The 72089-nt window shown below is 39.3% G+C and overlaps 2 protein-coding genes across 5 annotated transcripts; one reads left to right on the top strand and one right to left on the bottom strand.

Annotated features, from left to right (window-relative positions):
• Positions 1-3941: 3941 nt before the first annotated feature.
• Positions 3942-4949, top strand: GPR119 (G protein-coupled receptor 119). Its single transcript, XM_004475930.1, has one exon. It carries the CDS (start codon positions 3942-3944, stop codon positions 4947-4949), a length of 1008 nt encoding a protein of 335 aa, XP_004475987.1.
• Positions 4950-18082: 13133 nt separating this feature from the next.
• SLC25A14 (solute carrier family 25 member 14) lies at positions 18083-43921 on the bottom strand. Of its 4 annotated transcripts, none has more exons than XM_058290977.1 (11): positions 43853-43921; positions 43476-43721; positions 39664-39757; positions 37564-37711; positions 35161-35255; positions 33772-33857; positions 26242-26337; positions 23399-23523; positions 22487-22622; positions 19435-19515; positions 18083-18519 (listed from the first exon to the last, which is right to left on the bottom strand). In XM_058290977.1, exons 2-11 carry the CDS (start codon positions 43548-43550, stop codon positions 18478-18480), a joined length of 978 nt encoding a protein of 325 aa, XP_058146960.1. In that variant the 5' UTR covers positions 43551-43721; positions 43853-43921; the 3' UTR covers positions 18083-18477. The 4 variants fall into 4 exon arrangements, with proteins under 4 accessions (XP_058146960.1, XP_058146962.1, XP_004475985.1 ...); XM_058290979.1 differs by having other exon boundaries at positions 43485-43721; XM_004475928.4 differs by lacking the exon at positions 43476-43721 and having other exon boundaries at positions 43853-43908.
• Positions 43922-72089: the final 28168 nt, after the last annotated feature.

Here is a 72089-nt window from a genome sequence, read left to right as displayed (position 1 = left end):
GAGAAACTATTGGGGGATGGATGGGAAGAGACCTGGCAGCAGAGAGTACTGATGTGGGAGGCAGAATCATGGCCAGCACCCCAAAGATGTCCACGTCCTAATCCCTGGAACCTGTGGATATATTACCTTATATGGCAAAAGAGAATTTGCCAATGTGATCAAGTTAAGGATCATAAAATGGGAAGATTATCCTGGATTATTGTCAGGGCAGGCAGAATGCAATCACAAGAGTCCTGATAAAAGGAATGCAAGAGGATCAGAGGAAGAGATGTGATAATGGAAGCAAAGGTCCCAGCCATACAACCAGGTGCCAATGAATGCAGGTAGCATTTAGAAACTGGAAAAGGAACGGAATGGATTTTCCCCTAAGGCCTCCAGAAGAAATACAACTCTGCTGACACTTTGATTTTAGCCCCATAAGACCCACTTTGGACTTCTGATCTCCAAAACGTCAAGATAGTGAACTTATGTTGTTTTAAGCCACTTAATTTGTGGTAATTCATTATAACAGCCATCAAAAACTAATACAATCAGGCATCCAAGAATGGGGGAGAAAAAAACCATAGCTTTCATGTACCTCATGTGCATACAGTTCACCTAGGGAACTTGTGAAAATACAGACTCCGATTCAGTAGGTCTGAGGCAGGGCCTGGGATTCTGCATTTTTCACAAGCACCCAGGTCATGTCAATTCTGCTGACCTGATACACACTTTGATTAACAAGAGACAAGAAGACACTCAGTAATAATATTCGTACAATCTACGAAGACTTTTCACATCCATCGTAAATTTCATTGTCCCCACAATCCTGTAATGTATGTATTATTGTCCCCAATTTACACATGGGGCAACCAATGCTAAGTCAGAGAGGTGAAGTCATTTGCCCAACAAAAGTCAGAGAGATGGGGATACAGGAGGCTGGAACCCAGATGTTCTGACTCCAGATCCTGCAGTTTTGCCAGTGGAGGATGGTTCTCAACCTTGGCTGCATGTTAGACTCACCTGGGGAGCTTTTAAAACCTCAGCTGCATAGGCTACATCCCAAGCTAAAGACATCAGAATCTCCTGGGGCGAGACCCAAGCATTAATACTTTTTACGGCTACTCAGGTGATTCCAGCATACAGCTAAGAGTAAACACAGCAAAGAGTGCACTACACTATGTTGGAAAAGTTTTGATAATGGATGATGATGATGGTAGCATAACACTGTGAATGTAATTAACATTATTGAATTATGTATCTGAATTGGCTAAAAGGGAAAGTTTTAGGTTGTATATATGATATTAAAATAAAAATTAAGAAAAAGAACCATTGCACTATTGCACTAGTCAACAATTCCACTCATTCCCAAAAGAATTGAATACAGGGACCCAAACAGATACTTGTATGCCAGTGTTCATAGTGGTATTATTCACAATTGCCAAAAGATACAAACAACCCAAGTGTCCATCAACAGATGAATGGATAAACAAAATGTGGCATAAACATGCAATGGAATAATATTCAATTCAGCCATAAGGAGAAATGAAATTCCGATACATGCTATAATACGAATGAACCTTGAAAACAGTATGCTGATTGAAATAATCCAGACTCGAAAGGACAAATATGATTCCATTCATATGAAATACCTAGATTAAGCAAATTCATAGAGACAGAAAGTAGATTAGAAGTTACCAGGGGATGGGGAAGATGGGTATAGAGTTTCTGCTTAGGGTGATGAAAAAGTTTTGGTAATGGATGGTGGTGATGGTAGCACAACATTGGGTTTTGTTTGTTTGTTTGTTTGTTTTTTAAAGATTTATTGTATTTATTTCTCTCCCCTCCCCCCCCACAGTTGTCTGTTCTCTGTGTCCATTTGTTGCATGTTCTTTTTGTCCACTTTCTGCTGTTGTCAGCAGCATGGGAATCTGTGTCTCTTTTTGTTGCGTCATCTTGCTGTGTCAGCTCTCCATGTGTGCAGCGCCATTCCTGGACAGGCTGCACTTTCTTTCACGCTGGGCGGCTCTCCTTATGGGGCGCACTCCTTGTGCATGGGGCTCCCCTACGCAGGGGGCACCCCTGTGTGGCACGGCACTCCTTGTGCGCATCAGCACGGCGCGTGGACCAGCTCCACACATGTCAAGGAGGCCCGGGGTTTGAACCGCAGACCTCCCATGTGGTAGACGGATGCCCTATCCACTGGGCCAAGTCCGCTTCCCCCCGGTTTTGTTTGTTTTTTTGTTTGTTTGTTTGTTTTGAGGAGGTACCAGGACCTCGTATGTGGGAAGCAGGCGCTCAACCTCTGAGCTATACACGCTCCCCTTGTTGTGTTTTTGAGTGTAGCACAACATTGTAAACGAAATTAATGCCACTGAACTGTACACTTAAAATGGTTAAAATTTTGTTATTTTATATGGCAAATTTTATGTTAAGGTATTTTACCACAGTAAAATTATTTTTAAAACCATTGCACTAGAGCAGTGATTTTCAAAGTAGGATCCCCAAACCAGCAGCATCAGCATCACCTGAAAACTTGACAGAAATGCAGATTATCAGGTCTGCCCCAGACCTACGGAATTCAAAACTCTGGGAGTGGGGCCCAGCAAACTCTAGGTTAGCAGGCCGTCCAGTTCATTCTGATGCACTCTTAACATTTGAGTAGGGGTTTGAAAAGGGTCAGCCTGACTCCAAGCAATACTAGAAGCTGGACTGGGGAAACGAGCACACTTTAGGTCCAGGTATAAAATTAGACCAGGTACTAAGCAACTGGAATCAGCCTCCTAATGGGTGCACCAAAGAGCAAGACCTGTTCTCAGGCTGGCGACCAGAATAACAATCCCCTACGACACAGCCTTTCTGATCATTTGTGGAAAGAGACATCCGCCCAAGGCACTCTCCGACTGTCAAAACATCCTGGAATATATTTGCCACGAACTCTGCACCTTGCTCTCCACTCCCTCACTTAAAACACTAACCTTTCCCATTTGTGCTCTCACCTGAACTAAGTAAATAAGCTTCTAGCCGCTCTTCTCTCCACCCTTCTCTTCTTGGTATCCAAGATGAGAGCAGCAGGCGAAAGGTTAGTTCTAATGTTCCTGAGCAAATGGATATACAACCTAAAATAGGACTAATCACAGCCACCCTCCCAGAGTCATGTCAGCTGCCTCAGCAACACCACCACCCTTTGGCCTAACCCCCACAATCCTACCCCTGGAAAATTCCACAGTCAAACATCAGAGCAGACACTTCCCAGAATACAGACCATCTCCTCTTCTCCTCCTCCCCCAGACACACCTGGGAGCTACAGGATCAAGAAAGACGAGCCTGGCAGCCTCTAGTCCCTGAACAAAGATGTGGTGGGACATGGGGCAGAAAAAGTTCTCAGTGAGTATACCCTACAGACAGTAGCTTTAGTCAGGGGAATGGGCTTTATTCACCATAGAATGACAGCAGAAAGGAAAAGCTGTGAACATTATTTGAGAGAATTAGAATTTGAGGTCATACCAAGCTTTAGAGGAAGAAAAAGTGTGATTAGAATCAGTTATACCTTGCACCAGACAGGAGACCTCATGAAAGTCCCCGTGCCTCCAAACCAAGTTCCTGAAGCATCAATGAAGGAAGAGAGTGCGGCGAGACTGTGCACGAGGTACTTGGGGGTTGTCTAGTAACTTGGTTGTTGGAGTGGGAGGGACTAGCTTAGGGCCCAGGGGGAGGTCTATCCTAGGATTGCTGCCTTCAGAGAGCTGGCAAGGCAGGAAGGCTAAGGACGCAAGAAGGGACTGCATGATCCATAAAGACCAGGAAGATCCCAGAGATGGCAAGCTCCCAGCCTGGACTGCCAGCACTGGTCAGAACTGAGTTGGACTTCTGAACCCACAGCTCCTTCTCCTCTGGCACATGAGAATTTGAGCTGGAGAAGCAGCATGCTCTTGTAGGCCAACGACCTGCCACTTCAAGATATGGAGTCATCATTCTCATTTGGAGTGATCCTTGCTGTCCTGGCCTCCCTCATCATTGCCGCTAATGCACTCATGGCTGTGGCTGTGCTGTTGTCAATCAACAAAAATGATGGGGTCGGTCTCTGTTTCACGTTGAATCTAGCTGTGGCTGACACCTTGATTGGTGTGGCCATCTCTGGCCTAGTCACAGACCAGCTCTCCAGCCCAGCTCGGCCCACCCAGAAGACCCTGTGCAGTCTTCGGATGGCATTTATCACTTCCTCCTCAGCTGCCTCGGTCCTCACAGTCATGCTGATCGCCTTTGACAGGTACCTTGCCATCAAGCAGCCCCTCCGCTACTTCCAGATCATGAGTGGGCTTGTGGCTGGGGCCTGCATTGCCGGACTGTGGCTGATGTCTTACCTAATTGGCTTCCTCCCACTTGGAGTCCCCATATTCCAGCAAAGCACCTACCAGGGGCCCTGCAGGTTCTTCGCTGTGGTCCACCCTCGCTTCATACTGACTGTGTCCTGTGTTGGCTTCTTCCCAGCCTTGCTCGTCTTTGTGTTCTTCTACTGTGACATGCTCAAGATTGCCTCCTTGCACAGCCAGCAGATCCGAAAGAGAGAGCACATGGGAGCTGCAGCTAGAGCTTACAGGCCACCACGGACACCCAGTGACTTCAAGGCTGTCAGCATTGTGGCTATTCTCATTGGGAGCTTCACTCTGTCCTGGTCCCCCTTCCTTATCACCGGCATTGTGCAGGTGGCCTGCCATGAGTGCCACCTCTACCTAGTGCTGGAACGGTACCTGTGGCTGCTTGGTGTGGGCAACTCCCTGCTCAATCCACTCATCTATGCCTATTGGCAGAAGGAGGTTCGGCAGCAGCTCTACCAGATGGCCCTGGGAGTGAAGAAGGGGCTCGCCTCATTCCTTCTCCTTCTCTCTGCCAGGGATGGTGGCCCAGAGCAGCCAAGGGAAACTTCCTGCCACATCATCACCATCTCCCACTCACAGCTCGAAGGCTAAGACGGTAAGGGCAGAGACATTTCTAAGGGCCTTCCCCCTCCCCTTTCTGGGCCCCAATTAGATTAGAAGGAGCTAGGGAAGAGAGAGAGCATTAGCCTCAGGAAATTGACCTCACCCCCAGGCTGAGACGTAACTGAGGTAGGGTCTTTCTTCTGTAATCACTTCTCCCATTTGCAAACCTCTATTCCTTCTTGTCCTTTTGAAATGGGCCTGCTTCTCCCGTATAGATCTACTTACTTACAGCCAGAAATGTACTACTGAAAAGATACTTATATATAAAATTCTAAGTTTGACGACTGGAAGGCAGTACTGTGGAACAGAAATAGAATGTAAACCGCATATAATTTCAAATGTTCTAGTAACCACGTTTAAAAAAAAGGTAGTTTAAAAAATGGATCAAATTAATTTTGATGCTTTATTTAACCCTGTATATCCCAAATAGCATTTCAACATGTAATATTTTAAAATTACATACTTTTTTCATACTAAGTCTTTGAAATCCAGTGTGTTTTATCCTTACAGATCATCTTACTTGAGACCAGCCACATTTAAAATGCTTGATAGCCCCATGTAGCTAGTGGCTACCATACTGGACAGTGCAGCACTAGAGAAATTAATTTCTGCTCTCTTGTTTGCTTCCCCTCCCCCCACTGTTTGCTATGTCCATTTGCTGTGTGATCTTCTGTGCCTGCTTCTTTTTGTCTTTTCTTCTTGTTTTCTCCTCTAGGCTTCACCAGGATTAGATCCTGGGGACCTCCAATGTGGGAAAGCCTGTCACTTGTGCCACCTCAGTTCTTGGTTTCTGTTGCATCTCGCCTTGGCTCTCCTGTGTTTCTCTTTTCTTGCAACATCATCTTGCTGCATTACTCGCCCGGTGGGCCTGGCACGACTTCAACAGGAGGCCCTGGGGATCGAACCTGGGTCCTCTCATGTGGTAGATGGAAACCCAACCACTTGAGCCACATCTGCTTCCCTCTGCTCTTTTTAATTAACTATAGTGATTGCTCTGGTAAAGTAAAGAATTCCTGTACCTCCTGCCCCCATCATTTATCTGTGGTGTAAATCAGGAACTTTATACATACAGTGAGTTTGCAAAAAACATAGGAACCTGAATTAGATTTCAAAGCCTGTCTTTGCCTATATCTCATGATGTTCAAAACAGTGTTTCTTTGCAATTATTTCTTCTTTCACTCCTCTCAATCAACCACTGTCTGAACTCTGTGGTGTCCCTTCCCAAGTTGGCCTAATAGGTCCCCTGTAGCCCCTTGCTGATAACAATGATGAACCACAAATCCTGAGACAATGTGTGGAAAGGAAGAGTAGAAAAGAGTAGGTACCAATGCAGGTGCTGCTATGCTCTCCACACTAGGCCCTCTTTGCTCTTCAGAGCTAGACAGTCTTCCATTTACTCCCAAATTTTCATTTTCCTAAAAAACACACTGTCCCACAAGGGGGTGTCATTAGAATGGCACAGGAACCAGCAGAGGACCAAGTGCCTCATCCTACTTTCTGTGAAATAAAAAAAAACCAAAACGATTATGTTGGCAGCTGAGAATTATGCTCAGGCTCCCTTTAGGCAACCCTGGCAGAAGGCACTCAAGAACAGAATGGGGAGGAAACCCAGAAACCATGCTCTGTCTTCCTGAGTGTCCCTGGAACCCTTTCCCCAATTCCCTGGTCTCCACAGCAGATTGCGAAAGAGTTCGGCTCTCAAGGGCCTAAAATGGATTCTCTCCCTAGAAAGCTGTTAAATTGACAACAAAAGAAGGCAAGAAGAAACAGAAATAGTATGGATTGATTGTCTGGAATTTTTTGCCAAAACCACCTTGGTAAGGGAAAGCTGAGCTAAGAGATGTGAACAGGAATATGATGACTGACTTCAAGGAAAGTCAGGTTTCTTCTACAAACCCTGGGGTTTTAGGGTTCCTGTGACAGGCCAAGAAAAAGCAGAACATAGGGTTAATCCCTCCAGATCTCTAAAGTGATGGCCTGAGGACACTAACTCCAAGAAGCCCTTGAAATTTCTCATCCAACTCTCAAACTCTCCTCAGCAGCCATCTTCCCCTCCAAAGGATGTCATCACACCATGATATTTTGCACTTGAGTTTTCGTAATTCCCCTTTTGTCTCAGATTAACCCCCAGATTTCTTTCATCAGTGACTTAGATGGTAATGATCATCCCTTTTAATTTCTTGAAAATTCCCTTCTCCCTATCCTTTACCCTCTCCCTCCTGCTTCAGATGGCCTGTTTCTCGCTGATCTATTCTAATACACATCAACCCTCCTTTGGTAGATCTTTTTGCAGCTGCTCTGCTTACCGCTCCGGTCCAGATAAGGAACGTGCTTGCCTTCACAACAGTATGCTTTCTTCCTACACTGAAGGACTTTTTGGGTTTCAAGTGGATAATGGAACCCAATATGGCTTGAAGTGCTGAGCATCCAGCAAATAACAGTTATACCAAGAATATGGAACACCTTTGGCTTGGGTTTGAATTACTGGGAATTAGGTTAAATTCAAACAGTAACTAGGTATCTGGACAGAATTGAAAGCAGGCTCATACCAATGCCTTCCTTATTGGTGGTTCAAAAGTGGTTTAATTTCCTGGCCTTGCCGCAAAGGACTGATCCTGTCAAGGTAACATAAGTGGGATGAAAATCACTTATGTTACAGGAGAAAGGCAGGAGCTGAGGGGAAGGTAGGTGATCAGTGTATTAGATGCAGTCTGCCTAACAAACCCTGCTATCCCTGGGTGTCAGTAGTATGTGTAGTGATGCAAGCTCCTTCAGATAAGTGAATGCACTGGAAGGGAAACATTTCACTTTCATTCACACATTCACTGTTGTCTCCTGATGGACTTGTGAAGAAGCAAGATTCTATTCAGCAATTTGATCAAAATATCTAAAAGATAGTAAGACTTGTAGGATAGAATGTAGGTCAAGCATTCTCATTCATATAGTTTCCATGAAAAGCTTATAGTGAAACTTATAAAAATTGTGACATGATTAGGCTCAATGTCAATTCCTTGGGTAGCTAAAGCTATGTATATTATGCCTCCATTTCAGAGGACTAAATAATATAAGAACACACAGCCCTCTGTACAGGGATATTTTGAGTCATTTCACAAATGTCACAGTCAGATTGTCCTGACCTACCAACACTCTCCTGCTTGTCCACATGAGGAATAAGCCACATCTCTGAGAGCAAGGCAGCCAAAGTTAGTCTCAGAATATCTTCATTCTAAATGGGGAGGTGTTAGCAGATTCCAATGGAAACTAAACTCATGACTTTGATTTCATTCTCATCATGCTCAGTCACTGGCCAAACTGAACAGAGACCTGGGTGAAAAGAACAGGCACAAGACATATTTTGTGGAGCAGATGTAGCTCAAGTGATTGAGTGCCTGCTTCCCAAGTACAAGGTCCCGGGTTTGATCCCCAGTACCTCCTAAAAGCAAAACAAACAAACAAAAATAAGGATACTTATAGAACAAGAGGAAATATGGTATCAATAGCAGGGCAACAAGAGCAGCCAGGGACCCAGGGCTAGGCTGTAACTCCTTGGCTACCATCAGTCACTCAGTTATTTATAACACCCCCACACACACTCACACAGACACATACACATTACCTTCCTTGCCTTCCTTCAAACTGGCTGACTGGTCTGGAATCTTCTTCTTTTAACTAATAAGTCTCCATTTCTTATATCTGCAGTCCTCTAAACTCAATGGTGGTGACTACAAGCATCAACTATCATTCATCTATCACTTCACCCACCCACCCACAAACATTTATTGAGAGCTAGGTGCTAAAACTGTCCCAAGTTTTGCTGGGATTTTGTTTAGAGATATAAAAATATGCATGTGTGCTGTTTATTACTCTTTTCTGATTATAAAAGTAATTTTTGTTCATTGTGGAATTTTTGGAAAATATGGGAAAAAATCATAATGGTACCCATCATAGTACCATCCAGAGGTGACCACTTTTATTCTCCTTTATTTTTTTCATTTAGCATTGCATTGTACACATTTTCTCAGGTCTTTTATCTTCTTCAAAAACATGACTTGTAATTGTTGCATGTGTTTTCAACATGAGTTTATAAAATTTTAACCGTTTTCCTATGGTTGTGCTTTTGGATCATTTCCAATTTTTCACTGTTACACCAACACTATAAACATCCCTCTGTATAAATCTTTGACCCATCTCTGTTGAATTCCTTAGGATAAATTCTCCAAAGCAGTATTACTAGGTCAAAGAGTATTAACATATATAAGAATTTTGATTCATCGTTTTTTGCCTGCATGTCTTGAGGTGTAATGTTTCCCTAGGGTATCTGCTAAGAGCAACTATAAGTGAGTCATAAATGAACAGACCACACTTATATAAATATCTTAAAGAAATAAAAGTGCTGCCACAGTGCATATGCATGGCTTCCTAAAAGCATCAACCATACTGACGGCGTTAACTGGTGGATTTTTGTGTTTTTTTCACAGATGAACTCTAGCCATTGCAACATTGAAAAATCTGAACAAATGGGACACAGCAGTTTAAGAATACTCCTCATTGAGCAATTCCATCATCAGTTCAGCACAGCGATACCCAGACAAGGATTGCAGAGTGTTTTTACCCTTAAAATCTGCTGAAGTAGTTGTTTTGTGCAATACCATAAAATGCTAAGTAGGCATGATAAGATAAAAACATTTTCACATGGAGATAGGAGGCAAGCCTTGTGGGAAGGGAAAGAGGGGCTCCACCTAATGGATCTACTCTGGCTGGGTTACTACCCAGCCATATGTTCACTGGATTTACAAGCTGTTGGGACCATAATCAGTCACTGGGCTCAAAGAGGCCTCTCATGAGGAGTCCTGGAAACGAACAACGCAGCTGCCAAGGGTCTCAGAATCTGTTTTAATAGACAAAGCAGTTCCTGTTTCTTTCCATATCCCTTCTACTCAATGGGGCAGGCAGGATTCATCTGCTCCAGAGCAATGGAGACACTAAAATCGTGCAGGGCTGAGAGCCTGAGCATGTCTCCCTGTCTAACTGTTAAGATTTTTTCTTACGTGGTGTGTATGTGTTGCCCAACAATCCCACAACTCAATCATATTTCCTGTTTACTATAATAAATCCCGATCTGTTCCAATTTTGTCTCAATTGTATTGACATTAAAGGTACTAAAAAGCTGATAAACATGATGAGATAACAGTCACAGGTCCAGTAAAATACTATGCTATCTTATAAACTGTTCAATGTGTTTTTACCACCTGTAGTATTTGGTTGCAGATTTGTCCATTGAGCTATTCATTAAATAGGAAAGCACTTCCTAGAGAAAAGGAAATTGGTGTCATGTCATCTCAGAGGTGGTTAAAAAAAAGTGTAAAAACTAAACCATGAAATTAGAGCTGAGTGCCTATGAGGTTATTCAAATGTGAAAAACAGACTCATAATCCAAACATTTCTTATCCAAAACTCCAACAATCCCTTTAAGATCACCAGATCCCATAGTAATTTTATACAATTAATATGTTCAATTGTTTTTCTTATTTACTAAATAAATAGGGGAGACAAGGATGCCTGAATAGTGTTTACAGTAGGTAAGGCACAGCCAAAAATACAACTGAATTCTGGTGCTGAAACACTGAATATAAGAAACATCCTTTACAGAGAAACCTAAAGGATTATGATGAATGTGGCCACTCTAAGAAGACATTTGTAAAAAAAAACTTTAAGCAATTTTATTATTTTAACTTACATGCAATATCCTGACTGTGGCTAGGCTAACAACAATACTATCCCTTAAGTGATATGCGTTAGAGAATAGAAAGAATTATTTCCATCAGTTTCATACTAGCTTAATTATCCCTCCTATAAATTTGTTTACAAATATAACAAAATACTTCTTTGCATTGGAGGAGAGGGGGTGAAAAGGAGTCACCACAAGTCTAGCTCCATGTCCAAACTATTACAATTTCAAATTAAGTGGCACCTGTGCCAATATTTCATGTTATTAAATAAATGGCATAATGTACAATGGAAATAAGTTCAAGTTGTTCTGGTGTGCCATTTTCTGGAGCAAAACTGTCTTTCTGAACCCTGCTGTGCCCCATCTTGTCAGCTATGCTCATTTAGACCAGAGGAAGAAGGGGTGGAGGGGTGAGGAACAGGTCATGGTGAAGAAAGACAAAGGGAAGGAGGGAAGCAGGGAAGCAGTAGAAAGTGGAGATAAAATGATAGATTCGTAGTCGCAATTCTCCAGGAAAATAATCTAAATCCAGCATTAAGGTAAGTGTCAGAGTGACCAACCACAAAAACTATTGACCTTCCTTCTCCCAGAGTGCTATAGATAGGGGAATTAATGAAATCAATATTCTTTACTACTCCCCTGCCATAAACTTTAAGTGAGGCTGGGTCAGACTAAGTCAGTAGACCTCTGGTGTGGCGATCATAAGCATGGGCTCATGAGTCAGACTACCTGGGTGAGAATCCTGATTCTGCCACTCTCTAGTGGCAAAGAACTTCGCCTCTCTGGGCCTCAGTTTCCCAGGAGAAAACTCACAGGATGTTTGTAAGGATGCTAAACAGAACTTTATAAATATAACACACTCAGAATAGTATCTGGCACATGATAAAAGCCATGTGAGTGTTAGCTATTATTATCTGAGATGTCACCATCCTCTGGCCTACAGATTTTTTTTTTGAGGTACCAGAGTTGGGGATTGAACCCGGAACCTCATATGTGGGAAGGTAGTGCTCAACCACTGAACCGCATCAGCTCCCCTAAGTTGGATTTTTTCATTCGTTTGCTTTTTGGGTTTTTTGTTTGTTGGTTTGTTTTTAGGAGGCACTGGGAACTGAACCCAAGACCTCTCAAGTAGGAAGGAGACACTCAACCACTAAGCCACATCAGATCCCCTGAGTTGGATTTTTTCATTTGTTTGCTTTTTGGTTTGTTTGCTTGTTTGTTTTTAGAAGGCAATGGGAACTGAATGCAGGACCTCCCATGTGGGAAGCAGGTGCTCAACCACTTGAGCCACATCCACTCCCAGGCCTACAGATTTTTTAAAAAGATTTATTTATTTATTTATTTCTCTCCCCTTCCCCCCCCCACCCCGGTTGTCTCTTTTCTTTGTCTATTTGCTGCGTCTTGTCAGCTTCTGTTGTTGTCAGCGGCACAGAAATCTGTGTTTCTTTTTGTTGCGTCATCTTGTTGTGTCACTTCTCCATGTGGGTGGCACCATTCCTGGGCAGGCTGCACTTTCTTTGGTGCTGGGTGGCTCTCGTTACGGGGGGCACTCCTTAAGCGTGGGGCTCCCCTACGCGGGGGACACCCCTGCGTGGCACGGCACTCCTTGCGCTCATCAGCACTACGCATGGGCCAGCTCCACATGGGTCAGGGAGGCCCGAGGTTTGAACTGCGGACCTCCCATGTGGTAGATGGACGCCCTAAACACTGGGCCAAGGCCGCCACCAGGCCTACAGATTTTGATCATCTTTACAGCCCTTCAAACCTGGAACAATACTCCAAGTATCTCCTGATCAGAAATGTCAGTTGTTTCAGTCAGGAAGCTGGTAACATGATGGATTTGCTCATTCCAAAGGAAAATATCCAAATGATCACCCAGAATTAATACAAACCTGTTTATTTTTTGTTACCAAGCAGCTTCACTGAAATCCCTCACTGGCCATCCTAATGTAGCAGCTTAATCAAGCCAAACCACATGCTGGGCTTTTTTTTTTTAACAGTTTTTTGAGATAATTTACATACCATACAGTTCACCTGTTTAAAGCATACAATTAATGTTTTTTAGTATATTTACAAAGTTTTGTAACCACCACCATAATCTAATTTTCATCATCCCAGAAAAAAAATTTGTACCCATAAGCAATCCCCTTCCCATCATCCCCCAAACCCTAAGTTACCATTAATCTTCTTTCTGTCTGTATTTCATATAAATGGAATCATATAATATGTGGCTGTCTGGCTTTGTTGAATTAGCATGTTTTCAAGGGTCATCCATGCTGTAGCAGCAATCAATACTTCATTCCCTTTTTTATGGACAAATAATATTTCATTGTATGGCTATATAACATTTTGTTTACCCATTCATCAGGTGATGGATAGTTGGGTTGTTTCCACCTTTTGCCTAATATAAATAATGCTGCTATCATGTGCAAGATTTTGTGTGGGCATGTTTTCAATTCTCTTGGGGATAAACTTACACGTGGAACCACTGGACCATATAGCAGCTTTATGTCTAACTTCGTGGGGGACGCCCAGTGTGTTTTCCACAATGGCCGCACCATTTCACATTCCAACCAGCAATATTTAAGCATTACAAGTTCTCCATGCCAACATTTGTTGTCTTTTTAATATGCTGGGCTTTTTTGACTGGGAAAAAGTTTATCTTCCAAATCAGTTGTACCTGATCATCTTTGTGTTACCTTTCATTCTGAGTAGTTGTTTTTTTTTTAATTAACAGACCTATTTTTGAGAACAGTTTCAGGTTTATAGATTAATTGATCAGATAGTTCAGGAAGTCTTTTTTTTTTTTTTTGGCAAATAAGAACTCAACCAAGGTCCTTAGTCCCTTTAAATATTGTTTCCTTGTGCTCACTGATTCTGAACAATGTCTTCCCGATGCACCTTCAAAATACACTGGTGGATCTATTTCATATAAAACTAAAAGTTATTTTTCAATGAAAAACTACGAGTCAAACACACAATGGGCAGCTTGTTATTTAAGGGAACTCTTATGGTGATTATTTTTGTGAAGTGCTTAATTCTTTAGACGTGTGAAATAATCCCCTTCAAATAGTGTATGGTAAGGGGTAGAACCTTATTTACTGCCTGAGGCACCCTTGCTGTGACTTATTTCACTAGAGAAATGGGTTAACCCTTACTGCTCAGTCAATCAAAATACTCTATTCACCTCATTATTTACTTGAGGTGATCCTGTATTAACTCATGACCAGGGACAGGATACTATACCAAAAACAAAAACAGCAGAAGTTAACTTCTTTAATTTGGTCAATTGTCCCATGACAATAGCTACTACGAAGGCAACAGTCCTAAAAGCTTAGGTAATTTGGCTAAACATTTCATCAGCTCCAAATTTTATATTGAAAATAAATAATTGTCTCTTCCTGATCCCTTTACTCTTTTTTCCATCACCAAAGCATATTAGTCTTTTCTGGACAACTTCGGGCTGGGCATTTAGCCATTGCCAATGTCCTCTGCTGCGGCTCCCCTAAATGGCTTTGTATGTTGGGGTGTCCCAGGCTCAGTTCCTAGACATCTTCTCTTCTATTTACCCTCAATTCCTTGGTGCTTTCATTCAATATCATGGCTTTAAGTACATTGATGGCTTCCAAATGTACATTCCCCAGCCTGTACCACTTCCTGAACTCTGTATTTCTATGTCCCACTGCCTAATCCAAATTGCTATTAGAGTCTAACAGGGGAAAGCAGATGTGGCTCAGGTGACTGGGCTCCCACCTACCACATGGGAGGTCGCTAGTCAGATTGTGGTGCCTCCTAAAGACGACAGCAAGCTGGTGCAACAGGCAGGCATGGCAAGCTGACACAACAAGAGACACAAGAAGAAAGAAATGTAATAAGAGATACAACAAAGCAGGGAGCAATTAGGCCCCTCCCTCCCATATCAGAGGTCCCAGCTTCGGCTTCCAGGGCCTCCTAAAGAAACAAGGAAGACAAACAGACACAGCAAGCAGAAAACAAGGGGGTAGGAAGAAATAAATAAAATAAATCTTCTTTAAAAATAGTCTAACAGGCACTTCAAACTTAACATGTACAAATCTCCTGATTTCCTTCCCAAACCTGCTCCTCCCCCAGTCTTCCCCATCTCTATGACAATACCACCCTACCAGTGGTTTAGGCTAAAACCCTTGAAGTAATCCTTAATTCTGTTCTCTCACATACAACCCACATCCTATGTCCCAACAAGTCATATTTGCTTGTCTTCAAAATAAATTTCAACCACTTCTCACAACCTCCATGCTCATCAAAGCCACTGGCACTTCTCCCCTGAATCATCACATTAGACTCCAGGCACACTCCCACCTCAGTGCCTTTGCACTTGCTTTAAGAATGCAACCCTGCCCTGATATTCCACACACCCCTTCACTTTTTTTTTCTATAAAGTATCGCCATTTAATATACTATATTGACCTACTAGTCTTTTTAGTATGTCTCCTTGTAGAACATAAGCTCCATGAGGACAGGATATTTGTCTGTTTTGTTCATGACTGTATTCTCAGTACCTGTATAAGTACTTAACAAATATTTTTGGATGAATAATCAGTCTAAAAGACAAGGTGTATCTCTCCACCTCTATTTTCCCTTAATAACCTATTTTTTAATCTCTCATCTCATCATTTATCCAGTAATTCAAAGTTTAATTCCATTCCACTTAAATCCCATAGTATGTACTGAACCATTGCTATATTTTTGGCATTTTAGCAAACCCTTGGGATATAGATCAATTCATTTATTCATTTAACAAATATTTTCTGGGTGCATATAATCATGCTCAGCACTGAGAACACAATCGTGAACAAAAGTGACATACTCCCTATTCTTATGGAGTTTACAGACTGGTGGAAATGTACATAGAAACCAAATAGTCACACAAATAGAATATGTAGTTATAAACTGGGATATATGTGTAAGAAATTATAATGAGGCATGTTATTTAGATGGAGAAAAGGGAATCAACAAAAAATCTCTCTGAAAGAAAAACATTTAAGCTGAGGTGAATGAGAGCGAATTTCCAATATATATAAACCTTTCAAGAAACTATCTTCCAGCCTGTGCTGTTATAATAAAATGGCTTTCCTTTTGCTCATCTATTTGGGGATGAGTAGGGTTTCTGATTGGTGGAAATACTTTAGACTGACAAAGGTACAAAGGGGCTGTGGGGGTAGGAGAAAGAACACTGGACAGGGAAGAAATATGATTATGTGCTAGTCCCAAATCTGCCATAAGCTGGCAATGTGACTTTGGACAAATTTTCTTAGTTCTTTTGGACTCCACTTTGTCTACCCGTAACATAAGGGGAGTAAATCTCAGTGGGCCTTAACCTATTAGGGTCGCTCCCTTCCAGCCTGATATATTATCCCGTTTTAACACTTCACCTGCCTGCCTCCTCCAGGACAAAATGCAAACTTTTTCTTAAGGCAGACAGGTACCTTCATAATTTGACCCTTCCAGCCACTCTTTCCTTATTTTCTTTCATTCTAGCCCATCCTGTCTTACCAGTGCTTCTTAAAGTGTGGTTCTAAAGACCACCTGAATTGGATGCTTGTGGTAAAAGCAAATGCCTTTGCTCCAAATAGGGTCAGAATCTCAGGGGATAGGTTCCAAGAATCTACATTTTCACAAAATCCTCAAGTGATTGTGACTCACTTGGTGTTTGAAAATCACAGCCCTACATTTCAGCCAGCCTGAATTTACCGCACTCTCTGACCATGTCTTGCCTTCTTATACCTCTAAGCCTTTGCACATTTAGTACACTGGCCTGGAATGTCCTTCCCTGTCTTATCCACCTGGTAACTTCTACTCTTTCTTTGACTCAGCTCAAATGTCACCTATGCTATGAAACCTTTCCCAAATCCTTTAGGTAACTGGCTTCCCCCTCCTCTGGGCTTGTACAGCACTTTGTTCATCTCTCATGCAGTACTTGGTGTATACCATAGTTATTTATTTACTTATCTGTTTCCCCCACTATAAGGTAAGCATGAAAATAGAGTATATGTCTTACTCATTTTTATAATTCCCAGCACCTAGGACATAATAGACATACAATAAATATTTATTGAATGAATGAATGAATAAAGATGAAAAACCAAACTATTCATTCCACAAATACTTGAGTACCTAATATGTACCAGGGATTGCTCTAATACAAAAAAGTAGCTAGAACTTTTTGGCTGGAAGACATTTAGGACCCTGGCATGAGGTTCTATTTTAAGCTTCTTTTAACATTTTATTTGCAGAAATTTATAAATGAGTCACTTGCCTGTTTATTCACACTTAGGAAAGAGCCAAATGCCTGATGTTTAGAAGTAAATGGCATTATGACAATGAATGGCAACAGTAAAGCACAAAAACGCACACTTTAAGAGTCTAGGTATGGGGAAGCAGACTTGGTCCAATGGATAGGGTGTCTGCCTACCACATGGGAGGTCAGCGGTTCAAACCCCGGGCCTCCTTGACCCGTGTGGAGCTGGCCCATGCACAGTGCTGATGTGCGCAAGGAGTGCCCTGCCACACAGGGGTGTCCCCATGCAGGGGAGCCCCACACGCAAGGAGCACGCCCCGTAAGGAAAGCCGCCCAGCGCGAAAGAAAGTGTAGCCTGCCCAAGAATGGCACCGCCCACACAGAGAGCTGACACAAGATGAAGCAACAAAAGGAAACACAGATTCCGGGTGCCACTGATAAGGATGGGAGCGGTCACAGAAGAACACACAGCAAATGGACACAGAGAGCAGACAACTGGGGGGTGAGGGGAGAGAAATAAATAAAAAAATAAATCTTTAAAAAAAAGTCTAGATAGGAAGCCGCTAACTTTGCATTGTGCCTTTTTTTCAATATCATAGCCACCTGCTCTTTTTTTTTAGATTTATTTTTTATTTATTTCTCTCCTCTGCCCCCCCCCCACAATTGTCTGTTCTCTGTGTCCATTTGCTGTGTGTTATTCTGTGACAGTTTACATCCTTATCAGTGGCACCGGGAATCTGTGTTTCTTTTTTTGCGTCATCTTTGTTGTGTCAGCTCTCTGTGTGTGTGGCACCATTCTTGGGCAGGCTGCACTTTCTTTCACGCTGAGTGGCTCTCCTTACGGGGCACACTCCTTGCGCCTGGGGCTCCCCTACATGGGGGACACCCCTGTGTGGCAGGGCACTCCTTGCACGCATCAGCACTGCGCATGGGCCAGCTCCACACGGGTCAAGGAGGCCCAGGGTTTGAACCACAGACCTCCCATGTGGTAGGCGGATGCCCTATCCATTGGGCCAAGTCCACTTCCCCATAGCCACCTGCTCTTTATCACGTTCTGGAGAATGTAACTTAAAGAGCTGGCAAAGGAGCAAAGAGTAAATGAAGACAAAGCCAAAGTGATTCTTCCAATAAATATTTAATGAGAACCGAGGTCTGTAACATACATAGCTGTAACTGCCCTGGCCATGCCTTCGGTTCTAGCCCAAGTCTGGGGCTAACCAATTATATTTAACCACATTTGGAAAGAAGGCCATTCTGAAAATCATTCATCAGTATCCATCTTCACAGAAGATACCAATCTGGGGCCAGAGTCTCAATGTTAACACTTCCTTTCAGGGAAAAGTTAACATGGTAACACAAACATTTTTGAACCATCCTATTGTTCTTGGAGGACCACTGGTTCAGCAAACACTCAAAACTTTGTCAAAATACATTAGAACACAGAGAAAGAAAGAAAAGAGAAGAGTAGAGTAGAAAGGTTGGCAGGGCTGGGCTCACATTTAACACAGTCCTTAGATTTGAAGCCTCTTGAGCTGCTCATATGTAATAAAAAACTGAGGAGAAAGTCATGGAAGATCACCAGATTGATACCAAAGTCCAAACCCAGTTCTAAAATTATACATGGCATTCTCTTAAATTAGGGTACTTAGTCTGTGCTATCCTAAGGTGCTCTTGTTTAAAAGTCTTTTTTTAAAACATTATCTGTCAAATCATTCCTGCATTGAATACCCCTCATGGCCCATTTTGATGGTTGGCATTTACCAATGTAAACAGATTAAAACTGTAAATACTTAAGAGTCTTCGGGGGCAAACAGGACACACGTATATAGAGATATCCAAGAACATCAACAACAGGTAATATGGTATTAAAGCAACTTCAAAGACTCTTTCAGATTATAGACTATACAAGGGCAAGGAATGCACATTTCATGAATGTTCAACCCTGCAATGCTCACACCACCATATGCAATACCCTATGCAATGGTGTGCATTCAGGAGGTGCTGAACACAGCTAAAGGGAGAGTCTCCAACAAGTTAAAAGCCCCATCTCTCCTCTGGATTCCTTTGACTTCTAATGCTTCCTGTTATTATTTCCCAGCTTTTACGGTCCTATAGTTAGAGGTAGGAAAGAAGGACAACCTCAGCATGGACTCTCCTGAAGGGCATATCCCATCATGCCTTCCAAACACTTCATAGCGCCTTCCAGATTGCTGTGTTTGTTGTTTTGCTCTGATTTAAAGAAGAAAAAAAGGAAAGTGTGGCAGATCTTTTCTACTCCCTTTAGTTTATATTAGCCTCCAACTGAAAACTGTTTCTCTACTTAACTTTCATCCTCCATGGTCACCATTAGGACACTGAGTTTCTCACTTGCCTGAAAGTCTCAAAAATCAAATTTTCCTTTCCATGGCCTAGAATCACCTGGGAGCTTAAAGCATTTACTTTATCATTTCCATATTCTAAAAGGATACAATGATGTTCCAGGGTCCAAGTCGAAGCCAGTTGGGCCAAAATCCTTTATAGAGTGCAAAGAAGCCCTCGTGATTCCACATCTGGGGAAAAGATATTAAAGAAAAACATAGTGAGTTCTACTTTCTCTTTAAATCTGTCACTTTTATTGTAGTGACATTACATCATCTTCCACCACCACCCTTCAACCTACCACCATCACTCCTACCCCTACCTCAGCAATTTGATGGCTCCATAAATGGTCTTTTTCCCAAAGACATACATTCTGAACTCGTATGTAGTCTAAATCCATCCACCCATTCATTCCACAAATTTTTACTGTGTACCTGTCATACACAAGGCATTTTTCTTGATGCCAGGGATGTGATCACAAATAAGGTGTCTATGGTACCCAACTTCTAAGATCATCCCTGATGATCCTTACATCCAGTTATTCATTCCCTTGGGCAGCCCTCCCACAATTTATCAGAAACAGCCTGTGTGGCCAACAGAATATGGCACGAGTAAATGCATATCATCTCCAATGCTAGGTTATAAAATACACTTTACACATATATGCTTCTGCCTTGTTCTCTCTTGTATCACCTGCTCTGGAAGAAGCCAGTTGCCATGGCACGAGGAGAGGCCCCTGTGCTAAGGAACATGACGCTAGCTTCATGGGACCCATAGTTTTGTGAGGCAGACAGACATTAAAAGCAATTACAATCAAATGGAATAAATGCAAATAAAATATAGTGCATCCATATAATGGAATACTATTTGGCAATAAAAAGGAATGAGGTACTGATACATGTTACCACATGAATGAAACTTTAAAACATGGGGCTGAGTCAAATTAGCCAGTCACAAAAGGCCACGTTTTGAATGATCCATTTATATGAAATGTCCAGAACAGGCAAACCTATAGCAATGGAAAATAGACTAGTGGTTGTCTAGGGCTGGGGGATGGTTATGGGGAGTCACTGTTACTGGGTACGGGTTTCTTTCTGTGTGTGATAAAAATGTTCTAAACTTAATGGTGATAGTTGCACAGCTCTATGAATATACTACGACAATTGAGATGTATACTTTAAATGAGTAAATTTTATGATACGTGAATTATTCCTCAAAAAAGATGTTTTGAAAAATGTAGCAAATGCTATAAAAGAAAACTATACATACATAACCTAGTATTTGGTCAGGGAAAGTCTTTGTGAAAAAAATAATACTCAATCTGAGATCTGAAGAATAAGTAAGAGCTAGCTAGCTAAGTAAAAGGTGCACTGGGGGCAGTGAGGGAATAAGGGTGGCAGAAATAAAATTGTAGAACCAAATAGGGCTCAAACCATATAAAGTCTTGGGGCAATGAGAAGCAGTAAAGGGTTTTAAGATATGGGTGAAAAGATGAGATTTATACTTGTTCTTCTCTATGTCAGAGATGAATGCATGATCCCCATTCACTAAAGTGTTTTGGGACTCAAAGATGAAATGCAAAATAAAAAAGATGCTATTAATATTATATATAATGACAATATAAGACAAACTAATTTTAAAGAACACTACAAGTAACTGAATGAGTGAGTAAATCAGTGCTGCAGAAATACCTCTTATTTAATGTGATAAGGACAAGCAGCTGGTTTATATTAAAAAATTTCATCAAAGAAGAGAAAATAAATGACACATATATATCTTAAATAGTTTAGTTTAACTTCAAACATCTGAGTGTACATTACTTTGAAAAATCATTTGATAAAAAGCTAAAGACTTCTTGGTAAATCAGTCTGCTGATTGAATTTCAGGTTATTTTTCCTGCATAAACCACATACCTACATGTATCCTCTATAATTTCTAGTTTATTTTAAAGAGGAGAGAGAATTTAGACACTTGAAAAATATTTCAAGTACAGAATGTTTTCAGACATTTACTTTTCCCCAGTCTTTTACAGTTGTCTCATTCGTGCCCAATTTCAAAACATTTTTCAGCAACTCACCTTTACCATGTCTTTACAGAGTAATCTTCTGGAAATATTTTTAGAATCTTGGGCATATCACATATCTCTAAGCCTTTTTCTCTTTGAAACATCCATGGTCAATTTAGTGTTCACAGAAACAAATCTTTCAACAGCTCCTCACCAATTAAAAAAATCTAAGCATCTCAACATAGCATATAATACCCTTTATAACCTAACTAACCCTTAGCTACCAACATGAGGAAGGCACCATAATGTAGAGGTTAACGTTGGTTTGAATATAGACAGTCTGAATTTAAATCCCAGTTCTGAAACTTACCAGGGTAGGTTACTTATTTTCTCAGTGCTTCGGTATCCACCATTTAGGGAAATGGTGAGGATTAAATGTACTAATACTATGTCTCATTAAGACAGTACTTGACACACAATAAAGTACTCACTAATGTAAGATGTGATTATTCAAAATGCAACTATCTACAGAAGCCTATCCCACACTCCAAAATTGGGCTAAAATTTGCACATATAGCACCCTGAGTTTACCATTTACCAAGTTGTACTAATCATCTCTTTATATACCTACAGTATGCTATAATTTGTCTATACCTACTAGATTGGTTCCCGGCATATAATAAATGGTTGTTAAACTACACTGGGTACAGCAGAGAAACTATATGGAGATATCATATTTTAGTCCCAAATTTGTTTATACAGCAATAATATCAGTGACTACATAATACATTGATGACATTCAGATTCCTACAATCACATAGCAGAAACTTTCAAAGCCGAAGTGTGAACAAAAGCACAACCTTGAGCTGAAAACAAATATCAGGCTTTCTGCTGCAGGGTCTCTGTTTGTCTGAAGTGGGAAAATGTAGAAGTATCCTACATTCTAAAACATTCAAATTGAAATAATAATATTAAACACACTGTGCATCAATAGTTTGCCAAGGAGACAACTTTTCTGCCTGAGACTGACAATGAAAGGCTACTAATGATTCTTCCAGTCATCAGAATGGCATGTAGCAACTAAGAATAAGATGTGAAAGAAGGTCTGGGATGTCAAAGAAAACTAAAAATCCAACACAAGTCCACAGTGTACATACCTTTAAAATACCATCCAAAGTGCCCTTATAGAGGTCCACATGTCCCACGATTGCCCTCTGGTTCATCATACGAGTTCGCACCACATCAACTGGATTCGAGGCCAAAGCCCCAGCCAAGCCACATGTAAAACTGGAACTAAAGATGGAAATTTAGGTGGGTTTTCTCCACTTCCACCCCCTGCCCACTTAAAGAGAAATTAGACCAAACATAAATGCATAGTAACTCAGACCCATGAGGTAAAACTTGGTACTTGCTCTTTCATTACAATAAAAAATGAAAGGAAGGCTTTTCTAATGAGACCACCATTCAAAAGTTGTCCCTTCACTTTTCAATTTGAAACTCAGACAGACATTTTTTAAAAGGACATTCTTTATAAGCATAACAAGATCCCTAAGCAGAAAGTGTCATACATCATCTATTAGTTACATATGTTTCTCAAACCACAGCATTCTATGCCAAATGCATGTGTGTAGCAAACTACTATAAAGGTTGCAAAGATGAAGAAAATGTAGGATATTAGCAATACAGTCTTCAGCCAAATATTGTACTTTAGTCTCACAGGCCCTATAAAATTTCACATTTTTTTCTGATTTCCTTTGAGAAAAATTTACTTTCTGATCCAAAATTAGGCCAAGGAAAAGAAGAGAGGTGCTTATTAGATATAAAGACTGTATTATGTCTAGTAGGCTGCTGTAGTAGACATTGCCCCCAAGTACCTAAGTGCCCATACCATCTGGGAACTCTGTGAAATGCACATTTATCAGAAGACATGAAGTTCTGGTAATGGGAGAAACAAGAGTATTTAGGCCATACATTTCCAGGTATGACTCTCACATGAGGACTTTAGAGAAAGAGGCTTTCTGTGCTCAATATGCTGGAAATGTAGAATGGGTACCACCTAGCATACTTACATAAAGTGGGTTAAAATTGTGTCTCCCATCATCCCTGACAATATTAAGTGCTTTTTGGTAATATCATAGACTGGCAATTCTACTCCTACAACAATGGCAGCACGCTGAGCAGTTGGAACCACACCCTACAAAACACAAGTGACATTAGACACCAATGAAATACACAGGTACTGACATAATCTGAAAGCAAAAAAAACATAGGTTAGGAGTTGAAAAGTGCCAGGAAAATCCAAGACTGAAGTACAGAGTTCACACTTTCAAATCAACTGCTAATACTAGAACACTTATAAATTTCCAATTAACTTATGATACTAAAAATAAAATCATGGATATGACACTCAACACACAAGTGACAAAAGGAAAAAATCGATAAATTGCATATCATCAAAATTTAAAACTTTTGTGCTTCTAAAGATACAATCAAGAAAGTGGGGAAGCAGACTTGGCCCAATGGATAGGGCGTCCACCTAACACATGGGAGGTCCCCGGTTCAAACCCCGGGCCTCCTTGACCCGTGTGGAGCTGGCCCATGCGCAGTACTGATGCACGCACGGAATGCCCTGCCATGCAGGGGTGTCCCCCGCATAGGGAAGCCCCATGCACAAGGAGTGCGCCCCGTAAGGAGAGCCACCCAGCAAAAAAGAAAGTGCAGCCTGCCCAAGAATGGCACTGCACACATGGAGAGCTGACACAACAAGACGCAACCAAAAGAAACACAGATTCCCGGTGCCACTGGTAAGGATGGAAGTGGTCACAGAAGAACATACAGCGAATGGACACAGAGAGCTGACAAAGGGGGGGGGCGGGGCAGGAGAAGGGGGGAGAAATAAATAAAAAATAAATCTTTAAAAAAAAAAGAAAGAAAGTGAAGACAACTCATGGAATAAGAGAAAAGATTTTCAAATCATAAATCTTATTATGGGCCAGTATCCAGAATACATAACGAAATTCTTACAAGAATCAAAAGACAACCCAATTTTAAAATGGGCAAAAAGCCTACGTGGTGAGCCAGTGCCCATGCAGTGAGCCAATGCCCGCATGGCAAACCGAGTGCCCTCGCAGCAAGCTGAGTGACCGCGCGGTGAGCCAGTGCCTGCACAAGTGAATCACACAGCAAGATGATGACGCAACAAAAGAGAGACAAAGAGGAGAGTCAAGGTGAAGTGCAGCAGCGACCAGGAACTGAGGTGGTGCTATTGACAGGGAGCCTCTCTCTGCATCAGAGTTCCCCAGGATCAAATCCTGGTGAATCCTAGGAGAAAGACGAGAAGAGAAGACAAAAAAGAAAAAGAGAAAGAGATACAGAAGATTACGCTGCAAATGGACACAGACAGCAAAAACAACAGGGTGGGGGAGGGGGAGGGAAAGGAAGAAAATGGGCAAAAAGTTAAATAGACATTTCACCAAAGCAAATATACAAATGGTCAAAGAGTACATGAAAATATGCTCAACATCATTAGCCATCAGGGAGATGCAAATCAAAACCACATAAAGATACCACTTCACACCCACTAGAATGGCTATAATCCAAAAAAATAATAATAGTAAGTGCTGGCAAGGATATGAGGAAACTGGAACCCTCACACATTGCTGGTGGGAAAACAATCTGGCAGTTCCTCAAATGGTCACACACAAAGTTACTGTATGGCTCAGAAGTTCCACTCCTCAATATATACCCAAGAGTAGTGAAAACATATATCCAAACAACTTGTACATATCCTTAGCAGCATTATTTAATAGCACAATATTCCAATTACAGCTCTCATTACAACACAGGGTTGTTAGACCATTAAAAGTCATGTTTTTGAGGAATATTAATGAAGTAAGAAAAGTTATGATATAATGTTGAATAAGGCAAGATATAAAACTACATATAATGTTATTCTAACTTTAGGGGGAAAGGTACATTATATACATACAAACACACACACATATATACTCACACATGAGCAATCTTTTTTTAAATTAGAGGGAAATACATCAAAATATGTTTCTTCATCTGAGGTTAAGATAAAAGATAAGTTAATTTTCCTTTTTATACCTTTCTGTATTTTTCAAAAATGTTTCGTAATAAATATTTTCTTTTTATAATTATGTTTAAATGTTATTTGAAATTGAAAGTAAAATACCATGGGGACAATTCAATCATCTCCAAATTCCCAAACTCAATTTTTGAAAAAGAAGAAATATAGAAAAGCTTTCTTCTTTATTTAAATGTCCAGTATTAAAGGATTTCTCATTCCATGCTCTCTAAAAATCTCCTAGTAGTCTTACTTAATATTATACTGAATTGATTAAAACAGGATAAAAAGTTTAGGAACAGTGACAATAAAAAAGAAAAGTAGATAGAATACTGGAAAATAATATGACAAAATGAATACGGTGATTATCTCTAGGGAGTGGAATGACTGGATTTTTAAATTTTTACTTTTCTGTATTTTCTTAATATTTTATAGTGCACCTTTTATGAGGGGGAAAGTTATTTCAGATAACTTCTGAACATAAACACGCAAGACTATGATAGTAACACATTGCTGTGCTAGTACAAAATTGGCAAAAATATCTATAGAAGAAGTAAATACACTAAGAATCTGAAAAAAAACAAAATGAGTATCTTGAATAATTTAATAATTTCTCCCACACATACAACTTCTAAACCTTAGCAGAAATAAAGACCAATGATAAGTTCTGGTCCTTTCATAGGTGATATCTTCAAAATAAGCTTCTTAGCTTATTTTTTGGTTTACCCAAGAATCTTAAACAGTATAAGATGAGAGTTCAAAATTTTATGGCTTTATTATAAAAAGTACTGTTTGTAAATTCTAGAAACTGAGAGCACTCACTCTCCACAGGCCTCTGGTGCCTTCTTGTTGGTATATATCGATGAAGCTGCCAATCATGCTCCCTTGGAACAAGCTTCCTTGAGCCTGCATTCGAATCTAAAATAAGAAAAGGTGAATATTTTGTTTTGACAGAGAGGACCAAAATGAGATGTTTCACACATTTAATGTTAAGAAAATAGTATTTCGGAATTATCAGAAAAATTGGAGAGCTATTATGAAGAAATAAATGAGGTAAACTGTATATATATAGAATGCAATTTGTGTCAAAATGTGTTTTATAAAGATGATTTTCATCAGTCTCACATGCCTTTCCTCACACTAAACCCATAATTTCTGGACTTGGAAGAAAATTGGGAGAAAAAGAAGAACAAGTCCTCAGTAGGGATAGAATATAATTCACTTTAAATATTATTAGTTTAGTGAAAAGCTACAAACAACCTAAATGTTCAAAAACAACAACAAAGAATTGGTTACATAAATTAAGATAGTCACCTAATAGAATATTATGCAGCCATTAGAATTCTGTTGTAGAATAAAATTTGCTGATATTGAAAAATGTTAAAAATTAACTGCTAAATAGAAAAGACAGGTTGCAAAGCAGTATGTAATTTTTATTAAAAACAGGTAAACCTAAAAATATCCATATTCACAACAGAGAGACTAGAAGAATATATACACACAAATGTTGATAGTGGTTTATGCCTGAGTGGTGAGACTACAAATGAGTAGCTTCCCTTTTTTGTGTTTTCTTTCTGCCTTCCATTTTCATCTGCATTGTATATATATTGCTTATGTAATTATAAAAAAGGGTTAAAAATATAATTTTATGCATATAAGACCTTAACTTGAGTTTTATTTGTAGAAAGTATATTCCATGAAGCAGCCTTTGAGATATACACAAAGGGACATATAGCATTAAATAATCATGTGAAAGATTTGATACAATTTCACACTGGCTTTGCACATAGAGAATCATAGCCATCAGTTACTAAATACTAGTATCCAAAATATAGCTCTAATTCCATGAATCACAATTCCATCATTATGAAGGACATATAACAGCAGCATGATTTCATGCAGAAAGTCAACTTCTACTACTAAGAGATTTGAAATAAAAACCTAAGCCCAATTAGGTTGGGATACAAACTATCACAAAGACAAACCCAAACTGCAGATACCCTCTGGTAAGTAAGTAAAAGACTTCCTTAGGGAGATGATTCCTGAGCATGGCGGGACTAGGGTGAGGCAAGTGAAGCACTCCCCTCTGGTACAAAATGTAAGTGTATATCAAAAAACTCAGTAATCAAGGCAAACAATATTTTAATATAATATTAATGCCCCCCAAACCATGATGAACCAAACATTAAAATTTTTACTTTTAACTAAAGACAGGATTCAACAGGGCTGGGATGAAACGGAGGCAAGTGAGGTGAGTCATGCAAAATTTTGATGTTTGGTTCATCATGAAGTTTTATGCATTAATTTTGGTTTTTCAAAATACTGCATTAAAATATTCTTTACTGAGGTGTTGTTTTCTTTTGGTGCCCCTTTACATTTTGCACCTGAGGTCACCCTAGCCCTGACCCTCTTCCTGAGCATAGTCTTTTTTTTTTGGTCATTTTTTTAATTCATTTTTTAAAAATATTACATTCAAAAAATATGAGGTCCCCATTCACCCCCACCGCCCCCACCCCACCACTCCCCCCACAGCAACACTCTCCCCTATCATCATGACACATCCATTGCATTTGGTGAGTACATCTCTATGCATTGCTGCACCTCATGGTCAATGGTCCACATCATAGCCCATACTCTCCCACGTTCCATCCAGTGGGCCATGGGAGGATCTACAATGTCCGGTAATTGTCCCTGCAGCACCACCCAGGATAGTCTTGAAGGATGAATTCACCAGTTAAAGGGGAAGAGGCAATGCAGGCAGGGAGAGAGCTACATGCACAAAGGCAAAGAAGCAACAAATAATAGGTCAGATATGGATTTAGATAGATCACTCTGGCTTCAGACTGGAGATGGTTTGAGGGAATTCACACTAGAGTTAAGAGAACAGTCAGTAGGCTGCTGAGATGAGGAGGACCTGAGAGAGAAATTGCGGCAAAGGGGTAGATTTGAGAAATACTTAGTAAAATCCGCAGCGCTTGGTTCATGATCCAATACTTGAAGGCAGAAGTTTGTTGAAGGAGAACCAAGATAAGGATGAATCAATAATCAAGGATGATCTAGGTTTCTAGCATGGATGACTGGGTATATCTGGTTGAAGATATAGATACTACATGGGTGGGTGCAGCACATTACTAGTTGTCCCCCCCCCCCCCAAATCTATTCTCCCCATCTTCAATAATAGTAATAGAGTTTTAGCCGGGCACATGGCCCCCCAGTTAGAGACTACATTTCTCAGTCTTCCTTGTAGCTAGGTTTAGCACATGGAACTAAGTCCTTGCCAATGGAATGTGAGCAGAAATAATGGTTGAAATTTCCATCTTCTGCTTAAAAGAAAATTGGCAGTATTTCAGAATAACCAAATAGAACTACTTAATGAAAAGACATTCTTCCTTGCAGAAGAATTCTAACTAAGAAACATGAAAGGAATGACAGAATTAGAAAATCACCATTTGAAACCTGAAATGGAGTAACTGATTCAGGTAATAGTCACTAGTTGATGGAACCATCAGATGAAGAGCTGATAGGGAACTTTACAAAGGAGAAATCAGACTGTCATACCTGAACCCACCGATCAATCTAACATCCCTAAAATTGGGACATCCAAACATCATATGCTTCCTTATATGATTCAGTCAGACCTTCACAGATAAATGCCATTTAGAATTATAGAGTTTAGAGAAACAAGTTAAATGGCCCCTCAAGGAAGCAAACAGAAAATCCAGACCTTGGGAACTCTATAGGACAGCTGATCTAGCTTTTTCAACACGTTAAAGACACAAAGAAAAAATAAGGGGTGTGTATAGAGGGAAGGGGTGTTCTAAAGTAAAAGGGACTTAAGAAACATAACTACCCAATGTAATGTGTGAACTCTGTTTGGGTCCCGAGTCACACAAGCCAACCGTAAAATATATGTAACAGTCTGGAAATTGGAACATAGCTTGGGTATCAGATGCTACCAAGGAATTACTGTTAATATTGTTAGGTGTGACAATAATATTATGGTTATGTAAGAAAATATTCTTTTTGAGATGTATATCAAAGTATGTGGGGTAAAATGACAATGTCTGGGTTGTGCATTAAAAATAATGAAAAAAGGAGAGAAAGGAATAACGAAGAAGCAGGTGTAGTAAAATTTTAACTGTTGAATCTAGGTGATGCATAAAAAGTTGTTTCTTGTATTATACTATTCTCCATTTTTAAGTATGAAATTTTGAGTTTTTTATTGAAAATATACTTAAAGAGTTTAAAAAGGAAATTACTTTTCCTCGACTCTCTGTTTCATGGGCTGGAGTGCCGGTGTGATGGTGACCCAACTTCAACCATACAGATTAAAACAGTAACACAGGACAGAGGTCGAAAACCTTTTCTGTAAAGGGCCAGATAGTAAATACTTCAGGCTTTGTGGGCCTCATGGCCTCTGTTGCAACTACTCAGTTCTGCCACTGAAACAAATGGACATGGCTGTATTCCAATAAAATTTCACTTAGAAAAATAGGCAGTGGGCCACATTTGGCCCACAGGTAGGAATTTTCCAACCTTTGCCCTAGGAGATGGCAGAGCAAAAAAATGGAAGGAATGTGGGTCTTGGAGGACCACCCACCAGCATAAACTGTTCTCCTCCAGACCATTACATAAGTGAGAAAAAAGCTCATAACTATTTGAGATCTTAGGTTTTTTAGTTTCTTTGTCATAGCAGCTTAGGCTATACCCTAACTGATACCATGAGAGCCAAAGTCTTGAGAATGAAAAAAGTCAACAAGGGCAAGATTGTAGAGAAGAAAAGAGAGAAAGACAAATCTTGGGTGGAAGGAGAGAAGTATTTAAGGTATAAGCAATTTTTTAAAAATCCTACAAATGAAACCAAGTGTAAAAAGTAGAAGAATCTAAGTATTGTGATATAGAAACCAAAGAAGAGCTTCCAGTAGGTGAAATTAGTTAAGGTTTTATAAGGTGAGAACTAAAGTGTCCACCAGATTGGATAATTGTTGCTGACACTGAAGAGAGAATGGAGAATGGAAGATCTTTTGCAAAATCTGGATAAGAAAAGAAGAAAAAGATAGGGTGATGTTTTAAGGAAGTCAGAAGTTCAAGGGAAGGCATTTTAAGACAGAGAGACTTGAACATATTTACAGTGTGAGGGGAGGTGAACAGCAGAAAGAAGTTAAAAGTATGGGAGAAAGAAGATAAATGAGTGAGAAAAGCCCCTAATTGAAACATAAGTAAATGACTCAAAGTAAAGCCACGGCAATACCATTACTAGGTATATACCCAGAAGAACTGAGAGCAGAGACATGAACAGACATCTGCATACCAATATTCATAGCAGCATTATTCACAACTGCCAAAAGTTAGAAACAACCTAGGTATCCATCAACTGAGGAACGGATAAACAAATTGTGTCATATACACAGGACGGAATATTATACAGCTGAAAGAAGAAAAGTCATGAAGCATATGACAACACAGATGACCCTGGAGGACATTATGTTGAGTGAAATAAGACAGACACCAAAGGACAAATACTATATGACTGCGTTATTATGAACTAAACATATTGTGTAAACTCATGGAGTTAATTAGAATGTACGTCACCAGAAAACAGAAGGAGGGTAGAGAACGGAAAGCTGAGGGTTGATCCGTGCAGAATTGGTAAAAAGGTTGTTTGTAAATCTTTGGAAATGAAAAGAAATGGTGAAAGCATTTCATGGTGTTTGTAACTAGCAGTACTATTGTATGGTTATGACAGTGGTTAAAAGGGAAAGTCTAAGGTCATGCATATTACTAAAAGGAAAGACAAAAACTGTAACAGGACTCTGTAAGATAGTAAAACTTCACGTAAAACACAAATATGGATGATATTGCATATATAAGACTGTTTTTACAAAATATAAATACAAATATACTAGAGGGAAGGAAAAAGAATAGCAAGTATGTACAGCAGGGGAAGCATAGAGAGATTGAGAGGTGACGAGTTTTGTTTATTATTATTACAATTGGAATAATGAAAATACTCTAAGAATGAGTGAAGTGATGAATGTACAACTACATGATTACACCTAATACCACTGACTATACACTTCAGATTTATTTATTTTTTATTAATATGTATCAATAAAATTGATTTGTTAAAAAAATGTTTTAAGTAAAGCCATGGTTCTTAAACCTCATTGTGCTTCAGAATCCCCTGGAAAGCATGTTAAAACACAGTCTACTGGACCCCACCCAATGGTTTTTGATTCAGTAGGTATAAGGTGGGGTCCAAGAATTTTCATTTCTACAAGTTCCTAGGTGGTGCTGATGCTGCTGGTTTGAGGAGCCTCTCTTTGAGAAGAGTAGAGACAAAATAGGGATTGGTATAGATGTATATAAGTTTATAGGTAAGGGGTGAAAAGGACAAGAAGTTGAGAGGTAGAAGATGAGGCCACAGGAGGTGGGTTGTCTGCTGAAAGAGGGAAGAAAAGACCTAAAAAGAAGGTTTGAAGGTTTAAACTGTTACTGAGGATAGAAGAAGCCATCCAAAGATCAGTGAAAAGTCTGAAAAGTCCAGCTGATTTTAAAAATCATTTATATGTACTGTTACAGTCTAAGATTGTGGCCTGTCCCTTTCCCCTCCCCCCAACTACCACTCAGGCCTACGTAGGTATAAGAAAGGAAAAGGTAAATGGGTAGCTTTGATCAATGGTTGCAATTTTGTGAGACATGTTAGAGGGACAGGAAGTTGAAGTGAATGGTGAAAAGGGTACTTTAGGTGACTAAGTCTAGAATCCAGATGAACAAGAAGGGAAGTTTTGGGGAGTTAATTATTATTCTTGAAAAGAATACAGTAACAAGTGTAATTATACTCCAAATATTCTAGAGTTTTAGGATACAGTCAATTCTGTTCATAAATACTTGTTCTGTAAATCCAAAGTGATACAGAATTCTGTCACCAAAATATTATCACTTTACTCCAGAAAGATCATTTTATATATTTTCTCCATTAACTACCACTGGTTTCTTCCATATGTTCTGTTTTTCAAGTCAGTCAGTTCTCAAAACTCACTGAATTGAAACAGATCTCTCCTTCACTAACCTAGCCACCTGTGGTTTCTACAATGCTCTAGTAAACAGAACATTTGTTCTCTAACTTCTTTCTCACATTCACTCAAATAATTTTTTTTTGAGGTACTGGGTCAGGATTGTACCTGGGACCTTGTATGTGGAAAGCCAGTGCTCAACCACTGAGCCACATCAGCTCCCCTGAGTTGGTTTGTTCGTTTGTTTGCTTGTTTGTTTTTTTGTCTTTAGGAGGCATGAGGAACCGAACCCAGGAACTCCCATGTGGGAAGCAGGGCTTCAACTGCTTGAGGCACATCCACTCAAGTAATTTTTTAAAACCTGGTATCTTTTCACACACTTTTATTACATATTTCATGCTTTTAATTAATCATAAGTTTAAATAAAGTAATAAGGAGAAAATATTTGTTATGAAAGAAAATAAGATGAAAAGTGATCCTATTAAAATAAATGTTTAATTACATGAGTTGATAGAAATCTGAAAGAAATCATGTAATTTTTTCCATGAGTGTTTATTCATGATAACTTGAAACATCCAGTAGCCACAGAAAACATTTCAGTTAAATATTTTTAAAAATCAGCACCACTAACCTATATTGTTCTGGCTATTCTGAATTTAGAACATCCCAACACAGGCCAAAATAAACTCTTTCTAAAGCCAAATCTTAACCTGAATAGAAATATTGATAAGACAGGGAAAGATAGAAGCACTATAGATTTAAGGCACTTCAATTAAGTATTAAAGGTAGCTTTCCCAAAAATACATTTTGATTTATCCTTTATTTGGTATCCTAGGTTTTTATACCAAGAATAACATACCATCGTAAGATTTGGAATGGGTGGAAGAGATGTCTTTCTTTTGTAAAGTGAGAAAAGTGTTATAAAGGTTATTGTAAGCACAGATTCATTCTCAAATTAGTCTCAGGGAAATAAGAGATCTGGAAATTGATTCCCTTAAGACTACATGCCCCTTGGAAAGTCTTTAAGAGCCTCCAGGTCTTTGTTTACCACTGGATTAATACATAGCATAATAAATTGACTACTATTTATTAAGATTACCAAGTACAATGATAGGCAGTTTAAACTATTATCTCTAATCCTTAAGAACACCACACCATAAATACTGCATTAACTTCACTTTATAAATGAGAAACTGAGGCTTAAAGGGGATGAGTGATTTGCCTAAGGCTCTATGGCTGGCAAGTGACAGAGTGGGGATATGAACCCAAGTCTGACTCAAAGTTTATGCTGTTTTCACATCACAGTGTACACCCAATGCCACCAGATCTCTCTTACCTTTAGTACATCAGTGGGATTAGCTATAGCAGAAGATATCACTCCTGACACAACCCCACAGATCATATTAATTAGAAGAGTCTCATCTGTCAAAAGGGGGGAAGAAAAGAAAAGTCTGTTTGTGTTAGGCACCAGTTTCTGAGAAAAGAGTATTGAGCTATCAGAGGAAGAGAACTCTGGCTAGAGAGCTGACTCCAGAAATGAACTACAAAACTTGTGAAAATGAAGACACTCAAGTATTTCTAGATCTCAAATCAGTACTGAAACATATAAAAATTATAAACTAGAAATCATTATTTTTAAAATTATACCATTATTTCTAAATAACACTGGAACATGTCCTATTCTTCTACTTAACTGCCAATATCCCCCAAATCGAGGTTTTGATATTTTCCCTTTAACCATTTCAAAGATCTAAAGAAAAACATGTTTTTGTCTTTTTCTGGGGAATCATCAACTCTGAAGACTTAGTAACTGAATAGCAAAGATGAAGTCTTATGTCTAACAGAAAAATATTTACCTAAATACTCATTTTGACTGGCCTTAGATCTCTTCTAGCCTCTATTTATTTACAAAAGGTTTCTGTAGTAACATGTGCAAAAACAGTCATTTGGAACTGAACCCCCTCGGCCAGATAAAAGAACAAAGAAACTGCAGAGCATATTGTTTCAAAATGAAAATCCAATCTTCCCCACTCTTCCCTACCATAAAGAGCCTATAAATAGAAACCCAAGTGAAGAATCTGTAAAAGTAAATTGTTTTAGAGAGAGGTAGAGTGGAACTTTTCAGGCTCCCCAGAGAAAAGGCTCCAGAAAAAAAAACTGATTTAGGACAAGAAAGTAATGCAAAGGACATTACTAACCGAAAGACTGTCCAGCTGTCCCCAAACATCGAACAGCCCCAGGCCTGTGGTAAAATAATCATTTAATACAGTATCAGGCTAGAAATGCTGCAGGTAGCAAATAGAGATATGTGATAATGCTGAATGTGGGTTAGGTGGCCATAAGTACATTAGAATCTAGACTAAAATAGTCTAAAATGATTCTACTCTAGAAAAGTTTATCAAAATTGGCAGCTAGAGAAATTCCTATAGTTGAAGCCCCCTTGTTGATGAGAACAGCATTAATTTTTTGGACAATTAATTAATTGTCCAATAAAGGCCTGAAGAATTTTTTTTAATGATAGGAAAAAGGACAAACTTGAACAATTTGTTCTAACCCATACATCACCTCTGCAAGGATTCCTCCCAAGTCAGTATAAGCTCACTTTGTCCTAGCAATGACTGTCAGCCATTCTCAGATATCCCGTAATGAAACATTTTTCACTAGGCATGATTTCAATAATCCTTTTGAGTATCATCTCAATAGAAAGAGAGGGGTCTATACTGACCTTCCAAACGTTCTACAAATAATCGCTTCAAGCTTTGGTAAATGCCAATTTTAATGGTGCCATATGATGCCTGTCTTAGTAAAGCTGGAGCAATTCTGTGAACAAAAAAGGAAGGAACGAAGGGAGGGAGGAGGGAGGGAGAGTGGTAGGAAAAGAAAGAAAAGAAAACAAAAGAAAACAAAAAGAAAAGAAGCCAATTATACTCAATATACATTTGCAGATGATAAATATCTCATTTATCTTACTCATTTCCTTTACCCACCTCACTCTACCCAACAGCAGAATACACACTTAAAGCATTCATGGAACATTCCCAAAGATAAACTAATACTGGGTCATAAAACAAATATCAAAAAATTTAAAAATAGTAAAATCATACAGTATATATTCACTAACCATAATGGGATTAATGAGAAAAACAAGAAAATCTTCAAACATTTGGAAATTAAACAACAAATTTGTAAACAATCCAAGGAACAAAGAGTAAGTCCCAAAGAAAAGTATAAATATACACAGAACTGAATGAAAATGGAATGTCAACATATTAAAATATGTGGGATATAGCCAAAGCAGTGCTGAGAGAGAAACTTATAGCATGAAATGTTAACATTCGAAAAGAAGAGTCTCATATCAATTATCTAAGCTCCCATCTCAAGAAAACAGAAAAAGAAGAGCAAAATAAACCCAAAGCAAGCAGAAGAAAGGAAATAATAAATGAAATTGAGAAAAGGAGAATAGAGAAAAACCAATTAAACAAAAAGCTGGCTCTTTGGGGGGAAAAATCAGTAAAATTGATGAACCTTTAGCAAGACTCACAAAGATTTTTAAAAAAAAAAAGACACAAAGCACCAGAATCAGGAATCAAACGGGATATCACTGCAAATCCTCCAGCCTTTAAAAAGGTAATAACAACTTTATGTTCATAAACTCATCAACTTAGAAGAAATGGACTCAAAAAAAACACAAACTACCAAAACGCAACTAAGATGAAACAGATAAGCTGCACAATCTCATAACCATTAAAAAAATTAAATTCATAACTTAAAAAGCACCCTCCTGGGCCAGATAATTTCACTGGAGAATTCTACCAACATTTAAAGAAGAATTATTATGTGTGATCTATGTATCCTTTAAATAATAATAATAATAAATACAATAAAAAAGATTAGTTAATACCCATCTTACACAATCTCTTCCATAGAACAGAAGAAGAGAGAAAATTTCCCAGTTCATTTTATGAGGCTAGTATTAGCCTAAACCCAAAACCAGGTAAAGATAGTACAGAAAAAGAAATCTACAGACCAACATCTCTCATGAACTTAGACACAAAAATCCTCAACAAAATATTAGCAAATTGAATCTAGCAATCTATAGAAAGAATTATATACCATTACCCATCTCATAGAAATTGTTTTAAAAATCAACCTCTACTTCCTAACAGTTGTAGATGCATCTTGAAGCCTATCAACAAGGAGGTTAGTCTAGAGCCAAGATCGTACCCTATTTAAGTTCTGTTTATAAACTGGAGGCATTCTCACTCATACCTCCCTGGAGATTTTCCCAAATTGCAGAACTATATACTTTAGGAGTTATAAACAGGCAGACAACAGCAGTTTATACTGTTAAGATTACAAAATTATGACTAAATATGCAGATTTCCAACTTTAATGCTTGTTACGAGAAAAAATATCTTGTGATTATCCATGGTGATGAAAGAGCAAGGTAAAAGAGACAATCTAAGAATAACTTACATTTAGCTTCAGGATGTGTTATATCCTTCCCCCAACAAAATGATCTTCTAAGTTAAATCTAGCATAGGCTAATAATAAAATCAATATCCATTCTCTGAGCACATAAACTAGTAGCCTACACCATTGATAGTGAATAAACTACAAACTGGACAATAAGCCACAAACTTACAGCTAATCCAAAGTTGACCCAAAAAAACCACACACAAATAAATAAATAAATAAATAGACAAAAAAAGATCTCTCCCTCTCTCATCTGCATCTTCTGTTTAAATTGCCAGAATGATATTTCTTTAAAAAAGAAAATTTTAAAGTGAGTCAGTATTTGCCAATTCAGGAAGAATATCACAGAGACAGAGACAGATACATTTAATTGGTGTGGCTATTAACAGCGGCTATCAACAACCCTCAAGAAAACAAGAGAAAGCCAATTCTGCAATGATATACCCATTTTAAAATGTATCACTTATAGCCAGATGGATGCAAAATCCAAAGCATAAGACTTGCAAGCAAGTGAAATGTAAACTGGCGCATTAATATTGAATTACAAGTTGAAATGGTGACTATAAAGGGAACAAACTCTCAAACAGCTGAATCACATGGTTTCTTTAAAAAGCATTTCTATTCATGATGTAAGGAAAGAATCCAATCTTACCCTGAATACAATGCCAATATACCTTCTTCTTTATAAATTCTGAATAAGGCATGAAACATCCCTCTGTATTTTATCTCTTTGAAGCGGACATCTATGCTTTGGCCTTGAACTTGAAGTCGTGTTTTGGTTAGGTCCACAGGAAAAGTTCCTACAAAAGAACATACTCATTTAGAAGTATTTCCAAAGAGGAAGAGTTAAATTTCAGCAAAATGTAAGTCAATGACAATTTTTAAAACATAAGACAAAACCCTTTTTATAACATACAGAAGACCCCCTACTAGAAAACCACTGTCAGAGAATAAGAGTTGTATGTGGTGAAGTGAAATGTACTATACTATATCTAGGTAACATGATTTGCCCCACAGTATAATTGAAACTACGGTCAAATACAGTGTTTTAAGTCGGTTCTAATCTACTGTAAATACAAGATAATTTTAAAAGTTCTTTTAATTTCATCTGTAATGTACAATCTGGCATTTGTCTCTTTCCCCTGCCCCCAAAACATCAATTATCCCCACCCCTCCCTCACAAAATCTCCCCAAACTTTCACAAAGATAAGAAAGCATGGGATCGCTGCTCCAGTTACTCTTATATACTATTACTAAGTTGTGGGTTTTTTTTTTTCTCTTTCATCCACTAACAGGAAACAAACAGTTCCCTAATATGATAGAAGATAACGGCAAAGTCCTATTTTGCTCTTCCCATCCTGGCTCCTTAGGAAATTCAGGAAGAATACCAGTAGAATGCTTGTGGGGGGAAACTGTTATTTCTTTAACCAGCCTTCTTACTCTCATTATGCCAACACATAAAAGTGGTCATTATAATGACAAAATATATTTCAAGGAGTATTTCAAGGTCCACAACTAAAAAGGTGATTATGTAGCTCTGGCCTCTGATGAATGTGATATCACAATGCCAGAACATATACAAAGAAAGTCAACAAAGGCTGGTGGATTGTAGTCACTTATTAGTAGCTAAGGAAAAAGAATATGGAAAAACAATCTATAAATATTTCAAAATTAAAATCAAATAGGTAACACTAAAGGTAATACATGATCCAAGACTGGGTCTAAAAATAATGGAGGAGAGGAAATGGCTGTGGCTCAATTAGTTGGGCTCTCATTTACCATATGGGAGGCCATGGGTTCATGTCCCAGGGCCTCCTTGTGAAGGCAGGCTTGCCTGCACGCTGCAGAGAGCCACCCGACTCAGCAAGGTGACGCGACAAAAAGTGAGACAAATAAAAACAGAAGAGTACGCAGCAAATGGACACAGAGAGCAAACAGCAAGCAAAAAAGCCGCGGGGGCGGGGGGGATAAGAAATAAGTTTTTGGTGTATAAGAAAAAAGTTATAGGGAACCAGACTTGGCCCAGTGTTAGGGCGTCCGTCTACCACATGGGAAGTCCGCGGTTCAAACCCCGGGCCTCCTTGACCGGTGTGGAGCTGGCCCACATGCAGTGCTGATGCGCGCAAGGAGTACCCTGCCACGCAGGAGTGCCCTGCCACGCAGGAGTGCCCTGCCACGCAGGGGTGTCCCCTGCGTAGGGGAACCCCACGCGCAAGGAGTGCACCCTGTAAGGGAGAGCCGCCTAGCGCTAAAGAAAGTGCAGCCTGCCCAGGAATGGCGCCGCCCACACATCCCGTGCCGCTGACGACAACAGAAGCGGGCAAAGAAACAAGACGCAGCAAATAGACACAGAGAACAGACAACTGGGGGAGGGGGGGAATTAAATAAATAAATAAATCTTTAAAAAAAAGTTATGAACAACTTAACTTCAGGGAGAGACCATTAGTACAGGAATATAGCAGAAACCCCTATTTTATCCAACTCCCTCTACATTTTCATATATATTACTTAAGCCTAGCAAATTAATGAATCATCAAAATATCAAAAAAAACTCCTAAGTTTGGTTTCTCTTAACTTCAATTCCAATATTAGTAGTACTTTCTCAGAAGTTATTTCCTGATGGCGTTAAGACAATATTTTTTTAAACAAATAAGGTGAGTTCTTACTTTTTCTCTAGCTTTCACCAAAAATAACTGTCACCAAAAGCTACAATCTATGCCATAAAGAGATTTGTCAATTTTCACATTCTTACCAAATTCAGCAACAATAGAGGCAAGGCCGCCATATACAAAGGGTTTCCAATTCAGACCAGACATCTCATGACTTACAGTGGTACTTTTCTGGTGCTAAAAATGAACACAAATCAGAACAAGGTACAAGAGTAAGGAGCATTTGTTAATGTCTAATCATGTAATATTTATCAGCAAAATTGGTAAAGAAAACAGATGCAGAGGGAAAACCCTACCAAATGGGATAATTCAAAATGGGACATCCTGTTTTATGTGCTGGATGATCACAAATTTGTTTTTACAGCCATTCTGTAGGTCTAGGCATGAGATTTCACTCAACATTTTCAATCAAACCTTTCTCTCTACTTTCTTCAGTGTTATCCCTGTCCTCACCCAAATAAGAGGCTACAGTCCATCTAGCATACCCAACTTAAGACATTCAACTAGACAATTATAAGGGAAGGAACCTGGAGTTCAAATTACATGGGTTGATAGATCTCATAAAAGCAGTTCATGGTATTCAGTTGGCTTGATTCAGGTGCAAAGCACTGACACTCATGTACCCTTTCATATTCTTACCCCTCTCATCTCCACTGAACTTTAGGGTTTTAGTTCTAGACATTTCTAGCTATATTCAACTTCCCCCTACTAGGCCCGGGCTGAGCTAAGTACCTTTTCAACTTTCTTCTAACCCCCAGAGAAATGACAGTGATATGGGCCATGTCTCTCATTTCTCTGACATTTAACATACATTTATTCAGTGGCTCCCCTTTTCCTTCTGCATGGCCTTTTAAAATATATACGTATTTTTAAAAATATATTTTGTCCCTCATCTCTCCCTTCCTCCCTATCCCCATTAGACCTGTTATCTTCCATCTTTTCAGCATTTTCCTCTTTTTTTGACACTCTCAGTTCTTTCACCCATGGATTTTACTTTTCCCATCACTTTGGCCTCTAGGTCAGAGATTTTCTAATTTTAGCATGCATCAGAATAATTTAAAAAGCTTATTAAAACAGAGTACTAGGTGCCACCCCTAGGGTTTCTGATTGGTGGTCTGCGGTGGTCTGGGTCTGACCCTGAGAATTTGCAAGGTCCAAAATAATGCTAATGCTTCCACACTTTAAGAACCACCGCTCTAGACATCACCTACTGGTCCAGTTGAAGGTGGTCTCCTTTCTTATGATGGACTCACATTTTTCCTTTAAATATCCCTTTTTCAGTGCTTCACAGTATGTATACTTCTAAATTTCAAGAGCAGCTGCAAGCAGCTTTTACAATCAGCAATGAAGGCTATAAAGTCAGACTACTTGGGTTCAAATCTTAACTTTATTTACTAACTCTGTCACCTTTGGCAGGTTACTTAACCTCCTTATGTCCCCATTTTCTCAACTGTAAAATAGAAATAACAATAAAAACTATATCATAGGGTTGTTATGAAAAGCAAATAAGATATATAAAACACCAAGAAAAGTGCCAGGCACCTAGCTCAATAACTGTTAGCTAGTATTATTATTATATTTTTTTAAAACTCCAGTGCCCAAATTTATACTTTTAACATACATTACTTGCCCATTCCCTGCTGCCCAATCTGGAGTTATTGCTGCTGAATCACAGTCTCTTTAATGGGTGACAAGGTTTTGCTTTGTTTCCACATAAGGAATTCTCTGTAACTAAAGACAGAACAGTTTTCCTGAAAGGATAGCAAGCATGCAGACTAATTCTTTAGTTACAGGGCATACATATAATTATGGAAACCTCCACTCAAGCATAACATGATCAGCCATCCCATTTGACACAGAAAGTCTGGAATAGATAGCCCTTCTGTAGGAAAGTTGTTGAAAGGAATTCTAAAAAGGAAAGTAGAAACAGGCACTTCAAATACCAGCTGCAGCTTGAAATAAGTATCTTGATTACTAAATACTATCTAATCAACATTTTCAGCCATGCCACATATTAGAAATAGTATTAAAAGTAAAACATGACACACATGCTATGAAAGCAGGCATGGAAAAGCAAACATCATGGCATAACCTGTCTCTTGAGTTTGTGAAGGAAAAATATGCACTCTTCATTCACCAATTGAGAGATTGCCCCAGTCTTAAATGTTTCAGACAGTTGCTGTGTTTCTCTTCAGAACTTTCTCTTAACAATTTCTTTCAACACTTCTCATTACAGAGAAAGCCTCTCTCAGAACTTTAATACCTGCTACCCAGCCTTTGAATAAGGAAGCTGTGCTCAGGTTTCAGGGAGCAGTAACAAATCGGTGAAAGGCAGAGAGCAGGGCCATAGCAGGGAGCAGCAAGACCAGTCGCTGCTTTCAGGTGAGTTAGCCCAGTAATAACCCTAATGAAAAGCTCACAGTCACAATTCTGAGACAAAAAAAAAATATTAAAGGCCTCTAGTACCTTTTCTTAAGCTAAATGTATTTAATTTAATTTAATTTAATTGCCTATCTATTATTAGATTATGTTCTTCCTACTCCTGGAGTCTTAAAAAAAAATCACCTTTCTTGTAGGAAATGATGGTAATAGTTGGTAGTTGGTTTTGCTTAGTGCCCTTACTTGACAAAGTAAGACTGACTGTCCTGTATTTGTGCCCCTTCTCAACATTTTCATTTAACTTTTATTGGTCCATGAAATCCAGGTCTGGGGACCACTGGCCAAATCTACTGCCTGGGTGCTTTTCTTGCTTTCTTCTTAAGAAAGGGTAGGCATTAGACGTTCTCAAATGCAGAAGTTAACACTGGAAAGCCAAGCAAATATTTATTGAAGCCATACTAAATGCCTAAACCTGCAATGTGCTATGGATATAATCATCACATGAAAAAATAAAACACAGAACATATGTTCTAATACAGTGACAATATTTACCATTCAGCCTATCTTTCCTGGATAATCAAGGAGATGGAGGAGAGAAAAAGTTGTATAAAACATAGTACTTGCCTTTCAAGAACTTAGAATCTGGTGGAAGAAATCAAAGTAGTTTATTAGAGAAAATTAAGTGCTAAACTGTGTACAAACTATACAAACAAGAGGAGTAAGGAAAAGGAGACAATCAGTACAGGCTTGAATAATTTCAAATGGCTTGTAGAGATGAGAGAATTTACATGGGGCCTTGACAGAGGCAGGTAGAATCCAGATAGGTGTAGGCAAGGGAGAGGGGAACAGAATAAATGAAGACACAAATGTGGGAACATGCACAGCATGGTTTGTGCTGAAGAGAAGGAAGAGTGCAACCTAAATAGAAGAGAGAATTCCCCTGTCTGCCCAAAACAATATCAAACAAGAAGTATGAGATGGTGCAGGTTACATTAAAAGGCTTGAAACCAGAGATAGGAGGAAGGGGAGAGGGACACTGTATATTGTTGAACAGAACAGTGTCTGGAGTAAATCCACCACATTTTAGTTGGCCTAGCAGAGCGCAGCAAGCAGTGTCTTGTGAATGGGAGAGGCAGGCAGACCAGGATGGTGTGAAATAAAGCACACAACGATGTTTGTTGGCACTGAGATTACAGACAAACTTTTTAAAAGGAGACACAGAATTTGATGATGTATGAAATGGAGGGAAGAGTTCATGATAACTCTAAACATCCCTAGTCTGAAAAAAAAAAAACACAAGAATTCGGTGACAGAAAACTATAAATGCCCCTGCTGTTACCTTGTCCGAGCAACTAATTCATGTTGATAATAGCTGCCATGCCAATTAAGTAACTGAACTGCTTTTTAATAGATGCCTTCAATGCCTTAACCTCAAAGAGGGGCAGCAGGTAGAAACTGCAGGGGAACATCTGTCAACTGCATCCCTCACACTAATACAATGGAGGTGTTTGCTTACTCCGCTTACAATCACAGCCGCCGTTGCAAACTTCACCCTTAGAAAAATTAGGATTATTCCGGGAAAGATACCCATTCACCCTGTGGGTAGCCGGATCTTGCCAGTTCCTCAGCTGTCAGAACGAGCTTCTGGAGAGAAGGGAGGCGCCTGAAGGAGGCGGCCTCCCGGGGGGTCGAGGAAGCAGGGTTCAATCGAAGAGGTAAAACCACCGACGCCAGGAGAGTGAAAGACAGGGAAGGGACTCGGCTGAGGGGAGAGAGAGACCAGAGGACCGTTAAGTCCCTCCCAGGCTGGGAACCAAGCCAGCCCGGCCTCGCGCGGCCTGGCGCGGCCCAAGCCCCGCTCCCCAGCCTGGAAGTCCAGGAGCTCCCCCTCACCTGCTCCGGCTCGTGGACGACTGGGAAACCGAGGCTCCCCCAGACAGATACGACACGGCAAAGCCAACCCGGAAGTACTGAGGCCGACGGAAGTAACCAAGGCGTCGCCCTGGTAACGCTGGCGCAGTCATTCCAACTCCGCCTCCTCCAGGCCTAAAAAGGCGGCGCGAATTAAAAACCTGTGACACGGGCACTAAAGGGGGTAGGAAGGCAGGCTGCCGGCGCCAAGGCGCAGAGTGGGCAACCTATCTTTCCAGAAGTAGAGGTGGAAGGAGCTAAGGCGGGAGGGTTTGGCGGCTTCTGTGGTAAACGTGCTCGCCAGTGGGGGGGGCAGTGGGATCGTCTGGTATCCGCCTTTCCCACCCGCCTCCCGCACCCTACGACTAGGAGAGGAGGGAGGTGGGAAGGGGCGGATAAAGAGGAGAGGAGACAGCGGATCAGAGGGCTTCAGTGAACCCTCATGTAAAGTCTGAACCTATAGTTAATAGTAATTACAATAATTTTGTCTCAGCACTTATAACAAAGGTACCACAGTAATGCAAAGTGTTAATAGGGAAAACTGTGTGTGAGAGGGGTGGTTATGGGAACTCTGTACTTCCTGTACGATTTTTCTGTAAACTTACAACTTTTTTAATAAATTTTTTTTTAAAAAATAAAAGAGGGGGATAGCGGAGACAAGCAGAGATGGGGCAGGAGTGGTGGGTGGAGCAGGCGCCGAGAGTACCAAAAAGGAGGGAAAACGAGGGCAAGGGCGGGGCAAGGGGCCTAAGACGAAGGTGGGAAAATGAGGGAAAGGGGAGGGCAGAAAGAAAATACAGATCAATGAGGCAAATAAACCTCTGCGCCTACTGGGCATCACAATCGTCAATGACTAAAGAAAGAGACTCAGGCCCTGTACTCGAAGCCCACGGTTTAGTCAGAAGTTTCGGCTGTGAAAGAGCAAGTTGGAAACGGATAAAGGGAGCAAAACAAAATTAAAAGAGAAAAACTGAAGAAGGGAAATGCTAGAGAGAGGTATTCCAAATTCATTCGCATTTCATGATTAGCTGGAAAATAGCGAGAGCCTGTGACCTGCTTCAGGCTCTGTCGCCCTTACCGCCCCATCCCCCACCACTAGCCCACACCCACACATCCACACCAAGAGGCCAGCAGGAATCACCGCAAAGCCCCCTGGTGATTCCGAGAGCCTCTCAGTTACATCCGAGTTTAGGCCTCCTACGAAGGTCTGTAATCACCAGGGCACACTCAATAATACAGTTTATATGTCAGTATAAATGGAAAGTTAGTTTTCGGTTACCGTGTAACTAAAACAGTGCAAGGCATATTTTATTTCTTTAATGAATAAATGTTTGGAATACCTTTGTTACAAACAGATCATACTCATTTTATTTCACGTCTTGGTTTATTTTATTCCCATTGAAAATTTCATCAGGAAGCATGCTGACATTAGGAAATGCCATGTGCAAGGATGGTGTCAAGAGCTTTATGTGCTCACATCTACACTATAAAAGAGTTACTATTATTTTCCCATTTTGACATGAGAAAACAGAGGCCATGAGAGATAAAGAGAACACTTGGGAAGTGGCAAAGCAGATTCAAACGCGGGTCTACCTTCAGAACCCACGCTATTCAACACTATATTGCCTCTCAACTCTAATAATACCCTTGTTAACTTCAGAAATGTCCTTACTAAAAATAAAGATAATGTAAGAAATGGGTACAGGAATTTCAAAATGTGAATCCCCTTCAATTTACATCTCTGTAAAATACTCTTCTAGCCAGGTGAAGAGAGTTGTAGCTAAGAAGCCTTCTTATTTGGAGGACTATATTCTTTGCAGTGATGTGGATTCTATGTCCAGTAGTGCCTGGGCATGACCCCTACATCCAGGTTGCTAAACCTGGTAAAATAATGGCCCTCCCCTTGAACAAATCACTGTTAAGGACTAATATTCAAGATAGTTCAATTTTTAAGACCTGTAAGAAGACTATGTAACTCTAATCCAATAAACTTAAAGTGGCATCTGAATGGCCTGGTTGTAATGCAATGAAAATTGCAAAATATTATATTCCCACAGAGATTAAGATCTCAAAGGCTAGAGAAGCCTGAAATGAAACAATTTCAATCTTATGCTTGACCAGAGAAACAGCATAAGGGAAGGAGGCATCTAGTCTTCCTTAGGGAATCCATTTTGTTGCTGAGGTACATAGCAACTGAAAGCAAAAAGGCTCCTGAGGGACAGACCTGCCAGCCCCTTCTTCAATTCCTAGATTTCTGAAATTCAGTGGTCCTGTGGCTAAAGGACCACAGAGTTGCCACGTTGCTATTCCTACAAAGAAAGGGGGCTCAACTTCTATTTAAGACCAAAGGCAGACAGTGCCCCTGTTTTCTAATGTGTACAGTTTTTCTTCCAGGGAGTTTATACCACCTAAAATGCTAGACATTCCTTTGAAAAATGGAACAGCGTCACCATCAGGTTTAAGAGGTAGGTGTAACTACATTGTGAGTTCATTTGATATACAAAACCTAACTTTTTAAAAATAAAATTTTATTAAGTATATCATTTACACGGAACATAAGCAATAAGTATATAGTAAAATTTGTGAATTTACAGAACAAACATCCATATTATCATACAAGGCTCCCAAACATCTCCCCACCACCAACACCTTGCATTGTTGTAAAATATTTGTTACAAACCATGAAAGAGCATCATCAAAATACTACCACTAACTATAGCCCATATCTTACATATGCAAAAACTTAACTTTTAGAGGTGACATTTAAATGATAAATGGGCTCCTAAAAATTAAACATGGTCCTCCAGCAGACTTTTATATTAAATGAGTAGTTAAGTGAAAGAATTCATCCTGGTTTTCTTTGATTTTTAACAGTTCCTCATTTTATCTTTTAGAATCTTTTTCAGTTTTTTAAGCTTTATTGTGTACATTTAATTGAAAATGTAAACAATTAAAAACTAAAAAGAAAACAGTTGAATAAAACATAAATTTTTCATTTAAATGTACTAAATATAAAATTTTTTGAATCAAACAGTAAGTTACACAATATATTTGGCTCATAGTAATGCAATCATACAGTACTTGTCCTTTTGTGTCTGGCTTGCTTCATTCAACATAATGTCCTCCAGGTCATCCATGTTGTCATATGCTTTACGACTTAATTTCTTCTTACAACTGCATAATATTCCATCGTGTGAATAGACCACAATTTGTTTATCCATTCATTTGTTGATGGATACCTGGGTTGTTTCCAACTTTTGACAATTGTGAATAATGACACTATGAACATCAGTGTACAGTTGTGTTCATGTCACTGCACAGTTCCGGATATATATCCAGTAGTAATATTGCAGGGTCACATGGCAAGTCTATATTCATGTCCTTTAGGAACTTCCAAAAAGTCCTCCACAGTGGCTGTACCATTCTTCATTCCCACCCACAGTGAATAAGTGTTCCTATCGCTCCACATCCTCTCCAACACTTGCAGTTCTGTCTTTTTAATAGTGGCCATTCCGATAGGTGTGAAATGATATCTTATTGTAGTTTGATTTGAACTTCCCTAATCATTAATTTGAGAAAGTATTTTCTTAATTTGAGAAAGTATTTAATTTTTGTAACTTGACAAAACATTTAAAAATGATACTTAAGTCTTTATAAACATCCCACACCTACAGTTTCATAATCATTTTTCCCATCAATATGTTACCACAGTAAAGATGCATTTAAAGAGACTTTTCTCTTCCAGGTTAACCCTTGTTGCTAGTAAGTTCAAAGGAATTCAATGTTAAATATACCACCCTCCTGTTTTTATGGCACTTTTATAACTAAAGACCATTACTCATTGCATGTTTGTCAGCCTCCTTTCTATTAAGTGTAAGTGACTGAAGCTATCTCCTTCTCTACCAGTTGCCTAACGAGGAGGGCCTCTGAGTAACCTCTAACTAGGAGGGCCTCTGAGGAGCCCCTGGCTCCTCAGTTTGCAAAGCAAATAATAAATTTGAGCATATCTACTTTTGTTTTGTTATTTTTATATCTACTTTTTAAAGTCACTATAATGGCAAAGTCTTCCAGAAGTAGTACTGTTGTGGCTATATGAGTGTACTGATAATTATATATATATAATTGTTTCTTTTCCTGCTTTCTTTTAATAAAGAAATATGCCATATCGCTTACCATATAATGTATTTACCTAACCAAATTATGTGACTTTATTAAAAAAGAAAGCAGGAAAAGGAAAAAAAACCCAATCTTTAATATAATACAGTTCCAATCCCTACTATCTACTCAGAAAGAATGTAGATTGGTATAAGCATCTGATAAGAAGTGAATCTATTGTTCCCTCAGTTAGTATGGGTTTTTTAATGCTTCTCAGTGGAAGCATCTCACCTCAAGGAACATGATGTTTGTGTTTAAGATAGTGTTCTTCTTACAACATGGTACTAAAACACAAGCCAGCAACTTCACAAAGAATAGCTATTTGATCCAATATCAGAAGAAACCCCCACTCTGTTTTATTTAATGTGAGGATTTTCAAGAATAACTGATTATTTGAGATCTTTACTTACACATGACTTTAGATGAGTATGCATACCCTAAACTCCATTAATTTAGACTGCTTATTTAGATGTATAAAATTCTGAATCCATTAATCAAATTAACAGAAAAAGCAAGTTTTCAAGTAGAATATACTATGAGAACCTTAATTTTCCATAATACTGTGGAGAAGTAGGAGCCTGTGACCATCCCAACCCAAGAGGAAAATTCCACAGCCCCCTAACCGCATATATCTCGCTTCTGTAACAAGCTTGCTCGACTGTAAAACCTTATCTCAGAGCCTCCTCCTATAGAAAATCTCGTCAGCCCCTGCCAAAAGACCAACCTGACCCAGACCCTTGTAAACAACAAAAACTCTCCAACCGCTTGTCTCCCCTGATAGAATTCCCAGCACTTAATTAACCGCACACATCTGCTTCTGTACGTGCTTGCTTGCTGAGCCATTGCCCCCTGCCCTGAACCTAAAGGCCTATATAAACAAACTTCCCCTGCAACCCGGGCCTGCTCTCTCCTTTACATAGAATGAGACAGTAGCCATGCGGCTAAGAAAGCTCTCAATTGGAACTTTATTTAGAGTCTGAGTCTGGTCAATATCTCTAGTCTATAACATTTGGAGGCCCCAGCGAGATTGATCAACGAAATCCCCCACTCCAGCGGGGTTGATCTCCTCAGACTCAAAGAGAGGAGTACATTCCAGGGACGGACCAGGGTGTCTAGGGGAAGGCCTCGGAGAGACGTTCCTCTGCCCCGGACGCCACCGGGCCCTAGAACTTGTCTCCACCTAAATTCTATCTGGAGAGCATCAGGAATTCCTGGGCCCAGGATCAGCAAACTGGACATCCCTAGGTGAGTCCGTTTTCTGGAAAACCTCTGCAGAGTCTGTGGATTGTGGGGAAGTGAATCTGCTGGACACAGCGAATAGATCCCACCCACCGTCAGAGCAAGACGTCGCTCTTGACTCCGGTTCAGGTTGTCTGGTTTGTCTCTTCATCTGTCTTAATCGTTTGTCTTTTTGTATTTCTGTTCTGTGTAATTTGTGAAGAATTATGAGTCAATTGTAAACTGTATGTTTCTGCTAATGTGTTATAATTGTTTTGTGTTTGTCTGTTTGTTCAATGTCAGTGTGTATTTTGATACCTCCAGATGGTGATATAAATAAATAAAAAATTTTTTAAAGAGCTCTATTCAAATGGCCAAATATTAAATAAGTGCTTATATTAATACATAAGTTTAAATGTTAACAAGATTTCTACAATGACAAAAATTATAAATCTTAACAAAATTACTGTGTCTTTTCATTAAAAAAAATAGGTCTTGCCTAAATTGAAATGAATGGTTTATTTTTCCTCACAGAATAAAATGAAGAATGTAAAGCTTAAATGAATATTAAAGAAGGTTAAAAGTTTGTGGGAATGCTAACTGAAATTTAATAAGTTTTTCAAAAAGGTGTGTTTTGCCCTAAAATAGAATGGCTAATTTTCATAAACTCATGAAACTTAAATGCATGTGGTGAATTGTAGAAAATATTGTGGTAATTTTAAGTAAGAGAATGTGTTCTGTGAAAATAAAATTTGTCTTAAAGTAGTATAATTATAGTCTATATGGTTATAAATAATTATAAGAAGTTTAACGAAGCATTGTTTAAATTAAAGTGTTTAAATGGCTAATTCCAAAAAGTCATTATTAAACAAAACTTGAATTAATAATAACAATACAAGGTAATTTTATAACAGGAAAACTTGTCAGCAGCCAGCCTCCCCTGCCAACTAGCTTCTAGAAGACTGTTTTTAGTATTGCGTGCTAAGTTTAAAGTGAAAAAAAGTTTAATGTTGATGGTAATTATACGTTGTAAGAAGTTTGCCTGGTAACTTATGTATGTGGGATGTATGGAATATGTTTTAATTGTTAAGGAAACAGGAGAAGATTTTGTCCTAAGATAAAATGATTGATTATTGGGAACAGTAGAGTGTGGGACAAAACCTGAATAAATACTGGAAGTGTAGAAGGTTTATAAAAAAGAAATTTTTATGATTAAAGTTGAGTAAGATTTAATGGGTCTGTCTATAAAATTTTAAAAAGTTTAGTATCAAGTAGTATACTGATGCAAAGTTAAAAATTTTGTTCTTTCTCAAAGCCTCTCAAGTCATTAGTCTTTTTTAGTAAAAGTTTCCTGAATAATCAATATACAAAGAAAGTCTGTTTTATCAAAATAACTTCTTGTGCTTTAACCTCATCATTTCCTCAGTGTTTGAAGAAGGGTCTTATCTCTTTTAAAAGAACATAATGTTCTAAAAATCAAATCCTGAAAAATAGCTTTGTATTTCAAACTAATTGCAAGAAATTTGTTCTTTTACCTTGAAAAAAAAATTAAAGTAATAGTTGAGTTCATTTAATATGTTATAAGTTGAAAGGAAGTTGTTTAAAAGTGTTATAAAATTAACAGGTTTTTTCTTTAACCCTCTGTTAATTAAAATTGTGTGAGTGAAAGGTTCAAATGAACACTTAGAGTGTATAAATTTACCAATATGTCAGCATAATATTAAACAGAAGTACAATGTAGTTAATTATGGTTTTAATTATTATAAAAAAGTATGTGTCACAGAAACCTCTTATCATAAATTAAAATAACAACACTAGTATACAGCAGTCCAAATATTGCTAGTTTGTTGCAAAAAGTTAATGTCCAGCTATGTCGCTATCACTTTGTTTAAAAACTTGCTAAGACTTTCTTTAGTGTCTTCTTAGACAGGTCAAGCCAGCCTGCATTCCTCTATCAGTAAAAAACCCAAAAATGGACTTTTGCAGTGCTTTTCGGGGCTGTGTGCATAGCCCAACCATCTCTCCTAGCATGGTAATAATAATAATCTGGCTGTGTAGAAAAAATCTGTGGCTAAAACCCTACTGATAACGTTACTAACCAGTAATCCTTTTTTCAAAATTAAAAGAAACATCAGAGACAATAGTATCTTAAGAGCCTGAACTAAGCAAACAATTGAAACAGGTTGCAAAGTCCCTGCTGCTCTATCAAATTCTTAAATGTTGTTCAGTTGGGTAAGATAAAACTATACTTTCTGCTGTAATTGATAAAGTACAATGTTTTCTCATGTTAATAAAATTTATATTGTTAAAATACTAAAAATCTTTCATCCCTCATTTAGCTCAAATATTAAAATCATTGTATATATTAATTAGGAAAAGTCTTTCATGGAAGTAAGAAAACCTCCAACAAGCTCTTTAAATAATAATGAAAGGAAAGTAAAATGTGGACATTAACTTAGCCTATGAAATGAATGTGGCAAGCACCAATATTGGCTTTGGGTGGAGTTTGTGGCAAAAGCAAAATTCTAAACAAGTACCCCTTAGGTTTTAATCACAATTCTGGAAAGAGGCCAAAAGTACAATATAAAAAAGCAATTGTGTGCAGCATAGGAAGTCCTGCTAAAAGTAAAAGATTTAACCCAATAGTGTCTGGTCACTCTGAAGACTGCCATTCCTATCCAGGGGTGGATTGCAAATACTAAAAACAAGACAGAAATGATAGACTGTTGTAAATCACCCTAAAATCTATGAAAAAACATCCGGAATACCTGCTAATAGTAACGGGTGACTGTCTATCATGTCCCTACCCACCCCACTAACATCCCTTTTAAAACTGTTAACACAGATGCCTTTGTGAAGATCCAGGGCCCTACCACTAAAACCTGAAAAAAAGCAAAGTAGATCCACTAAAAAGGCAAACATCGTAAGTACCAAACATTGTGGTGCCTAGCCCAGCAGTTCTGGCTGCCTGTTCCTTGCCAACAACTCATAAACATCCCCCATAACTTCCTTCATGCTTACTCCAATGACTGTAACATCAGATCCCTTCTGCTCTTAAGAGGAATAAGCCCCCAGATGCACAATTCAAATCCTCTGGGGAGTAATACAACAAAAATCCACCCGAGCTGTATTCATTACTTAAAAAAAAAAGGGGGGGGGGAGTGAAAATATGGCCCGAGGTTAAACTACTTCACTGAAACCTGTGGCAATTGCTGTCATGCATCACATTAACTTTACAAATCCTGGAACTGTAAATTTACAGCTTGTGTCTGCCTATAAACTTTAAACCTGCGTGCCCTCTCTTTATGCTATTGTGGCAGGAATTGTTAACATTACAAAAGAAAATGGATACCGGCCCCTTGGGCTAATGTTACTCATAGTCATAACCTACAAAAGAATTTGTGGGAAATATTTCTTAAAATTGCCCCCACTTATAAATGGTTGGGAAATATAAATAAAACAAAACAGTATTTAACCCTTAATCAATCATATCATCTTAAAGCTTGTATTAAAAATCCATTTGTTTTCATAACTAGTAAAGTAACTATTAAAAATGACTCATTGCTTTATGAAAATGGTGCCTTATATACATGGCTACCAGAAAGTGTTTTGCAGGATAAAAAAACAATAGCAATGGCCAGAAGAAGAAAAGGCATCTAGATACCTGTGAAAATGATGCTGATTTAGCAGTCATCTCCTGAAAGTCAGTTATTGCTACATATGGTACAAGAATTCTTAAAATAGACTAGACGCTTTATTGGACTGCTTATTATAAGCATTTTAAGACTGACTGGAATCATTATAGCTGCTGCTACTGTTATAGTAGCTTTACATAAAAGTACAAACAACAATATGTGCATGATTAGCATAAAAATGCTAGTGATTTGTGACATAGCCAAGAGCACACTGATGAACAGTTAAATAATTGGGTTAATAATTTAAAATCGGCTGTTTTGCATATTAAAATCAATTGTATAATTTAAACTTGTTAAGGAGATTAAAATGTAATTAGAATGAAAGCAACTTTTATATTACTCCTCTTGCCTATAATTCATCCAATATAAAATTAAAAAATTAAAAATCATTTGCTAAGCCATAAAAATAATGTCTCTCTAAAAATAAATTACAAAAAAAATTAAAAATGTCTCAAAATCAAATTCATATAGCCAATAATAAAAATATTTTCTCAGATATGATTTCACATATTACAAAATTTAACCCAGTCAATTGGTGGAAATCACAGCATTTCCTGTCAGCTTTAGGAATAAGGCTAATCATATTTGTTCTGTTGCTCATGATTTTCACCCGTGCCTGACAGTGCTTTTGAAGAAAACTGCAAAGCGTAACAGCCATAAAACATGCAAATAATCTAGTGCTAGCAAAAGCACTTCAATAACTTCCCCAAGTCGAAGAGTTTGGCCAGTAGTCAATAATGGGTAAAACTCTCAAAAAGAGAGCAACCTAAGACAAGGCACGGTCACCTCGACTAAAACAAAAAGTAGGAGATGTTGGAAACTGAAGCATAATAGCCCTGGAAAAACTGGGAGAGTATCTTGAAACATCAAGTCTTGAGCACCACCAGTACAAGAGAGCCCAATCCTAGTTCCCTTTCTAATTAGGCTGGGCATTGCTGGGTCAACCGCAGTAAGATCAGCAGCTCTCGTAAAAAGTCACTCTAATTTCAGCCAATTGTCAGCCCTAGTTACCCAGGACCTCAAGAACCTTGAATATTAAATTTCACATTTTAAAAAAAGCACTTGATTCCTTAGCCGAAGTAGTCCTCCAGAACCGGCGGGGACTGCACTTATTATTCCTCAAACAAGGAAGCCTCTGTTTAGCTTTAAAAAAAACTTGTTGCTTTTATGCTAACCACTCCAGCATCATTAAAGAAAGCTTAAACTTAGTCCAGAAACGATTAAAAAAAAAAACGAAAAAAAAACTCAATCAGCCACCAAAAATTAATATGAAAGTTTATTTAATCGGTCCCTGTGGCTTACAACCTTTACCACTGCCCTTTCGGGCCCCTTAATCCTCCTATTATTGCTGTTAACCTGCAGCCCATTCATAATCAATCGTTTAGTTCAATTTATCTGAAAGAGAGTGCAAACCGTTAAGCTCTTAATCCTGAACACCCCATACCAAAGCTTACCTATGCAGGACAACAGAAAGTACTCAAATTCAAAGGTTTGAATCTCCCCAAAACAGAAATAGGGAATGTGGAGAAGTAGGAGCCTGTGACCATCCCAACCCAAGAGGAAAATTCCACAGCCCCCTAACCGCATATATCTCGCTTCTGTAACAAGCTTGCTCGACTGTAAAACCTTATCTCAGAGCCTCCTCCTATAGAAAATCTCGTCAGCCCCTGCCAAAAGACCAACCTGACCCAGACCCTTGTAAACAACAAAAACTCTCCAACCGCTTGTCTCCCCTGATAGAATTCCCAGCACTTAATTAACCGCACACATCTGCTTCTGTACGTGCTTGCTTGCTGAGCCATTGCCCTCTGCCCTGAACCTAAAGGCCTATATAAACAAACTTCCCCTGCAACCCGGAGCTGCTCTCTCCTCTACATAGAATGAGACAGTCGCCACGCGGCTAAGAAAGCTCTCAATTGGAACTTTATTCAGAGTCTAAATCTAGTTGAAATCGCTAGTCTATAACAACATAACTAAAAACCTGTAAGTAATTTTTTAAAAAGGTCATTGACATTTTTGTGAGTACTCATTTCGTTAAAAGGAGGTATATTAGTCAGCCAAAGGGATGCTGATGCAAAATACCAGAAATTGGTTGGTTTTTATAAAGGGTATTTATTTGGGGTAGGAGATTACAGTTACCAGGCCATAAAGCATAAGTTACTTCCCTCACCAAATTCTATTTTCACATGTTGGAGCAAGACGGCTGCTGACATCTGCAAGGGGTCAGGCTTCCTGGGTTCCTCCCTTCCAGGGTCTTGCTTCTCTCTGGGTTCACGGTTTCTCTCCTCCCGTGGCTTGCTTCTTCCTGGGTTCAGGGTTCCTCTCTTCCTGGGGCTTGCTTCTCTTCCCTCTGCGTGCTTACCTCCTGAGGCTCCAGCTTAAGGCTTCAGCATCAAATCCAACATCAAAATTCAAACCCTCAACTCTGGGAAGCGAACTTGGTCCAATGGATGGGGCGTCCACCTGCCACATGGGAGGTCCGCAGTTCAAGCCCCGGGCCTCCTTGAACTGCGTGGAGCTGGCCCATATGCAGTGCTGATGCGCACAGGGAGTCATCCCCATGTGGGAGCCCTGCGCGGGGGGGGGGGTGCGCCCCGCCCAGTGCGAGGGAGGGTGCGGCCTGCCCAGAAATGGTGCTCCATGCGTGGAGAGCTGACACAGCAGGATGACGCAATGGGGGAAATGCAGATTCCCGGTGCCACTGATGGGGATGGAGGCGGTCACAGAAGAACACACAGTGAATGGACAGAGAGAGCAGACAACTGGAGCGGGGGGGAAGGGGAGAGAAATAACATTTAAAAAAATAATTTTAAAAAACACCCTCAACTCTGTCCTTTGCCATGCTTTTTATGTGTGAGTCCCCACCCACCTAATAATGTGGCCCAATTAAAGCCCTAATCATAACTTAATCACGCCCGGGTATGGACCAGATTAAAAACATAATCCAATATCTATTTTTGGAATTCATAACCATATCAAATTGCTACAGGAGGCCTTTAGGCTTAATCTATTCACTTCTATTTTAGGCATAAATTTTATGAGCTTTGGCTAAACTTGCAAAAGGATGACTGGGTTTCTCAATCCAGTGAAGATTTAGAAGCAACATATTAAAAAAGGAAATAGTGTTTTCAAAAAAAATGCTGGGATAACTAGATATTTACATGCAAAAGAATGAATTTGGACCCCTACCCAATACCTTATACAAAATTTAACTCAAAATAGATCAAACCCCTAAATGTAAGACTTAAAATTATAAATTCCTAGAAGAAACTTATAAATTTTCGTGAACTTGAATTAGGCAATATTAATTAAAGCACAAGCAACAAAAGAAAAAAATCGATTAATTGGACTACATCAAAATAAAAAAATATTGTGACTCAAAGGACACTATCAAGATAGTAAAAGGATAACCCAGAAATTGGAGAAAATATTAGCCAATCATATTTCTGATAAAGGACTTGTATCTAGAATATATAAAGAATTCTTACAACTCAACAAGAACAAGATAAACCAACCCAGCTTTAGAAAAATGGGCAAGGATATGCAAAGTAGACCCAATGAGATATAGCAGTATCACCAATGCAGAAAAAATATTTAGTTCAGGACAGCTGATATGTTATTGCATAATCACTAACAACCCAAACTAAACACCAAGAATATGCTCTGTTACATGCAAAAGTAGCACATTATGATATAATATCCACAATGAAAAATTAGTTCACTTTGATAGCACTGAAGATATAGGTTCAAATATCAGTTCAATATAGTGAGGAAAATCATATCTAATTTGTTATTCTCAAAATAAATATGTTAGAATATATGAAAATAAAAGTAAACCACAAAAGGAACAAACGTTTATTGATCATGCTAACCTCTTGACATACATAAGCTCATTTAGGTGACATAAATACCCTGTGAGCTAACTATCCCCCACCCCTTTTAAACAAATTTGAGACATTGAAACATCCTCTTTTCTGAGAATCTGCATTCTGTCATAAGAATCTCGGTTGCCTCATTTCCTTTTCCCAGTACTCTCCAAACCCCAAAATTTTTAATGCAGTGAACTTTTCCAATGATTCCAATTTTATAAGCAGAATTTAATTTTCCTGACTTACAGAACTTCCTGTTACACACTGAAAACCCATAACAGGTTCATCATCGTCTTCAGGAATTCACAACAGCTGCCTCTCCCATGGAGCATCCAAGACTTTTAAGAGTTCCTAACATGGTTTCTTATCACAATGGATTTGTAATTTTTCATGGGACCAGAAGTATAAAAATAGGAATTAACAGGCGGTGAACTTGGCCCAGTGGTTAGGGCGTCCGTCTAGCACATGGGAGGTCCGCGGTTCAAACCCCGGACCTCCTTGACCCGTTTGCCGCTGGCCCACGCGCAGTGCTGATGCGGGCAAAGAGTGCCCTGCCACGCAGGGGTGTCCCAGGGTAGGGGAGCCCCATGCGCAAGGAGTGCGCCCCGTAAGGAGAGCTGCCCAGCGCGAAAGAAAGTGCAGCCTGCCCAAAAATGGTGCCACACACACGGAGAGCTGACACAACAAGATGATACAATAAAAAAAGAAACACAGATTCCCCTGCCGCTGACAACAGAAGAGGACAAAGAAGAACATGCAGCAAATAGACACAGAAAACAGACAACTGGGGTTGGGGGGGGGAAGGGGAGAGAAATAAATAAATAAATAAATAAATCTTTAAAAAAATATATTGCCGATTGTTTAAGGCAATGCAGAATGAGAGCATAGGAAGTTCATAGCTAAAGTACAGGGACTTCTCTATTAGATAATGACAATGTTTTAAAATTTACATTGGTGAAGGTTGCATACATCTATGAGTATACTTTAAAAATTGAATGGAAAGTCCAGAATAAGCAAATTTATAGAGATAGCAAGCCGATTATTGATTGCTCAGGGCTATAGGGCATGGGAGTAGAGAGGATTGATAGCAAAATTGTACATGGTTTCTATTTTTTTTTAAATTTTTTTTTATTTTGAAATTCTTTCAAACTTACAGGACAGTTGAAAAAAACAAAATCCACACAGATAACTCCAACATACCCCACACACAGATATCCATATCCACAAACTTTCATTTTGTCACTTTTTGCCATATCTTTCCATCTACCTATTTATCTATCTACTTTATAAACACTTGCGAGTCGGTTGTATACATCATATTCTTTAAACCTGTAATACTTCCATGTATATTTCCTGATAGCAGGGATATTTACTTATTTAAACACCTTAAGTACAGTTATAAAGCTCAAGAACTTTAACATTGACATAAATCCGTATTCCAGCTTTTTCGTGTGTCCCAGTAATGTCCTCTTTGGGCATATTCTCCTCCATTGTTAGATCCAGCTCAGGATCATATATTGAATTTAACTGTCATTGACTCCCTGGTGTCTGTGTTTTTGTTTATTTGTTTTTACTGTGAAAACATACAAAATAAACTTTCCCATCTCAACCAATCCCAATCATACACCTCCGTGGGGTTAATCGCATTCACACTGTTGTGCTATCCTCATCACCATCCATTACCAGAACTTTCTTTCTCATCACCCAAACAGAAACCCTATACCCATGATGCATTAATCCCCATTCCCACTACTCCCTGTCCCTGGTGATCTGTACTTTCTGTCTCTATGAATTTGCATATTCTAGTTATTTCATATAAATGGAATTATACAAAATCTGTCCCTTCGTGCCTGAAATTTCACTTAACATGATGTCTTCAAGGTTCAGCCATGTAGTAGCATGTATCAGAACTTCATTATTTTCTAAGGAATGTCTATACCACATTTTGATCATTTTGGTTCTTATTTCTCCTCATCTTTGTCAGCAGTTGTTATTTTTCATTTTTTAAATAATAGCCATCTAGTGAGTGTGAAGTGGTATATCATGTTTTTGATTGGCATTTTCCTAATGGATCTTTTCTTGTGCTTGTTGGCCATTTGTAAATCTTCCTTGGAAGAATGTCTATTCAAGTCTTTTGTCCATTTTTTAAACTGAGGTGCTTACCTTTTTTTTGTTGAGTTGGAGGGTTTCCTTATATATTCTGGACACTAAACCCTTATCAGAGATATGGTTTCCCAACAGTTTATCCCACTCTGTTAATTGATTTTTCACTTTCTTAATAATATCCTTTGATACACAAGGATTTCATTTTTATGAAGTCCAATTTATATTTTTCTTTTGTTGGCTCATGCTTTTCATGTAAAATCTAAATACCCATTGCCTAATACAAGATCCTTAATATCCTTACGGTTTTGTCTAAGAGTTTCAGAGTTTTAGTTCTTATATTTAGGTTGTTGTGGCAGTTAGACATTATTGATGAATTTCAAAAAGAAATACTGATTTTTGTTTGTAAACTGGTCTGTTCCTCTGGGCTAGTGATACCCTTAGACTGTATTGGATTAGAGGTTTCACTTTTACTTGATTAAGTCATGATTAAGGCTTTGATTGAGCCATCTCAGCAGGATGTTGAGTCCCTGCCCACCAAGGGCAGAGAGAAACTGCATGGCAGAGAAGGAAGGTTGGAGTTTTGATCCTGGAGCCCGAGAAGTAAAAACACAGAGAAGCAGATACACGAGGAAGGAAAGACGTCTCTATTAAACACAGGCAGAGGCCCTGGGAAGAGAGATAAGCCATTTGATTGATAGTCTATAGCTGGCCTTGTGGAACGGGCAGAGCAGCCGAGCCCAAAGAGAAATGAGCCCAGGGAAAAGAGGAACCAAGGAAGCCTGAACCCCTGCAGACATTGGCAGCCGTCTTGCTGCAACATATGGCAACAGGCTTTGGTGAAGGAAGTAAATTATGCTTTATGGCCAGGTAACTGTGAGCTTCTACCCCAAATAAATATCCTTTATAAAAGCAAACAGATTTCTGGTATTTTGCATCAGCACCCTTTTGGCTGACTAATACAGTTGTTAAGGGCCCATATTCATTCTTTGGCATGTGGAGATCCAGTTTTCCCAGCACCATTGGTCATAGAGTCTATGCTTTCCCCATTGAGTGGACTTGTCATCCTTGTCAAAAATCACTTGGCCATATATGTGTGGGTTTATTTCTGTGTTCTTAATTCAATTCCTTTGGTCTGTATGTCTCCTTGTGCCAGTACCACACTGTTTTGATACCTGTAGCTTTATACTAAGTTTTGAAACTGGGAAGTGAGAGTCCTCCAACTTTGCTCTTTTTCTTCAAGAAAGTTTTGGCTATTCAGGATACCTTGCCTTTTCATAGGAATTTGATAATTAACTTTCTCATTTCTGCAAAGAAGGTTGTTAGAATTTTGATTAGGTTTCTGTAAAGTCTGTAAATCCCTTTGGCTAGTAGTGCCAACGAAACCAGGGTTTCTTTCTGAGGTGATGATAATGTTTTAAAATTGACAGTGGTGATGGTGGCACATTGTACTGTGTACTTCCAATGAATTAAATGCATGGTATGATAATTATATCTCAATAAAGCTGTTAAACTATTGTATCTCTATAAACTAGCTTTGACCAAACTGAAACCAAAATGAAGATAACAATTCCATTTAAAATAGCATCAATAAAACAAAAGACTTAGGGAAACGGACTTGGCCCAGTGGTTAGGGCGTCCATCTACCACGTGGGAGGTCCGCGGTTCAAACCCCAGGCCTCCTTGACCCGTGTGGAGCTGGCCCATGTGCAGTGCGGATGCGCGCAAGGAGTGCCGTGCCACGCAGGGGTGTCCCCCACGAGGAAGGAGTGCGCCCGGAAGGAGAGCCGCCCAGCACGAAAGAAAGTGCAGCCTGCCCAGGAATGGTACCACCCACACTTCCCGTGCCGTGCTGCTGACGACAACAGAAGCGGACAAAGAAACAAGACGCAGCAAATAGACACAGAGAACAGACAACCGGGGAAGGGGGGGAATTAAATTAAAAAAATAAATCTTTAAAAAAAAAGACTTAGATATAAATTAAACAAAGGAAGTGCAAGTGTTGTGCATTGAAAACTACAAAATATGTTGAAAGCAATTAAGGAAGATCAAATAAATGGAAAAATATCCAGGTTTAAATGGATTAGAAGATTTGATACTGTTATAACAGAAATACTGCCCAGGGAAGCTGATTTGGCTCAACAGATAGAGTACCCACCTACCACATGGGACAATCAGGGTTCAAACCCAGGGCCTCCTGACCCATGTGATGAGCTGGCCCATGCGCAGTGCTGATGCGTGCAAGGAGTGCCATGCCATGCAGGGGTGTCCCTCGTGTAGGGGAGCCCCATGCACAAGGAGTGTGTCCCGTAAGGAGAGCCCAGTGCGAAAAAAGTGCAGCCTGCCCAGGAGTGGCACCGCACACACGGAGAGCTGATGCAGCAAGGTGACGCAACAAAAAGAGACACAGATTCCCCATGCTGCTGACAAGAATGCAAGCAGACACAGAAGAACACACAGAAAGCAGACAACTGTTGGGGGTGGGGGAAGAGAAATAAATAAAAAATAAATCTTTTAAAAAATTTAAGAAAAAGAAATACTACCCAATTTTATCCACAGAGTCAATGCAAGGCCTAGGTGATGAAAACAATGGGGTAATGGATGTTGTTGATGGTAGCACAATATCGTGAATGTAATTAATACCAATGAATTATATGCTTGAATGTGGTTAAAATGGGAAGTTTTGAGGTATACATATGTTACTAAAATAAAAAGATTTTTAAAAATCACTTGCCTTTCCACCCAGCCCACAAGCACCGCAGACAGCCAACTCAGCAAGGTGACGCAACAAAAAGGGAGACAAGCAAAAACACAGAAGAGCGTGCAGCGAATGGATACAGAGAGCAGACAGCAAGCAAGCCACAAGGGGAGGTGGTGGAAATAAATAAAAATAAATACACAGAAGAACGCACAGCGAATGGACACAGAGAGCAGACAGCAAGCAAAAAGTTGCAAGGCGGGGGGGGGACGGTTAAAAAAATCACTTGCCTTTTTTGGCAGAAATAGATGAGCTGATCTTAAATTCACATGTTATTCTAAAGGATCTGAAATAACCAAAATAATCTTGAAAATGAGGAACATGGTTTCAGAATTTATATTTCCATTTTCAAAAATTACTACAATGGTACTGTAATCAAAACAGTATGATACTAAAATAAGCATAGAAATTTAGAGCAGTAGAACAGAATGAGAGTACAGAAATAAACCAATACTGGTTATAGGAAACTGATTTTCAAAAAGGGTGCCAAGACACAATGGAGAATATACTTTTTTCAATTAATAGTGCTTGGACAACTGGACATCTCCATTCACAAGAATGAATTTAGACCCCTACCTCCTATCATATACAAAAATTCATTAAAATAGATTGAAGACCTAAATATAAGAGCTAAAGCATAAAACTCTTACAAGAAAACATACGTGTAAGTCTTAGTGACCTCGTAATTAGGCAATCATTTCATAAATAGAACACCATAAACACAAGCCAAAAAAAAGACAAAGTGTACTTCAAAAAATTAAAATCTTTTGTGCTTCCAAGAAAACTATCAGAAGGTAAAAGATAACTTACAAGATGGGAAAAATATTTCCAAACCATAACTCATAAGTAGCTAGTATCCATAATACGTAAAGTACTCTTACAAATCAACAACAAAGAGACAAACAGTAAAAAAAATAGGCAAACAGATATTTCCCCAAGTAAGATATTAAAAGGGATGTGAAGAACATTAAAAAATGCTCAATATCATTCTTCATTGGGAAAATGAAAGTCAAACCACAATGAGATACCACTTCACATATACCAAGATTGCTATAAAAGAGAAAACAAAATTTCTGGGAAGAGGGCATTGACGTAGGTGGGCAGGGTTCAACTCTCCCACAAAAACAACGGAGGAAGAGCAAAAAGCTATCTTGGGGAGCTGCTTTGAGGATCTGCAGGCCAGGAGAATGCTGTTTATCATTCAGGAGGGAGAGGGACAAAAAGACAAAGAGGCCAAATGAAAACCATGAGTTTCTCACCCCTGTGGCTGGGAACAGCACATATACCCCACCCTCAAGGCTAATAGCCTTGGTAAAACCCCTGACTCACTGCAGCCAACTTAGTAGGGAAAGAACTTTCTCCTTCCTGGGAGGAAGAGAGGTTTAGTGGAGGGCCGAGAGTGGTTTCTCTTCAGTGAGTGGGGCCAGCTGAGCCCCTTTGAATCTCAAAAAAGATCTCAGGTAGCACTGAAGCAACCTCAAGGAGAGGGGAGGGGGGATCTGATCAGGCAGGCTGTCACACCAAGCCTCCCTGGGCCCTGGGAGAAAGACTAGCTAGGTCAGTGAGAAGGGAAGCTCCTAACCAGCCCAGGAGAAAAGGAAGCCAGAAAAGATAGTTGGCAAATTGTTAGAAGCCAGACTTGCCTGAGTGAAAGGGGACAGGGAGAGCCAGATAAGATTACAGGAGCCTACCTAACCTGTGGAGGAGGGTAGCAGAATGTAGGAATGCCTGCCTCATATATGTGAGGTCCCTGGTTGGATTCCCAGTACTGCCTAAGAGAAGGGATCCAGAGCGTGATCCACTGGGTTGTCAGGCACCCAGCTGGCTCCTTATGACAGGGAACTTACAGACTGACATTTTTGTTTTAGGTTTTTTGATCTGTTATTTTTTAATTTTTAATATAATTTTTCCTTTTTTTATTCTTTATTTTATTCACTAAAACCAGGTACCTTACCTGTGTAGAGCAGCCTACAGAGTGATTGATTGATGAGCACCAGCTGCCTGAGACAGTTGCTAGGGGCCTAAGAAAGAAGTCTGGTTTTCCTGTTTTTGTTTGTTTGTTTTTTTAATTTTTGTTTGTTGTCTTTTCTCTTTCTTTGTTTCCTTTTTTCCTTTTCTTTCTTTTTTCTCCTTAGTTTCTTTATTTCTTTTCTTTCTTTCATTTTTCCCTCATCTGATGTTTTTCTTTCATTCTACCTTTTCTTCTTTGGTCTTCGTTTTTTCTTTCTTTTTTTTTCTTCTTCACTTCTCATCTTTCCACTCTTATTTTTTCTATTTATTTCTTGCTACATTTTAAAAATTCTTATTCCTTTGTATTTTTTATGAATTAACACTCTTATTACTTATTTATTTTCCTGGATCTTTTATAATTCCTTCTAAATCTTTTTGTTTAAATCATTACTATTATTCTTTTCTCTGCTTTTCCCTTTACTTTTCTATGGTCTTTATATTTTTTCAAGAGAGCACAGGCAACTACACAGGAGCACAGGATACAGAATAACAGGAAAAAAGAGACAAAAAGGAAACTTACCAGAAAATAAAACTCTAGAGTAGAAAGAGACACTAACCATCTGAATAAGCCCATCAAGATAAACAGATGTCTAGATACCAACAAAAAATTACAAGCCGTACTAAGAAACAGGAAGATGTGACACAGCCTAATGAAAAAATTATCAAAGAGGAGGAGATGCAGAAAATGGAACAACTAATCAAGGATGTCCAAAAGAATATCATTAATCAACTTAATGAGGTGAAGGAAGAGATAAAGGATAGTAAGAAGACACTGGGAGAACATACTGAAGAAATCATAAACACACATAAAAAGTTAATGGAGGGAAGCAGACTTGGCCCAAAGGATAGGGCGTCCGCCTACCACATGGGAGGTCCACGGTTCAAACCCCAGGCCTCCTTGACCTGTGTGGAGCTGGCCCATGCGCAGTGCTGACGTGCACAAGGAGTGCCATGCCACACAGGGGTGTCCCCTGCATAGGGGAGTCCCACGCGCAAGGAGTGCGCCCTGTAAGGAGAGCCGCCCAGCGCAGAAGAAAGTGCAACCTGACCAAGAATGGAGCCGCACACACGGAGAGCTGACACAACAAGATGACGCAACGAAAAGAAACACAGATTCCCGGTGCTGCTGATAATGATAAAAGCGGTCACAGAAGAACATGCAGGCAGCAGACTTGGCCCAGTGGTTAGGGCATCCGTCTACCACATGGGAGGTCCACGGTTCAAACCCCGGGCCTCCTTGACCCGTGTGGAGCTGGCCCATGCGCAGTGCTGATGCATGCAAGGAGTGCGGTGCCACGCAGGGGTGTCCCCCGCGTAGGGGAGTCCCACGCGCAAAGAGTGCGCCCCGTAAAGAGAGCCACCCAGCACGAAAGAAAGTGCAGCCTGCCCAGGAATGGCGGGGCACACACGGAGAGCTGACACAACAAGATGACGCAACGAAAAGAAATACAGATTCCCACGCCAGTGACAATAACAGAAGCGGACAAAGAAGACACAGCAAATAGACACAGAGAACAGACAACCGGGGTGGGGGGGAGGGGAGAGAAATAAATAAATAAATAAATCTTTGAAAAAAAAGAACATGCAACGAATGAACACAGAGTGCAGAACTGGGGGAGGGGCAGAGAAGGGGAGAGAAATAAAAAATATAAATCTTTAAAAAAAGGTAATGGACTGAAAGAGACAGATGTACATATCCAAGAAGCACAGCGCACTCCACAAGTCATAAACCCCAACAGGCCCACCCCAAGACATATACTTGTCAAATTATCCAATGCTCAAGACAAAGAGAAGATCCTAAAAGCAGCAAGAGAAAAGAAAACCATCACATACAAGGGAAGCTCAATTAGATTAAGTGCTGATTTTTCTTCTGAAACCATGGAGGCAAGAAGACAGTGGTATGATATAGTCAAGGTACTAAAGGAAAAAAATTTCCAACCAAGAATACTCTATCCAGCTAAACTAGCATTCAAACATGATGGAGAGTTCAAAATATTCGCAGACAAACAGAAACTGAAAGAGTATACCAACAAGAAACCTCCCCTTCAAGAAATTCTAAAGGGAGTTCTGCAGGAAGAAAGGAAAAAACAGGAAAGGCAAAGTTGGAGGAGAGTATAAGACCAACAACAACAACAAAAAAGACAAAAAAATATATACAAACAAAATATGACAAACACAAATCCAATCAAAATATGGCTAACACAAATAATTCCTTGATAGTAATAACACTGAATGTCAATGGATTAAACTCACCTATCAAAAGATTCAGACTGGGACACTGGATAAGGAAATATGACCCATCCATATGCTGTCTACAAGAGACACATCTTAGACCCAGAGACGCATGGAGATTGAAAGTGAAAGGCTGGAAAACAATCATACAAGCTAACAATAACCAAAAAAAGGCAGGAGTAGCTATATTAATATCAGACAAAATAGACTTTAAATGTGAAACAATTGTGAGAGACAAAGAAGGATACTACATTTTAGTCAAAGGGAAAATCTGTCAAGAAGATCGAACAATCATAAATATCTATGCCCCTAACAAGGGTGCCTCTAAATACGTCAGGCAAACGCTGGAAAAACTAAGTGAAAGAATAGATACATCTACAATTATAGTGGGGGATTTTAATACACCACTATCAATTCTGGACAGAACATCTCAAAAGAGAATCACCAAAGACACAAAACATCTGAATAGTATATTAGAGGAGCTCGATCTAATAGACATATATAGATCGCTACACCCAAACACAGCAGGATATACATTTTTCTCAAGCGCACATGGATCATTCTCCAAGATAGATCATATGCTAGGCCACAAAGAAAGGCTGAACGAATTCAGAAAGATTGAAATCATACAAAACATTATCTCTGACCACAGTGGAGTCAAGCTGGAGATTTGCAAGGGAAAGAAGCCCAGATTTCACACCACGATTTGGAAATTAAACAACACACTCTTAGAAAAACAGTGGGTCAAAGAGGAAATCTCAAAAGAAATCAATGACTACCTTGAAACAAATGATAATGATAACACAACATACCAAAATTTATGGGATGCAGCAAAAGCAGTACTGAGAGGGAAGTTTATAGCCATAAATTCATATATCAAAAAAGAAGAAAGAGCAAAAATTGAAGAACTAACTGCACATTTGAAGGAATTAGAAAAACAACAACAAAGTAACCCAACAGGAAGAAGAAGGAAGGAAATAACAAAGATAAGAGCAGAACTAAATGAAATAGAAAATAAGAAAGCACTTGAACAGATAAACAAGACCAAGAGCTGGTTTTTTGAGAAGATTAACAAAATTGACAAACCTTTAGCAACACTAACAAAGAAAAAAAGAGAGAAGATGCAAATTCACAAAATAAGAAATGAGAAAGGCGATATCACCACTGACCCCACAGAAATAAAGACTATCATAAGAGGATATTTTGAAAAACTATATTCCAACAAAAATGACAATCTAGAGGAAATGGACAAATTCCTAGAAACACATAAACAGCCCATATTGACAAAAGAAGAAATTGATGATCTTAACAAACCAATCACAAGCAGAGAGATAGAATCAGTTATTAAAAATCTCCCAACTAAGAAGAGCCCAGGGCCAGATGGCTTCACAGGTGAATTCTATAAAACATTCCGGAAAGAACTGACACCAATCCTGCTGAAACTATTCCAAACCATCGAAACAGAAAGAACATTACCCAACTCCTTCTATGATGCCAACATTACCCTAGTACCAAAGCCAAACAAAGACATCACAAGAAAGGAAAATTACAGACCAATTTCTCTAATGAACCTAGACGCAAAAATACTTAACAAAATACTTGCTAATCGTATTCAACAACACATTAAACGAATTATACACCACGACCAAGTGGGATTCATCCCAGGTATGCAAGGATGGTTCAACATAAGAAAATCAATCAACGTAATACACCATATAAACAGATTGAAGGAAAAAAATCACATGATTATATCTATTGATGCAGAAAAAGCATTTGACAAAATACAGCACCCTTTCTTGATAAAAACACTCCAAATGATTGGAATACAAGGAAATTTTTTGAACATGATAAAGAGTATATATGAAAAACCTAAAGCCAATATTATTTACAATGGAGAAATCCTAGACTCCTTCCCTCTAAACTCAGGAACAAGACAAGGATGCCCACTGTCGCCGCTCCTATTTAACATTGTCTTAGAAGTACTTGCTCGAGCACTGAGGCAAGAACCAGAAATAAAAGGCATTCAAATTGGAAAGGAAGAAGTCAAAATTTCATTATTTGCAGATGACATGATCCTATACATAGAAAACCCTGAGAGATCTACAACGAAGATTCTAGAACTCATAAATGAGTTTAGTAAAGTCGCAGGTTATAAGATCAATGCGCAAAAATCAGTAGCATTTCTGTACACCAATAATGAGCAAGATCAGGAGGAAATCAAGAAACAAATACCATTCACAATAGTAAATAAAAAAATCAAATACTTAGGAATAAATTTAACTAAAGAGGTAAAGAACTTATACACTGAGAACTATACAAGATTGTTCAAGGAAATCAAAGAAGACCTAAATAAATGGAAGACTATTCCTTGTTCATGGATAGGAAGACTGAACATTATTAAGATGTCTATCCTACCAAAATTGATCTACACATTCAATGCAATCCCAATAAAAATCAATGCAGCCTTCTTTAAGGAACTAGAAAAACTAACTATGAAATTTATTTGGAAAGGAAAGAGACCCCGAATAGCCAAAGACATACTGAAAAAGAAAAACGAAATTGGAGGAATCACACTACCTGACTTCAAAACATACTATAAAGCTACGGTGGTGAAAACAGCATGGTATTGGCATAAGGAGAGACATATAGACCAATGGAATCGAATTGAAAGCTCTGATATAGAACCTCACATATACAACCACATAATATTCGATAAAGCCACCAAACCCTCTCAACTGGGAGAGAGTGGCCTATTCAACAAATGGTGTCTGGAGAACTGGATAGCCATATGTAGAAGAATGAAAGAGGATTACCATCTCACACCTTATACAAAGATCAACTCAAGATGGATCAAAGACCTAAATATAAGAGCCAAGACCATAAAAACCTTAGAAAGCAGTGTAGGGAAACATCTACAGGACCTTGTAATAGGTAATGGATTTATGAATATCTCACCAAAAGCACGAGCAGCAAAAGAACTAATAGATAAATGGGACTTCCTCAAAATTAAAGCCTTCTGCACCTCAAAGGAGTTTGTCAAGAAAGTAAAAAGGGAGCCCACACAGTGGGAGAAAATATTTGGCAATCATATATCTGATAAGAAACTTATAACTTGCATATATAAAGAACTCCTACATCTTGAAAATAAAAAGATAAACAATCCATTTAAAAAATGGGAAAAAGACTTAAACAGACACTTCTCCGAAGAAGAAATACAAATGGCAAGAAAGCACATGAAAAAATGCTCCAAATCTCTAGCTATCAGGGAAATGCAAATCAAAACCACAATGAGATACCATCTTACACCCATAAGATTGGCAGCTATGAAAAAAACAGAAGAATACAAGTGCTGGAGAGGATGTGAAGGAAGGGGAACACTCATCCACTGCTGGTGGGAATGCAGAAGGATCCAACCATTCTGGAGAACAGTATGGCGGTTTCTCAAACAACTAGCCATAGATTTGCCATATGACCCAGCAATACCACTGCTGGGAATATACCCAGCAGAACTGAAAACAAGAACACAAACCAATATATGTACACCAATGTTCATAGCAGCATTGTTCACTATTGCCAAAAGTTGGAATCAACCCAAATGCCCATCAACAGACGAGTGGATCAATAAAATGTGGTATATACACACAATGGAATACTACTCGGCTGTAAGAACAAACACACTACAAACACATGTGATAACATGGATGAATCTTGAGAACCTTATGTTGAGTGAAGCAACCCAGACATTGAAGGACAAATACTACATGACCTCAATGATATGAAATAAACAAGCTGCCCTAGATAGCAAGAGACTGAACGATAGGCTTGCAGGAAATCGGAGGGTGGAGGAAGGATATGAGCCGATGTCTGCAGGGGTGGAATTTAAGACGAGATGGTGGTAAGTATGAACACAAAGAAGAGATAAAAGGGGGGCAAGGGGTTGCCTTTGCTTGGGGCTTTGCGGGTTTGAGGGTGGCTGGGGAGGGACGGGTGGGTAACGTTGCCCAAAAGTGGGGGGAGGGAGGGGTAGCATACGAACCAGGAGAGGGTCAGGTGTTGGTGGAGAGTAAAATGCCGAGAAAATCATATCAAAATATAATAAAGAGGGTTACCTGTTTAGAATGCTCGGAGGGGAGGGTCTGATGCAGGACGGGCTCCTGGGGAATGTCTAAATGCTCATTCTGCCAGAGTGGGTGACACCATGGGGTGGAAACCCAAGTAGTGAGAGTGGGGGTGGACCCACATCCTGGGGAGGACTAATGCCATCCAATAGAGGGAACTGTATCCCTCGAGAGAAAGGGTGGATCCCAGGGCATTGGGGCAGTTGAGCAAGTTAGGCCCTGAACACTATTCCATCTATCTCTGGAAGTGGCTCCTCAGGAAACGGAGGTTGGCTATCACTGAGGGCACTAAGGTGGAAGGGAAAATGGACGTTAAATGTGTGGAACCAAAGTAAATGGGGGGTAAGAGAGGAGTTTCTTGAGAGTACACAAGGATGGATATAAAACATGTAATATTACACCATAACATATAGGAGATGACAGACTGATAATGTAAACCATAATGTAAAACATAGGATAACTAAAAATGTAAAGAACTGTGTATCCTAAAGTATGCACCATAATGTAAATACAGATGTCACCTTGTTAGAAAGCTAATGTCTCAGACTCTGTACATCACTTTAAGTAAATATGATATGAATAGGGCGTAAGAGTATCACTGTGGAAGGGAAAAGGTTTTCTGGTGGATGTGTGGGAGTGCTGTATATTATATATATACATTGCTGTGGTCTAGGACTCCTGTGAAGAAAAGCTGAATAATTAGGGGGGGGGGGGGAAATAGGATGTGGAATTTTTTCAAGTCAACATTCTTTATCTAAGTTCTTTATCTAACTTTATCCAAGTTCTTTATCTATCCTTTAAACTCATCGCTATATGCCATTCCCTAGTAAGGGACCATGACATTATATTGGGCTTCAAATTTCGGGGAGTTCTGGATCACAGAGTGTTTCAACAATGGCAATGGAGGGATACTGGTATGGGATACCAATGACAGATGATATATGACTGACAGGGAGCTGTACAGAACATATGTCCAGGGTGCATGGTAATGTTTGAATATACTCATAGTGGCAACAATTAAAAACCACAGTAGGGGGGGTACTGGGTTCCCGGCCAGTGGTGCTCTGTCGTGGTCCCTAGGGGAGCAGCGACAGTCTCCCAGGTACAGTGGCGGGGACCGGGAGGGAGTGAGGGTTCAACAGTGAGCCCCTGATACTAATGACTATGCTTGTGAGCTGATAAACCCAAAATAATAACAAGGCCTAGAGCAACTTTGTGCCTGGGAATTCCCTTCTGTCAGCCTTCATGTTACTCAAATGTGGCCAGTCTCGAAGCCAAACTCAGCATGTAAATGCAATGCCTTCCCCCCAGCGTGGGACATGACACCCGGGGATGAGCCTCCCTGGCAACGAGGGACCACTATCAACTACCAACTGATGATGCAACTGGAAAATGACCTTATATGAAAGGTTCAATGCGGATCAGCAGAATATCCATGTCTACATAAAATACCATGACTTTAAAATGCTGTTTGACCTAAAGTAAGGGGGAAATGGAAAGGAGAAATGAGTTTATATGGCTACGAGTTTCTAAAAAAGAGTCTGGAGGCTGGCAGAAGGTTTGCCCTCATGCACAACTGAGCAGAGTCAGAGAGACAGATAAAGCAGATACAACCCCCAGATATTGGTTCCTTTGAGGGCTAAAGAGACCCATGGGAGTTATGGTCATGGCCGATGGGGTTAACTACCAGGGCAGATGGCCCCTCTTTGGAAATGGTGTTTATGTGTGATGAATCTGGACTCAGATGGGATCTCCCTTCATAAGACTTTCATGCTAATGTGCTGGAGGTGCAGTTAATGTTGGGGTTTAAGATATATTTAGGGGATTTGAATCTCTGGACTGACAATGTGATAGCCAGATCCTGAGCCTCAACAGACTCCAGCACCTACAATCTGATTTATTGGACTTACCACACTCAGCTAAGATGGAGGTGAAGAAGGACAACCACCACACCATGGAGCCTAGAGTGATTACAACTGAAAATGGGAGGATTGCATCCAGCATCCAGGTGGAATCTGAGCCTCCTCTTGACATAAAGGTGCAATGGACACAACCAATCCA

This window comes from Dasypus novemcinctus, chromosome X (genome assembly GCF_030445035.2).
Source record: "Dasypus novemcinctus isolate mDasNov1 chromosome X, mDasNov1.1.hap2, whole genome shotgun sequence".
Taxonomy (NCBI): domain Eukaryota; kingdom Metazoa; phylum Chordata; class Mammalia; order Cingulata; family Dasypodidae; genus Dasypus; species Dasypus novemcinctus.
The sequence above is the reverse complement of the archived record's forward strand: the minus strand, read 5'-3'. Positions and strand labels throughout refer to the sequence as shown.

What these genes read in the sequence shown, in the direction of transcription:
- GPR119 (XM_004475930.1), top strand. Translation starts at nt 3,942, where the DNA reads ATGGAGTCATCATTCTCATTTGGAGTGATCCTTGCTGTCCTGGCCTCC.
- SLC25A14 (XM_058290977.1), bottom strand. Translation starts at nt 43,550, where the DNA reads ATGGGTATCTTTCCCGGAATAATCCTAATTTTTCTAAGGGTGAAGTTT. An exon ending in CGGCTGTGATTGTAAGCGGA is followed by an intron (nt 39,758 to 43,475) that starts GTAAGCAAACAC and finishes GTTCATTTTTAG; the next exon opens with CACCAGAAAAGTACCACTGT. An exon ending in CTTTGGATGGTATTTTAAAG is followed by an intron (nt 19,516 to 22,486) that starts GTATGTACACTG and finishes TCTTTTCCCCAG; the next exon opens with ATGTGGAATCACGAGGGCTT.